Source organism: Homarus americanus, unplaced genomic scaffold, assembly GCF_018991925.1.
Source record: "Homarus americanus isolate GMGI-L3 unplaced genomic scaffold, GMGI_Hamer_2.0 scaffold26351, whole genome shotgun sequence".
In the NCBI taxonomy this organism is placed as follows: domain Eukaryota; kingdom Metazoa; phylum Arthropoda; class Malacostraca; order Decapoda; family Nephropidae; genus Homarus; species Homarus americanus.
The window spans coordinates 6,527,494-6,599,582 of NW_024724368.1; the positions used below are offsets into that span (position 1 = coordinate 6,527,494).

The following is a 72,089-nucleotide window of genomic DNA, read 5'->3' on the forward strand; positions in this document are numbered from 1 at the left end:
CTCCTCTGAATATGCCCGCCGGCCTTTCATGTGATATGTTTGGCCATAGCAGTTCACAAGTCTCAGCGTCCCGTGTTTACTCCCGCCTTCCTCTTACAACAACACAAGTTTCATGGGGATGATTTCGTATTTTCTACCTATCTCATTCTCTAAGTCATTCTCTTAACTCTCAGTCTATTATTTATTCTCGCTTGCAGCTTAAGGACAAAGAAATTCAGTAAATTCAGTGTAAATATCTTGATGCATCTCTCGCATGCATGGGACAATCAGGTTGACCGTGTTTCAAGATCTAGTAGTCTGTGAAAGCAATAGAGAAGAATATTTCGTCGCACGTTTGCCAATTCGGCAATATAATCGACCATAAAGGCGATGTTAAACAAACAATATTGTAATCGAGACAACAATATACCTACGAACATCACCACCATCGGTTTAGCGTTCTTGTACAGCCATCTCGTTTGCTGAACCAATAAAACGTTTGTTGGTGTTGCTCTCGCTGGTAGTCAGAGAACAACACTAGATATTTACAGTTCTCTTTCGTGCTATTTTAGGATTTGAAGATGACTTTTATTTCTTCCAAATTTCCCTAAGTATCACATTTACAAATAAAGGCTAACAACAAAACCAACAACATCGTTCACTATTTGTTTGAACAACTGCCATCAACTACTCTCCAGGATGTATTTGCTGAGACATTATTCACCATCTCTATTTTTTGTTATTCCTTCTGTACTTAGGTTCTATTTGTACAGTATAACATCCATATGTAAAACTCCTCTGAAGACTTGATTATAACCCGTATATACTGTGTATTACAAATGTTTTTGTTTTTTTATATTCATGTTTCTCGATAACGTGGCCAGTTGTGACGGTGACATAACGTATATACATGATTTACCTGCGTATATTAAAGATTCTGATATATACATGAAGTTTAGTTTCTGGGAATTATCTCAGTGGTTTTTTTTTTCTTCAGTAAATCCACATCTGCATCGATCACATTGGCTATGAACCTGAGCTTATGTCCCTACAAGTGTATTAAATATCATGTTCCTTTAAATGATAGACTTTTGTACAATTACAGTATGTGGGTTTCTTGATAAAAGTCAATTTGCATACGGTACTTAAATATATTTTTAGTCTCGATTTCCTGGGATAATCCAAATATGACCCAACATTTACAGGCTGGGAAAAAAAAACAAGGTGTAGGGAGGGAGGGTGATGGTGTGTGGTGTAGGGAGGGAGGGTGATGGTGTGTGGTGTAGGGAGGGAGGGTAGGGTAGGGTAGAAGAAGGTGGCAGGTGATATATGGAACGTGAGAAAAATGGTATCGAGAGAGAAGTCACACGGCTCATCTATCTTCACCATGTTTATCGTTCCACTGAGCATCCACTCCTACCTCTGCCTCCATATATTGTTCATTTAATTGCCGTCGACTAAAGTGGTACCGTACTGATTTCTGTCCTTAAAATGACTGTGGTATAAGGTTCAACACAGGCTACTGAGAGATAGTGTGTTCATGAAAAACAAACACTAGACTAGGCTATTTTTTTTAAACGAATTTTGCATCAGGCAGCTGCTTGTTTACCGTACACACCATACTAGTCCTGTGAGCTGTTGGGAAAAGGAGATAATGATACCAAGATTCTCAAAGGGTTCCCTGTAACAATGGAGTTGCCAGATGTGGGTAGATGGGTAAGGGTTTAGGGTAATCTGAGTACCATCCAGGGACCCCATCTTTCATAGTTGATACACCTCATTTGAGCAGTTCCACTTACCTGTGGGCAAAGCACGGCCCGCGGGCCACATTTGGCCCGCCAAATTATTTCTGTGGCCCGCCACTGCATTTGGCAATCAGAAAAAAAATTCTTATTAATTACAGAAAGGACAATTTTGGAAGTTGGGTGGACATAGCAGCAATACTGGCTCGTCGCTGTTAACCTGTGGCCCGCGAAGTGTGCCACCATTCATGAAGTGGCCCTCCATCAAAAATAATTGCCCACCCCTGAAGGTTTTCATTGGACACTTGCGCCGAGTGACGTGAGCAGGCACTGGTTACGTGGCCCCATTGTTGACACGAGAATATTACATGTGTCAACAATGGGGCCATGTGGCCAGAGCCTTGCAGATGATACACTTCATTTGAACAGCTACACCTTGAGCAAGTTTATAAATGCACACCTGTGTAATATCGTTAGCAAGACCCAGTGTTGACACGGAGGTGCAACACTGGGGCCATGTGGCCAGAACCTGCTAGTTTTACTAGTTGATAATAACATGTTTTTTGTTAAGTATCCCTAAACCTCTCGTCTTAAATGAGCCAAGCTTGGTGGTGTGTAAGTAATTTTAGCCTCGCATCTCCTTCGTCCGTAAAGATATTCCTCCTACCTATCTATTTGCACCAAGTTCTAACTTTTTGCCAGTTAAATGTGTAAGAGCAGGAGCTTAAATGCTTATTTGTTTATATTTTCAACATTAAACTTTGGGGGTCACCCTGTTTACAAGATCATATCATGAGCTTAAAGTATGTGTGTGTGTGTGTGTGTGTGTGTGTGTGTGTGTCCAGTCAAGTTTAATATCAGATTGGCTGAGTTAGCAGTTGGCTTATAACTCACTTTGTTACTGCCAATAAGTTCTTATGTGGCCTTGCAAGGTATGACATACAAACAATCAGATAAAAAGCGAGAACTGATGATACTTATGGAAGGGAAAGAAAACAAGCAAATATGACAAAACCTTAAAGAAACAACAACAAAAATATGAAAAGAAACAAATTAACAAAACAATAAGTAACAGAATATCATATGAAACAAAAACGGCAAAAATATAAATAAAATAAAAAATCTAGTAATGTAAAAAAAAAATAAAAAATAAAAAAGCCTAAGTTTAGTGTTTAATTGTTCCGCACAAAATCCAGCTGGACCCAATATTTAAGATCAATATACTGTGGAACAAATTAGCTCGCACCCTCACACAAAACATAATAAAGTGAACGTACACCACTTCACTCTGCAACGGCTATTATTTTTGCAATCCTTGTTTGTCGTTCCGCCCAGCACAACGACCACACATTTTATGGTAATGACAGCATTTCCCTCACCCATCACAAGGAGAGTGGGGAGGCTATCGCTACAAGGATGGGAGGCAATTTTTGAAGTGATACAGATATACCGTACTCCTGCACCTTCCCAGGACATATGGTCTATCCTGAGTGATGCTCCCACTTCTAACACCTTATGTCCTGTACACTGTGTAAGTAACGTATAATGCCTCGAGTCTTTTTTTTTCAGACTAAGGAGGAGTTACTCAATATGGCACAGTTGTACAATCAATACCCAGCCAAGCATCTACTAACAATCAGACAATTGTCCAAAATTTAACCAGAAATAATACTGGTGAAGGAAGTTTGCGCTCAGCTGGTGGTGGAAAGTTATTGCCAGCTGTCAGAAGGTTTTATCTTCCTCTTCAATAAAGCAGCTGTGATTAATTTTAACCTGGACAGACAACATTAAGCCACGTAAACATATCGTTATTTCCATGGCAGTCCTTTAAGCATCCAATATGAACTTACGAGTTTATTTTACCTCGACCCACGTTAAGCTACTGGAAACATCATTAATGAGACCAGTACTGTATAAGTTATCAAGAAGTAAAGACACATTTATATAATAAACTGAACACTTGATCAACCTGGCTGTTGTGGATGAACAGGCTTGAGGTCGCCAGGGGAGAGGTAAAAGAACAGTTGTACATTTACTAAGGTAACTCTGTTGAGGCATACAAGTTATCTCGCTAGTTCGTTGCAGACTTTAAGAATTGTCAATACTAGTAAGACAAAATGAACCAAATTAATTTGCTCTTTAGCCGTGGTGAAAAATAATCTTCAATTAAACTAGTAATTATATTTACATTATCTGCATTACACTGATATATTATTGACTTTATCTCAGCGGGGTGTTTATCTAGTACAATTTTTGAATCTGAAAACATACCTGCACCAACTTGTGGGTCACGTAAGGAGGGTTACGATATTACTACCTATCTCAAGTATTTATTTTCTGGTTTCTTTGGACTTGACATAACATCCCAACGTGTCAAGGCGTGAAAATTAGAAACCGGGTTATAATTTCCTATTTCTCATCCTGTAAAGCCTCTTTATTTTGTTTGGCTACCCAACATAACCTCGCCAAACCCAGGAACATTTTCGTCCGGTACCGAAAGTCGAAAACTATGAAAAATTAATTAATTTATATAGCAAGGAATATTAAATAAAAACATATATGTACAGTATATGGCGCTGGGGTATATAATCCGTATGCACAAGGGCGTTTCCGTTTCATTTACGAATTATATCATTCATAAAAAAATAATAATATATAAATAAATAAAATAAAATAAATAAAAATTGTCCATATTTTTTAGGAGATGCGTGATGGAATTAATCTACGTTTTTCCGGTGGGATTTTTTTTCGTAAATACATATTTTTTCGCATTCCCAAACCACACCGTCCACTTCGTTCACACAAGACATCAACACCCAGTATTTATTTGTCATTTTCCAAAATATACATAAGCGATATTTGTCTCATGCCTTTTTTTATTAATTTTTTTTTTACAATGATCAAGTTTTCCCTTTTCCCCCAGTCCACCACCTGGGTCAGTCTACCTCCTGTCCCCGTCCCCCGACACTGTGGCATTAATGGCTACAGTAAATGTGACCTGATATGTCTATGTAACTTTTATACCTGGTTATAAACGGCATCAAGAGAGCCTCACTCCTCTCTCCTAAAAAAACCACCACCAAAGTATTCTTTATAATTATTCTATCTATAGCACATACAATATAACAAAATACGTATATACCGGGCAAAAATAATTAAGTCATGCTATATATTTCATTGATAATACCGAACTCCCCCAAATATATACCGGTATTATCCTTCTTTAGAATTCTACAATAATCCCCCCACAATATACTTAACTGCAACACCGGCACAGTACAGTAGAGGCAATTCCTACGAAACGAATGGCCCGATCTTACAACAATATTCCATTAGTACAATGAATAAAAATAATATATATTGTTGTTGTGCACCCGGTAACAAACGCTTACAAAATCTAATTACATATTCAGTGAGCTGCTTCAATAAAAAATAAAAATAAATAAATAAATAAAATAATCTTGCTGAACAACTCTTGGGGAATAACAAGTTTTTAAGTGACTGCCAAGGGTTTAAGCCTCATGGAAACATTCTGACAAAGAAGAAAAAAAAACCAGTCACTTTTCACATGTTACTTTATATAAACTCGGAAGAAAAACCGTATGCCTAGTTAAGTGTATGTATGTACCTGCTAACACATCCTGCAGGACAGTAAGCACACAACAGGTGGAGACTAAGTGTACAGTATATTAAATCTTAACCTGATAAAAGTGGCAACATCACAAGCACCCGAGGCTGTTCATCCTATTGCCAGTTACTGTATATATATGTATGTGTATGTATGTACCTGCTAACACATCCTGCAGGACAGTAAGCACACAACAGGTGGAGACTAAGTGTACAGTATATTAAATCTTAACCTGATAAAAGTGGCAACATCACAAGCACCCGAGGCTGTTCATCCTATTGCCAGTTACTGTATATATATGTATGTATGTATGTATGTATGTATGTATGTATGTATGTATGTATGTATGTATCCATGCCTACCGTATGGATGTACAGCACGCAAGTATAACAACTCATCAAGATTATTATTATTTAAGTACAGTTGGCTATGTGCTTAACCAATTTACCTGCCAACAAAAAACCTGACTCATTAGACAGCAACTAACACATGCCACATAGCAGTTACACTTGTCGTCCAAGGTCAAGGTCACATCTTTAACTCAAGTCTCAGATTTGTTCCAGTTAGTTAAGGTCCGAGCTGCGGTACTTAACGCCAAGGTCTAACTTTTCGGATGGTTAAAGACACGTACCACATAGGACTGGGTTCGTATCCCATTGAACGTATAAATAATAATAACAATAACAGCCATCAGTTGTAATACTAACAAAGAAAATAACTGATAATAAAACGAAAACAAAATTATAAGGAACGGTAATAATATCAACACAAACCAACAAAAATACAATAATGACGTCAAATTTATCACATCACAAGTATTGCCATTTTTTTTTATACCAGCACACAAACACACGTAAGACTATCATTAACTTGAGTGGCTGTCGGGGTAGCTTATACGTGGCGTGACTAGGCGACTGTGTAACTTCTTTTACCCAAACAACTAAGTGGTGAGTGTTGTCTGGGGAGTGAGTGGAGGACTGTAAGAGGAGGGAAGGAGGGAGAGAATAGGTGGAGAATAAGGGAAAGAGAGAGGAGATGAGAAAGTGTGAGGGAGGAAGAGGAGACAGAAGTGAGGAAAAAGGGAAAAAAGTGGGGAAGTAGGAGGCAGAAGAGAAAGTAGGGGCAAAGGTAGAGAAGGAAGAAGAGAAAGAGGGAACATGGAAAATTAATAAAGGAGATAGAGAAGTGAAGGAGAAGGGGGGGGGGAGGAAAAAAGAGGAGAAAGGTAGAAAAGCAAAACTAAATAAAGAAGGAAAATCAAATGACGAAGAAGCAGAAGACAAGTACATGCAAACATAAATTGAAGAGGGGGAAGAAAAGGAAGAAGCAAATACCCAAGGGATGAAGAATAAGCAATAGAAGACACCAATAAGACCAGGAAATGAAGAATAAACAAGAGGAGGAAGTGGCTAAGAGACGCAATAAGGAGTCATCAATCCCCCCCCAAACACCAATCGTCCGGAGGAGGAGGAGGAGGAGGGTTGTGACGTGACCACCACACCGCCACGGTTGTCACGCCAGAGTGACATCACCTGACACTTGGCACGACGACTGTCACGCCCTGAGCATGATGTGCGTGTTTCTTGTGTTGTGCTACATAAAGGAGTTGACCTGTACGGTGTCTCTGTTCTACCATTCTCTCTCTCTCTCTTTCTATTCTTCATTGCTCTACCTCTGTTTTTCGATTCTTTATCTTTATTCTTCCATTTTCAATCTCGCTGTTCTTCCATTCCTCCAATCACCACCCCCTCCCCCGTAACAAAAAGCGTAACTAGTCAGGCAGGAAGTACATTTTCCTCTCAACGAGAAGAAAAACTCCAGGAAGCAGAGCATCTTCCGCAGCCCAAATTAATACACACACACACACACCACCTCCGCCAGATACCCTCCCACCCCACCAAGTCCTGCCTACCTCCCAGCGTCCTTGTGCAATGTTGACAAGACGCTGACGATCACCCCCGACACAACCTCTCCTGCTGCCCCCTCCTTACTCCCCCACCTCCTCCGTGTTTTAATAACCTGGTCTTTACTTTTCTAATAAATACTTTGGAATGAAAATGCGTTACAAATGTTAATACTGTATACCTGTAACGATTTTTCCCTTTGAGTTGATTGAAACATAACTGAGAGCACCTTTTCCCTTAATGTTATACTAAAGTCAATTCTAACCCCTTAATGGATAGAACTGGTTTAGAATATTAAGGAACAAGTCGTTTAATTCAGGATATGTTAAATTAAGCTTTGATAAATTACCTACTAAAAAAAATTACCAGGAATGTTAAATCTAAACGAATAACTAATAACAAAAATGCGTTACAGAGAGATGTTAATGTTAAGTTTAACATTTCAAAACTACCTAAAACATTAATACACCAGATAAAAATTACGTATACAATGTAAAACTCATTACACTTACGAGTTAACACTATCTGTACTGTAATTGTTCCCGGCATACAGACCTGACATATGGCTTAAATAACATTAATAAAACCATCGTAACATCCATTTCAAACCCTCGACTGCTCTACCGGAGTTAATTGGTGTTTTTACCTGAGTGTACAAACTCATGTATACAAACTGGAATAAACATTGAATCTCAGGACCACCGGTATACTGTTGTTAATTTTGAGATATTTATTACCTGTACATGTAACCTACAGCTGTAACCTTAATTAGCTACGTCTACCTTCACCTGTAGCTACATGTTCCTATCTAAATATATAATTAATTGTACCTGTACCTGTAATCACTGTACTGTAAATGCACCTGGAAATACCATGTCTAATTTGGTGATAGCTACAGCGTTAGGACCACTTACAAAATAAGCCAATAATAATAAAAAAAACAGCATTAACCACAGAGCTTGTGGGAGGAAAATGAGTTTGTGGAGTAACGAGAAAGTAAACACGGCTGATAGAGTTGTTGGTCTTAACGAGTTTGTTTATGTATGGCTGATGAGGGTGGGGTGTTGTAGGCTGTGTTTGGGGATCTGTGCCTGCCTGCCTGCCTGCCTGCCTGCCTGTCTGCCTGCCTGCCTGCCTGCCCGTCTGTCTATATCAGTGAGGAGTGTTTCGGTTTGTCTAAGTGTGTATGCTGTAGCAGTGAGGACTATCTTAGTGTCTCGAGCTCCGGGTTCATTCGTTTCTCTCACTCTCAATAAGGAATCTTCTCACTGTCTCATTGTGAGGTCTTTATTTTCTCTCTGGAGGTTGTGTATATCTCTCAGTGAGAAGAATGACAATTTCTCTCAGGAAGGATTACATGTGCCTTGAGTCGGTTGATCTCCCGGTGAAGAGTCTGCTGGTTTCTCTCGGTGAGAATTATCTCAGTGAGGAATTCATTTCTCTCTCTTAAGAGGATTCCTTCAAGGAGCAACAGAGATTCCTCATTATCCTTGTTGAGACAGTTTCCTCACTGGGATAGATAACTAAATGAGAGAGAAATCCTGTCACTCTTTACTGAGAGACATACTAACATGACTCGCTGAGAGAGATAACCTGCTAGTCTTATCACAGGGACAAAGCTCTAAGTCGTCTCCGAGAAGCGGGCAAATTTATTACGGAGACAACAGTGACTTACCGGTGAAAGATATGGTCCTTGCTGAGAAACAAGAGATGGGCTCATCAGAGATAACAGATATAATCCCCCTTGAGAAGTCTTTGGGGTGAGGAGTCTGTCTCTTTATGAGGAGTCAGCAGAGGAACTCTATCTTGGTGAGGAATATCTCTTATTTAGAAGTCTGTGAGGCATCTGTCTCCGTGTGGACTCCGAGTAATCCACCGCAGTGTATATATAAGGCCTCTTTCCTCTAAGTCCCTATTTCATAATCGGTTCGTCTCTCACCGAAGGTTCTGTCAGCGTGTCTGTCTGCTCAAAGAGAAGTAGCTCTCTCTCTGCCTCAATGAGGAATCTGTCTACCTAAGTGGGATGTCTGTCTCAGTAACCATAGCGTGTCAGAATAGAGATTGTCTTGTCTGTCTGAATGAAGAGTTCCTACTGTCTGTCTCACCGAGGAATCTATCTGAGCTCGGAATCTGTCTCAGTAACGTATCCGCCTTTCTTTCTCAGCGAGTCCATCTGTCAATCTCAGCGATAATTCTGTTTTCCCCAGTTAAAACTCCGTCTGTTTCAGTAAGGTAACTTCCTGCTTGGAGGAGCAATCTGTAACAGTCTCACTGAGGTGTTCGTCTATCCTTTGAAACCAGGGTCTGTTTCTGTGTGGAGTACGTTACTCTCTCGCTCACTGAGGAATCTGACTGTCTCGGGGTGTGTGTGTGTGTGTGTGTGTGTGTGTGTGTGTAAACCCCACCACCACTTTGAACTTCTCCACCCTAACTAAGCCTCCTCACAGCCCACCAAAGCAGGGCCTCTCACCCATCAACATTTCCTCCTGTCAGCAAATTATCTCATCGTCTCAACAAACCCACAGTTGCTCATCTAATTTACTTAAAAAAAAACGAAAACCTTAAGTTAACAAAGCACAAAACTGAGCACAAACTCAAAACCTGGTAGAAAGGATTTAAGTCTTAATAACTTGTTGCAGACAGCACTCCTGTCATACGATACTGTTATCACCTTACTATTTTTATAATCTTACGCCTCTCCCTCTCAATCTTCCTCGCTCTTTTTCTCGTACAAACACATAAACCGCGAACCAGTTTGAGTTACGAGGGCTCATTTCCACACGAGAGCTCCCGTGAGCTCAAAGAACTGGTTCAACCTCATTCAAAATTCGCACCCTCTGGTCAAGGCAGCATTGGGTGAACTTCCAACCCAGTACTCTAAGACCCACCGCCTCCCAAAACAAGGGAAATTCATCTATTACTCACAAAATAAGACCTTTCTGCGGGTGAAAAGCGGGCGACACACTTACCTTTATGACGGAGTTTTATCCCAGAGCCGCAAGCAGCATAATAAATCCAAATCAACGCGGATAAATACACCAAGTGGTCAATATTGTTCCGATTTTTAGCAACACATCCCCACCCACGACACAGCTTACAGTCACTAACGCTCGTTTCTTGTTGGTGTGGTCTGGTTGGCGAGTGATGTTGTCAGAGGTCATTTTTTTGCCATGATATTACGCTTGAGTGAGACACGAAATATTTATATTAAGTATTGGAATGTATGTAATAAACTAATTAACATATAAAAACAATGATTTAATACCTAGATTTTGCTTAATATATGTACAAAATAATAACGTTAACAACTGCAGTGTCAGGTCTCAGGGCGGGCTGGCGACACTGGCGCCATCTGTTGAGTTTACTAACTACTAAAACTTATGAGAGAAAACGCTAAAAAAGGCAGCGCCAACTGCTCGAAAATGTTGTTATTTACCTTCACAGTAAAGACTCATTATTTCCAGATTTATATATTTATACTAGATAGCTCTATCAAGTATGGCTAAATAATCTCACTGAAGGTCTAGTGAGTTTCATCTGCCGTGGGTAAAGTGTTGTTACAGTAGGAAAACAACCATTCTCTCTCGTGGACAAAGACTCCAGAGTTTTACAGCATTCAGATCTTCATCCACTTTCTGATAAGCAAATGGTATGGATTCGGATGGGCTAGTGGCATTAATACAATAAATTACCTATTTACTACATCAAAATACCACTCCCATCCTCCTTAGGTCAAACAAACAAATAATTTTTCTTACAATAACTATTCTACATACAACAAACCCATCCAATCCTATACACAAAGAAAAGTACTTATATGTGAGTAACAAATACATAGATTCTACATACAGGTGAAGCACATATATTTAAAAAATTTCCCCATCTTAAAAACATTCAGATTCTTGTGTTTATTATCAGTGTAGTGTATATAACATGTTGAGTGTATCGTCTAGACTACAGGGTGTGGTGTGAGGGAAAGGGTGTGGTGGTGGTAAGGGAAGGGGGAGGTGGTAACGGGGGGGTGGTGGGAGGAGGTGGTGGCAGGGAAGGGGAAGAGGGATGGTGTGGGTGGTAGGGGGAGAAGGTGGTGGTAGGGGAGAGGGTGGTGGTAGGGGAGAGGATGGTGGTAGGGGGAGAGGTGGTGGGAGAGGGTGGTGGTACGGGAGAGGGTGGTGGTAGGGGAGGAGGTGGTGGTGGTGGAGGAGGTGACAGGGGGAGAAGCTGTTGCAAGGGGAGGGGGTGATGATAGAGAGGGTGTTGGGTAAGGGGGAAGGTGTGTGGTGTGAGGAGGGAGTATTCAGTTAACAGTGTCTATGAAATATAATAATAATATTTAACCAAGTATAATATATAATGGTTGACCCTCGTGTAACGACGTGAGTTTGTTGAAGGTGTAGAAGCTGTCGCCAACACAGCAACCACACCCTGAGTTAACGAGTTGCATGACCCAGCGTCATGGAATAGTCCGAAAAGACCGGACAACTAGCCAACTGCACGATCTACAAATCGATTAACATCCAGGTTCCCAATTACTGCTGGGTAGACAGAGGCAAACGGCAGAAAGAAACTTGCCCATAGTTTCCACCCTGCCCGAGGACCGAACCCGGGTCCGCTGGCTTGCGAGGTGAGCATGCTAACCATTATACCACATGTTTCCACCTAACATAAGAGTAGCCACACACATGAAATATATAAGATACAATGTGAAGAACATAATGCAGACATTGTAAAGTCACACGAACATCCTGACCAGACAACAGCCAGACAACGTAACATTCCACACCATCACCACACAGGTAAAACTCCCCCAGGTGTTACGACCTCACCTGGAGGATCCACCACCTCCAGCAGGACATCGCCAGGTACGAAATGCCTCCCAATAATCATAAATTCTCTCTCCCCCTAAGCCAGGTAAATTGAAAACACTATCGTAACATAATTCTCTGACAGGAAGGGCAATTTCATCAAAGGTGATTTGAAAGTCGTGGCAATTATTCAAGACATATATATACGATACGACTTCTGGAAATGAAACAACAATTGCTTCCCATTTTGGTGCATTTGAGTATTACCTGATGATATCTGGGTTTACCTGAGGAGCGGTACATACGAAACTAATTAAAGGTAATCAAATATTAGTCCTTGCCTGCTTAAAATTCACACTTGAGAAAACAGTAAAAGAAAAAATAATACCTTACGTACTAAAGTCATCCATAAATCAGTTCAGGGACCAAGTTAGTGAGGCAATAGGTTAACTAAACGCTGCCACAAGTGATGAAAAATATAAGAATTATATTATATTTGCGTGGAGAAAGTTTACCGTCGTGATGTGTCCTCGCTGAGACGAGTTCATATACACCAATAACACGTAGGTAATGGTGATAATTCTCGTTCAGGCTCCCGTTCTCTCTCGCTCTCTGTCGGTATCCGTCTTCTGCTCGCTCGCTCGCTCATTCTCCTCTCTCTCTCTCTCTCTCTCTCTCTCTCTCTCTCTCTCTCTAGTTTTACTGTATTAATATATTTATCTCCCTCTCTCTTTGCCTCTTTTACTCACTCTATCCCTTTTCCCTCTCTACAATTTCTCGTATCAACATAGTTTTATCCCTGAAACAATAGACAGCCCTTCTACATAAACAGCACTCCTACATAAACAGCACTCCTACATAGACAGCACTCCTACATAGACAGCACTCCTACATAGACAGCACTCCTACATAGACAGTACTCCTACATACAGCCTTCTACATACACAGCCCTGCCACCTAGACAGCCGCCTCACCAGGACTCATTTATTCATCATCAATGTTTCTTCATTTTCCTCAACTCGCACCAAGAGCATTATTAAACTGGGGTAAAAACAAGAGTATCAGTAGAAGGCATAATTGCTCGGATAGGGATACAATATTGACTGATTATAACAAGGCCGTACTGTACTCAATACATGGGGCAATAATTCTAATAGTTTTGTCTGCTATTTGTACCCTTTAATTATACTAGCAACATAATTAGTATCATTCTTTAAATCATAAAAAAAACGCTATAATTTTAGTTATATAATCCTAGATACAATTCATTATTATGATGGTAAATATTGTGGATATAAAAGCCCAGCTTACGAATATTCCACTAGACTAAATTACTGAAATTTCCATAACAGAACTAATAAATAAAATGACAATAAATGATGAGATAATACAAATTTAATATAAAAATATCGTGTAAAATAAAACTGATTTTCTATATCATAAACAATATATTGAATTACATGATATAGCCAATAGATATTGGTTATATTATCATAAAATTTAAATCGAGAAGCTACCACGAACTCACACCTGGTGAATATATTATATTTTCTACCGTGAAATTTCTTGCATCGAAGAAAGTCAGAATCACAGACTCCAACCTGACTCTAGTGAACAGAAGCCCAATAAAAACGTGAATAAAAATGAATATATACAGTGAGGGAGTGAGGGAGTGAGGGAAGTGAGAGAGTGAGGGAAGTGAGAGAGTGAGAGAGTGAGAGAGTGAGAGAGTGAGAGAGTGAGGGAAGTGAGAGAGTGAGGGGAGTGAGGGGAGGGAGGGAAGAGAAGGGAGGGGAGGGAAGTGGGGGAGTGAGGGAAGTGAGGAGAGGGGAGGAGGAAGGAGAGAGGAGGGGAGAGTGAAGGGAGGGAGGGAAGGTGGGAGGAGAAGTGAGGAGGAGGGAAGTGAGGGAGGAGTGAGGGAAGTGGAAGGGAGGGAGGGAAGGGAGGAGGGGAGGGAAGTGAGAGTGAAGGGAAGTGGAGAGTGAGGGAAGTGAAGGAGGGAGGGAAGGAGGAAAGTGAGAAAGTGAGGGAAGTGAGGGGAGGGAGGGAAGTGAGAGAGTGAGGGAAGTGAAGTGGAGGAGAAGTGGGGAGTGAGGGGAGTGAGAGAGTGAGGGGAGGGAGGGAGGTGGGGAGGTGAGTGAGAGTGAGGGAAGTGAGAGGTGAGGGGAGTGGGGGTGAGGGTGAGGGAGTGAGGGGAGTGAGGGAAGTGAGAGAGTGAGAGAAGTGAGGGGAGGGGGGGAAGTGAGAGGAGTGAGGGAAGTGAAGGGAGGGAGGGAAGTGAGGAGTGAGGGAAGGGAGTGAGTAAGGGAGGGAGGTCATGCTTGTTTACTGTGTCTCTGTATGACCTAAATGCTTTCTACAAACACCCTGAGGAATTGGTGATGTTTACGTGCTGGATTTATACTTGGGTCTTACAAGATGGTATTAATTATTTGATCTTGTGTGGGGAGTGTGTGTGTGTGTGTGTGTGTGTGTGTGTGTGTGTCCTCGTGTAGCTCAGGGCTGGAAGGTGCACTTATGAAGGTTGTACTGTGCACTCACGGTGCCTATGGTGCACTCTACGGAATATGCACGGTGCACTTATAAAAGCTATACGGTGCACTCATGAAGGGTTTACAGTACACACTCTACGGTACTTACATGACACACGGGTTGACTTAACTCTCACAGACCCACATCGCTTCTGAGGGTATTTACACCGTGTTGGTAAATGTCAAGTATCTTAAATTCAAAGTGATATTTATTGTATATCTCCCTCACACCGCTGTTGTTGTGACAGAATTAATTGCATCAGCTGCCAGGGATCTACAGGACCGAGGACAAGTTTCTTACACCAGAAACTTATTTTTTATGAAATCTAAAACCTTTTTGCTAATTTTATATCAAGAAACTGAAGCACTTTAGTCTTAAGACGATAATCTGATGGCGGATTTGATGCGAATATTATTAGCATTTTTGTAATCGAAGCATTTTACCTGTGTGTGTGGTGTTTACTGGTTGGTTTTGGTGTTAATTTAAAAAAAACCCAGAATATTCAAATCTCGGTCATAACTGTTAAAACGTCAAGGTTCCTCTTCCTACAGCCAGCAAGGTACAGTAAAGCCACATCTCACCTAGCTAAGAGGTGGTATATGTCTTCATTTATCACCTGCCTCTGCCCCGTTAAACACACAAACACACATATTTTATGGGAGTGTGACACAACACGTCTTTTTTAAGTCTGTCATCACACATGTCTAGTCACGTCTTCTATTATAATGTAAACACAGTACAGTATTGTATGATCATGGTTCATTGTATTTTGTATTTAATAACTAACACTAAAACTCTGAGCTAAGTAATAATCTGTAGGTGACTGAAGGCGTCTACCTTCTTTGTATGGCGCTGAAAATTTATTCTACATACTCGAGGTATTCTGTCTCACACTCGAGGTCTTCTGTCTCACACTCGAGGTCTTCTGTCTCACACTCGAGGTCTTCTGTCTCACACTCGAGGTCCTGTCTCACACTCGAGGTCCTGTCTCACACTCCAGGTCCCCCTATCATTTTTTTCACCCCACGCCTCCTGCCACTCTCACATCCCGGGTCCTGTCACTCACAATTCCACGCCTCCTGTCACCCACACACACACACACAAGGCCTCCTGTCACACATCCTCACAGCTCACCACATTGTAGGAGGTGTCTTAAGCATCTGATACAAGAACAACACCAGGAGAATGAGTTACCACTGCCATTACCTTATAACTTAACCTAACCTAATCGAGCCTAACCTAACCGAACCTAACCTAACCGAACCGAACCGAACCGAACCGAACCGAACCGAACCGAACCGAACCGAACCTAACCTAACCTAATCTTACGTGGGTGACGCAAGAACACTGCTCGATTCTGTAACAATACCAAGGCCGAACATCTGGATCACCTGAAGATTACAAACCCCAGTTTATAATCCCCTTAACATTAACCACCGTAACAGGTAGGGTGTTAGGGTGAAATTAGCTGAGGGTGGGGTGCTCACCTGGACACTACGCCTTTCATAATTCGACGTCTAATCACATGGGCAGTTAACAAGATAGCGAGAGTGAAGGATAGCGAGAAAGGAGGATAGCGAGAAAGGAGGATAACGAGGAAGGAGGATAACGAGGAAGGAGGATAACGAGGAAGGAGGATAGCGAGAAAGGTGTATAACGAGAAAGGAGGATAACGAGGAAGGAGGATAACGAGGAAGGAGGATAGCGAGAAAGGAGGATAGCGAGGAAGGAGTATAACGAGAAAGGAGGATAACGAGGAAGGAGGATAACGAGGAAGGAGGATAGCGAGAAAGGAGGATAGCGAGGAAGGAGGATAGCTAGGAAGGAGGGCAGGTAGGAAGGAGGACAGAGAGGAAGGAGGATAGCTAGGAAGGATGGGAGCTAGGAAGGAGGACAGTGGAAGAGAGGGGCAGCGGGGGAGGAGGGCAGGGGAGAGCAGCGGGGGAGAAGGGCAGCGGGGAGAAGGGCAGCGGGGGAGAAGGGCAGCGGGGGAGAAGGGCAGCGGGGGGAGCTGATCCGTTGACTCACGTGCAGTCTCTTGTGATTTTTCTTTTAACACGAGTCTAAAATCCTCTACCATAACCTGAACACCAAAGACTCCCAATCCTCCTCTGAAATTTCTATTCGTGTCGCTACATTTCCACTGGGGACTTTAAAAATACCACTAGGATTCTCAGTTCCTCTAAAACGTTAAAATTACGAAGATTCACCACCGTTGACTGGATGAAAGTTAATAATAATTTACAATGCCATGAAAAGGTTTGGAAAAGAATGATTTAAACACATCGAAAGAAAACGGTAATAATTCAGAAGGTAACTGCAGACGTCTTGATATTATATTCCTAGGTTAATGTTTTGAGGAAATACCAGATTAAAAGTAAAGATATTTAGCCTTTACAATAAACTACTGGGAATTATGAATATACCAATAAATAAAAAAAATAAGTCGTAGGGTATATAAATGTGGAAGATAGATTTAATCCTGTTTCTAAGACTACCAAGTGATCTGTGTCCCATAATTCGCATTAAAGTTTGTAATGATTATAAATCTTAATCAACAAGGTAACAGAGACAGCAAAGATAACATTGAAGATACTGTACATGATCAAGCAATAATTATTTCTCTCACTCTTATCGCTATCGAGGTCTGGGATAATTTACCTAACCATATTAAATTCAGTAATAGTGTCAACCAATTCAATATGAAAATGAAAAAGAGGAAATATAGGAAACTAAATTAATGAAAGTCAGAATGTAAGAGCTGGGAGAGGCTGCTTCGTTAACGCCAGACTTAGAATGGTGATAAACTTTACTGGGGGCGTAGAAGACTTTACGTGTGTGTGTGTGTGTGTGTGTGTGTGTGTGTGTGTTTTTTTCTCCCTCCATCATAACGGTGAAGGTTAATGAACCATCAACCACACCAAAACCGTAGTCATGCACATCAATACCGCCACCACTCCAGTGCAAGCCCCAGCAGTCACAGTGGGTGCCCATCCTCTCCAGCTGGTGCAGTCTGCCAAACTCCTGGGTGTAACCATAGGCAACAAACTTGACTGGAAGGCCCATGTAAATAACACAGTCAAGGCAGCCTCGTATCGTCTCTACATGCTACGACGACTTAGGTCACTTGGGACACCCACGCCAGAGCTGAGGACCATCTACAACGCCTTTATTCTCCCCAAACTAACGTATGCGTCACCAGCCTGGTCGTCTTCTCTCAACTCCACCCAACAACGTCAGCTAGAGAAGGTACAGAAAAGGGCCTGCAGAATCATGCTCGGCGCAGAATACTCCGGCTACACCAAGGCTCTCTCCACCCTGGAAATGCCATCCCTCAGTGACCTCCACCACCAAGCACTGGAAAGGTTTGGCAGTGGACTACTGCACCACCCTCTTCATTGCCACCTCCTGCCCCCCACCCAACTCGCGCAGTCCGCCACTACAACAAAATTCAGCCCATAAGAGCCCGCACCGATAGATATAAGAACAGCACCATCCCATCTATTGTTAAAATAATAAACAACTCCTGATTTATGTACTGCACAGCCCTGTAAATGTATTCAATGCATATTATATCATTATGTCTAAATCAAATGTAAGTCTGTATATTTTCAGCTACTTGCTGCAACTCTATTAATAAACCGTTTATTATTATTATTATTATTATTATTACACCACTTAAACACACACACCACACTCAATTGACACACTACACTTACATAAGCCCATACAAAAGAAATAGTCATACAAACTATACAATACAGAACAGTATTTTGAAATACAGGTATAACGAATTGCTGTCCAGGTGAGAAGGATTTACCTGTCTAAATAAGGGCTCTCCTGAAGATTAGCACCCCCCAGGTTAATCCACCAGATGATCCAACACCCTAAAGCTATCTGGGAGGGTTATGTTATATGGGCATTAGGGTGGTTAATATTATGGTGAAGTAAGCTAGGGTGGTTAATCTTAAGGTGAGGTAAGCTAGGGTGGTTAATCTTAAGGTGAGGTAAGCTAGGGTGGTTAATATTAAGGTGAGGTAAGCTAGGGTGGTTAATCTTAAGGTGAGGTAAGCTAGGGTGGTTAATCTTAAGGTGAGGTAAGCTAGGGTGGTTAATCTTAAGGTGAGGTAAGCTAGGGTGGTTAATCTTAAGGTGAAGTAAGCTAGGGTGGTTAATCTTAAGGTGAAGTAAGCTAGGGTGGGTAATCTTAAGGTGAGGTAAGCTAGGGAGGTTAATCTTAAGGTGAGGTAAGCTAGGGTGGTTAATCTTAAGGTGAGGTAAGCTAGGGAGGTTAATCTTAAGGTGAAGTAAGCTAGGGTGGTTAATCTTAAGGTGAAGTAAGCTAGGGTGGGTAATCTTAAGGTGAAGTTAAGTTAACGGACCTAGTTAAAATGTCTCCGTAATAGTTTTGATGTTATTTTGGGATGTTAAATTTGTGTTCTGGTTCAAGTTAAACAATTACGGGCATTCTTACATCTTCAGTTTGCAGAATATACATCTTTATAAACCTGGACCCTGATGTGAAAATTAGGATCTGGTGGGAGAATGAGAACATGATATAAGAAAACAGGACAAAAATTATGGTGATCAAATAAAATGTGAGTATGGTGGGGGAGGGGTGAGGTGCGGCAGGTGGGGAGCAGTTTAGGGCAGGGAGAGTCCCAGCAAGCAACTGAGCAACTTCAGCTGTTGAGCCAGTATAGGTGAGGACAACGTGCAGGTCGGATGTGTAGCTCCGCGTCTCTCTCTCTCTCTGCATGCCTTAACTCTCCGTAAAGGGATTGGGATCAGTTTTTTCAGCCAGCTCACCGTCAACCAGCGTGTGTAGCAACGTAAGTGTTGGTTATCTGTTTGCTGTGCTGAAGATGTGACTGATGATGTAAATATGGGAGATGTTTTATTCCACAGAGATGAATGTTTATTTTCTATTCTGCGCCATCACAATACTTACCTAATACTTCACTTGTTGTTGGGAAAAAAAGTTGGCGAAGAGGAACTCGGTAAACAAGAGTAAAATTAAAAAAAAAGTGCTACCGAGAAATATTAGCACAAGTTCAGACTTCAGGATAGGGAGTTCTGAACACATTAAAAGAAAGAATGAACATCGCGAATAACGTCCACAGACTAAAGAAAACAGGAGACTGGTGAATCACATTATAGCTGAACGATGGATATATCAGTCTGAGACGAGGCTGGTGATTATGGAATGCTCGGTCATCAATTTGTCTCATTGGTTATTATTAAACACTTACGAGAGGAAAAGAGGAGTTACGTGGAGGGCCGTGGTTAAGAGACACGAACACAACATCGGTGAGGGTGAAGGAGGCTGTAGACAAGAGGAACGGATTTGAAAAATTGACGCCTCAATTTTCGAGAATCACTTAAGAGTAAAGAAAACTGTCAGCCAACTCCTATTATATTTTATCATTAACTTCCTGAAACGTAATATTTTTAACGCTTTTTGGTTATTTGAATCATTCAAAAATACCGCCAAATGCTGTACAGTAGCTAAAACAACTATCTGTGCATACTTTGTGGGAAACAATATGAGACCATGGACGATAAATAATGGTATATGAGGGCTGTCACTGGTCACACGTAACATTTCGGAGCATATCGACCCCCACCTGCACAGATAGTTGTCTTAGCTACTGTACGTCTTACCAGTTGAGTCGGTTCAAAGTTTCCAAATTCTTCCCTAAGCCTTTCTGAGAAAAACTGAACAGAGTCTAACAGAAGGACGGTAGATTCTCCTAAATCCCCCAACTGAGGACAAAAGACTTTGACTTGAGATAAAAATGAGGAAAGAAACTACTTTTTAACACCTAAACCTTAATGATTTATGGTGTGGTGGCTGAGTGGATAAAATGCTCGTCTCCTATCTTGAAGGTCTCTGGTTGGTGGTCGGGGCACCCCCAATTTACCCAGCAGTAAATGGGTACCTAACATTATGGCTGGCGAAGTAAAGTTGGTCGAGTCTGTAGCAGCCCACACTGCCTCCCTGTGTATCCCGGAGGTTCAGTATTTAATGTGCTGTATACACGCTGAAGCTCAGTAATAACGAAATAACTAGAACAAATGGCTTTAAATTAGATAAATTCCGATTCAGAAAGGATATAGGCAAGCACTGGTTTGGTAATAGAGTTGTGGCTATGTGGAATAGGCTACCGAGTGCTATAGTAGAATCGGGGACGCTAGGGAGCTTCAAGACGAAGTTGGATAGGCACATGGAAGTGCTGGGATGGGTGTGAAAGGGATCTGCCCTGTATGGGCCAGTCGGCCTCCTGCAGTATCCCACTTTCTTATGTTCTTATGTTCTTATGTTCTTATGTTCTTATGTTCTTAACGGAGCAGCGTCTTGAGTCTGGTACTCACTTCCGCTTAAGGACCTGCAAGTAATAACCAACAAGGGTGATTGAGCCACTTGGCGTAACATAACCAAACTGTTACTTTACGTTACCACAGATGACTAGCGTGACGATCTAACATCATTAATCCAGGTGGGGAGCGTGACCACAAATAAGAAGCGGCCAAAGTGACTGATTACAACACACCTAGTGACCTAAATTAAGCTCAACAGGTAGTTAATGTGGGTGGGGTGAACGTGTCACTGTTATAAGGCCACACACTCCTTGCCCTTCACACTGGTATCTTGGCCCCATGATATCTTAACAGTTGGGGAAGTGGATGGAGGTAAAGTACAGTCATGTCCACACAGTCTCCTTTTGTACTGTATCCACATTGCCCCTAACGCATCCACACTGCCCCTAACGTATCCACATTGCTCCTAACATATCCACATTGCCCCTAACGCATCCACACTGCCCCTAACGTATCCACATTGCTCCTAACGTATCCACATTGCTCCTAAAGCATCCACACTGCTCCTAAAGTACCCAATTTCAATCGCAGAAATTCAAAGTATATGGCCAGTTGACCACATTTTATACAAAACAGAAATATCGCTAAGGTAAAAATATAATTGCTCAAGAATGCACAATAGATAACATTATTCAAACAACATCGAGGCCTGACAGACAAACAATGAGGCCAGGCAAGCATAAACAATGAGGCCGAGCAAACGTAAACAATGAGGTCCTTATTGTATATGTGTGCCTGACCTCATTGTTTACGTCTGCCCGGCCTCATTCTTTACGTCTGCCTGACCTCATTCTTTACGTCTGCCCGGCCTCATTCTTTACGTCTGCCTGACCTCATTGTTTACGTCTGCCCGGCCTCATTCTTTAGGAGGCCGTAAACAATGAGGACAACTATTTTCCTTCTTGCTAAAATAATAAATAATTTACCACAAAATTCAGACAAAACATTAACATAAAAATTATACAAAACTGAATATACTCAGGTCGAGAGTACAGGATACATAAGTTTACATACACTGTACTCCTAGAGAGAACTAGATAAGAGGTAAATAAGTGGGTGAGTGTATGTATGTGTTACAGCCTGGTCACACCAAGGTCGGAACACACAACATACACACATACTTAACTCTAACTCTCTCCACGGGTACAGTATATATAATATTACATAACCTGTACTCTCGACTCTGGACGTGTGTAACTTTCAATAAGAGTTTAAATGACGTTGTATTTATTATGTATGTTGCTCTTAACTCTTGAATTATATAATTATATCACAATAATAGAAAAAAAATATAAATAAATTCCTAAATAACGTAATATTCCCATCAAACTAGAAGGTTATATTAAAGAGTAAATCCACATTCTCTTCGATCTGGACCTGACGATATATTTAACATCTATGAACTTGAGATTGGTTAAGTCACTTTACTCTCCCGTTATAATGTTCATTAAAATGTACCAAGAGGATGATTTTATTACAATTTCACTTTTGTTGTGGTAAAATATAAGACACACAGACTTTGACTTCTGTTAGCAGGAAAGACTTGGTGACGGAGATACCTCACGCTAATTGTATGGATGATAGCAACGAAAGACCAAGTTAAACGCAATCTAACGCCATTAGACTCGGAGGATGTTAAACAACCTGATACACCGCTTCCATCCCGAGGAACCTGTCAGGTATGCTGCTCCTTAACCCTGGCTGGTAATAGCCCCTTCCAAGTCGGTAGCGCTACATCACTGACCATAGAATCACCATAAGTGGACAATGTGGGGTATAAGAAATTAACATAAGTGGACAAGTGGCGAGATGGTGAGTTCTGTAAAGTAATTGTTTCTGCCACTTTAAATTTAACAAAATAGCTTTCTAATTCTTCTTACTTGAAATGACAAGAACTATCTGCACCGAACTACTGACTTAAATGCTAAAGACTAGAAAGTTGAATAAGGAAGACGAGACACAGAGTAAATGAATACGGAACTGTTGAATTTTATGCTTTGTGAGGTGGTCGATGACATTGGTTTTGATCTGATTTGAGTCACAGTTTAAGAGAACATAGACTCGGTCAGTGGATTTACGAACTGTGGTAAGGAAAAAATTAATATAGAAATCTTTGTTCTTCAATCCATAAAAGAACTAAGAAGTGAATAGAGGTTTAAACAGTACAAACACCAACATACCAACGTGTATACAGGCCAAAAACAGACTTCAAATATATTACTTCACATCATTAAACAAGAGATATATTCACATCCTCTGATAAAACAACAAACACAACAGAATGTCTCGGTACTATCCCTGGCGTGTCCTCAGGATGTCCCCAAGTGTCCCTGGTCAGACACACACCTGACTGAACCACAGGTGTGTCAGGATGAACAACACAGCCACATTATGTATCGTGCTAACCCTCTCTCAGTGATGATGATACCGTAACACACACATATAGCCCCTGTACGTACGCGTGTGTTTAATATATCAAAATACAGTTTTAATATATGGAATTTTAGATTAATAAAGTTAAGAAAATAAACAAACAGAAAGATTCATCAGTTCTCGGAGGCAGAGGAGCTACAGGTTGGAACAGTGGCAAAACGGATGTCCTCCCTCCCAGATGTACCCAAGTATGTAGCTGGTTCAGTAACCTTGAGAGACAGTGACTCTTCCTCCTCCCTGATTACGCATTCGGTCTTGCTCTCTACCCCGTGGTGCTTGTGCCAGCGGCTGAAGCACCATTTAGATCTTCCTCTCTACCACCACGACCACCACCCAGTGTCCGGATTCGTAAAGATTCTAAAGGTCAATCTTGTCTCAGTGCAACTTTCATGTCAGTTTTGGACATTAAATTTCGACCTCAGTTCAACACAGCCAGGTAAATGCATTCTTACATCTCCATCTACAACGAAACTTAAACGCTTTGAACTGTAATAATCTTGCGTCATATACTGGACACACATCAGATCTTTCGTTCTACAGTCCGCGTTTGTCTATTGTCTTGTCTGGAACTCATGTACGACATCTATACCAACTGCTTGTAATGATCCGCAACACAGGGAATATCAACGCTGAAAATCAAATCAACATAACTGAATATAAACAACTAAACGCATCTCAAACCTACTGTAGTATGACGAAATTTTTTTTTGTGATAATATTAAGGTTAAAAATGCTGACTGGCTTACATACCCCTCTTGTGCTGATACTTAATGAACAGCGTAAAATTCCCCATATCCAGTGACCGCTCTACAATGCATATAGGTCGAACACGCCGAGTTTCCTCACAGCTACTCACCACTACTGTCTCTATAACCAACCTGAGAATCTGATGATGATTGTCTTTCTCAACACTTTTATGCCACAAGGATTATAATACATTAAAGATCATAGTAATTTCATACATGTTATTAAATCTGAAATCTGGAAAACTAAGCGATTAATGACGATACCTGTTGATACATTTTACAACCACCAATTGCTCGAGTTAAGTTTTCCAGCCCCGTAAACTATCGCTCGGCAAGATGAGGTTCCTGCAACATTACCAACCTCAACGTCTCAGTGTCAGATAACTACAGAGGAGAAATTGCCAGCGCCGCCTCTCTCGACATTAGACAACAGGATCCCCAAATACCATCCTACAGTTTGGGGCAGCCGCTAATTATAGGATCCTTGATTCTCAATTGTCAAGGTAGACGTGTTACCAGACAGCCGGTGTAATATAAGGCCCAGAGAGGTGACAAAAGGACTCCCTCAGACTGAAGGCCAACTCTTACAGAAGTGCTCGTAATAGGTGGTGGTGGTGTGGCAGAGTAGAGCACTAGGTCAGGAGATGAGACGGGTAGTGATGAATATAAACAACTAAACGCATCTCAAACCTACTGTACTATGACGAAATCTTTTTTTTTGTGATAATATTAAGGTTCAAAATGCTGACTGGCTTATTATACCCCTCTCGTGCTGATACTTAGATGAACAGCGTCAAATTCCCCATATCCAGTGACCGGAGCCCTTGACACTGGTAGTACAAGTTCATCAATGGTTATACAATAGTGAAGTCTGCATGTGAATACCATTGTGGTTAACGATGTGACTGGCGTGTGTGAAGTAAGTCGAGAATCAGTCAGGTGTTTAGTTAAGACAACACAAGACTAGGACCTCCGGGTGGACAGAAGCAACATGGCATAAAAATGTAACTTCGTAAATAATCAAATATTAAAAATCAAATACAGAATACCACAGGAAGGAGGTTATTGGTGTAAGATATTTCTCTCCCAGTAACTCTGATGATGGTAGATTTGAGGTAAAAACAGAGATAAAATAAAATTTATATTAAAGTTACCAGACAAGAATAATGTGTGTGTGTGTGTGTGTGTGTGTGTGTGTGTGTGTGCTACGAGAGAGAGTTCAGTGTAGGTAAACCAGTTCACGCTCCAAACCAGTCTTCCCTTACCTCGAAACACGACCCTTACACAACCACCTCCAGCTGAGACCTCTTAACGAGAACCAGCTAACGAGAACTTTTAGCAGATATTTCTTAACGAGACCTCGAAATAAAGATTCACCAAATTCGAGACCTCTTTGTAGCGATACCTCTTAACAATGGGACCCCTTAGTAACGAGACTCAAGCTACGAGGTCACTTTGCAACGAGACGCCTTAAAACAACGAGAATTTTATCAACGAGACCCAAACAGCGAAACGTTAATAATAACCATTCCAATTACGAGACCCCCAGGACATGGTGCCGCACGTACACCACACCAGCACTTGTTGCAGGTGTTCCGGACGCCCAGACAGGTGCAGTGGACATACAGTAAACAAGACATACGTATATAAACAGGATAAAAAAAACAAAAGGGTAACAGACCTCCATAATTACTGCCACGTACGAAGAAGAAGAAGAAGAAGGGAGAGGTCACTTACCCATTCTCCCTACTAACGTAACAATATCACCATCTGTCGGGTTCGTAAAAGTCATCTTACAGAGAGGTTGTTATTTTTACGATGTACAGTCAGCATAAAATGTGTCTCTACCCCTGCCGTGCGTAACAATCTGAAACATCGGGTGAAAACGAGCAGTGGATATTATTGGGTTTATATGGTAGTGTGACTATAAACGTATTCCATATCTATTTCGTCTTTATGTATTATATATGTAACTTTATCTTGGCTGTGTGTAGAATATAAAACGTCCTTTAATACGTGTAAATACATAATAAGATATAGTAATTAATTAGATGAAAAATGACGAGCTGGTGCATATGATAAAGTTCACTCTCCCTATTATGTTTCGCGAACCACCTCAGTGAGACCCAAAGCATCTTGTGTGGTGCTTATGGACGAATCATATGGCGGCAACTACTAAGTCATGTTCGATTAAATGAATAAAACCTCGACTTAATGTTCGTATCTTTTAATCCTAGACCACCAATATGTATGCATTTGTTATTTCCCTTAAGCAAGCTAATAATCCTACTAACAGCTATTGTCGCTACCATATATATAAAATTAATAATTAAATAATTCCTTAGGATAAATTTAAGTAAAAAAAAAATCCTTGGAAACATAATATACATTCACGATTTATTTTACTCTCTTTAATTTCCTATTCAACACTAAAGTAACACATCGCACAGGAATGTTTCTGGTATTGATTGATACATTTGTACCACATATTGAGCAAGGAAGGATTTTCTTAGGCCAAGAGGTAACCAACCCATCCGATACATCAACGTGTATGAAGTTATTGAGTAATTTTTTTTTTTTATGCCACCGGGTCATGAGGTCTAGATACTTCTTTTTGCTGACTGTACACACTGTACTAACCAAGCTACTCTGTATGTTATAGTTTCTAAAAGTACATCTCAATGTTTATGTTTCTGCAAAGTACATGTGTTTTTGTCAAGTATATATTCTTTTAAGAGTACCTGAAGTTAACCATATATTCTCTTGAGTACATTTTTACTTAGACATTTCCCCAGAGTACATCTATGTTATTTCAGTACATTACATACACTTTTAAACGGCACCAATTTACTGTGGTCTTGGGTAGAATTGTGCTGCACTCTCCACACCTCAGCGGCTGTTATGATACATTTGTGGCTTGTTTTTGTCATCACCTCTCATGCGCCCACACACACACACACAACAGAGCACGACCCGCCACGCATAAATAAATACGAACGTTCATACATGCATTAAACATACAAGCACATCAACACAATTACATGTGCTGTATACATATAGTAAAGGCAACGGTATAGTATCAACTACAAGTGACGCCTCTTAACGGTTAACAATACTGTACGACTATGTCGGTGCGATGGTAAGTGTAGTCAGTCTATAGAGAGAGAGAGAGAGAGAGAGAGAGAAGGCAGTGAGGAGGTGGTAAGAGTGCAAGAATCAGGTTCACCCAAAGTGTCTTACGATCAAAATTCCTCATGGCTGAAAAAGCAACAATACATCTAATTGTTTGACTTTTAAAAGGTTATGCAAAAATGACATCGATATTATACCGAGTATCTCTACCTTAACTATTTACGTTCACATAGCACCAGTTAGGAGACGAATATAACGTTGGCAATCTCACCCCCAAAAAAGATTCTCTACCCTAAAGTTGTCCCCTAATTGGTGCTTAGGGAATGTATTAATTTTTTTAAGAATGACTCAAATTGTTAAGTGCATTTTCATACCTTTAGCTACGAGGAATATTTATCATATGAGCCAGGGAGATCCCGGTACCAAGCTTTACAGTACGTTGTGAGGATTAGTATTGCAGGAGTATGTCCCGGTTTCAAAACAGTCTACCGTACAGTGTGTGTTAGTTGAGTGTGTCGCAGAGAACGAGTCAACTTATCATCATTAATTAACTAGGACTACGTTAAGATTAGTTTCACCCATCTTATTTCCCTTGACGACTGAAATCTAACTGTACTTGGGGGTCAGCTTAGGTTAGCGTTAGGGTGGCTTAATCGTGAGGGGTAATAATCTGGGGGGAGCTATTCTTCAGATGATCAATTAGCTAAACGAACTAGATGATTTAAGGCTTTGGCAAAATTAAATGAGAAGAATTATTAAACGGAACCATATTTCCCATTATTAAACACACTACAATAAACACACTACCATAAGCACACTACCATACATACTGAGTTTATCCTTCTCCCGATGCAACACTGATTTTATCACCTCCTGGTCACCAGATGCTAGACGCGCCAACCATGCATCTCCAGCGCCTTTTTAGTATTTTCCACACCAATAAGACACACCCTGGTACAATCCTTCTACGTGTATAGTTCTCAGCACTTGCTCAAAAGGCTTTATACGTTATTTCACCCTCCAAAACGTAAGACTAATCGCATGTGTTCTACAGAAGTGGACGTCAAGAACAGTTCTCATCGATGTGTTAAATAAGTATTCCCTCCCCATAGGTCCTACTCCTTGACCAACATGTGTCCTGAGATGAAGCGAGGGGCCTTCCTGCTGGTGGTATTACAGATCCTAGCAAAGACGTCTGGGTTCCTGATACAGAACTCTGATGCGCCACAAATACTTAGATCAACGACTCCAAGCCCTCTCACCCTCACACCTGACATCCATAAAAACTACACAACGGTAAGGTTACAACACCACTTTCTGAATCCTCTGTCTAACACGAATGAAGATGGACACTTTCTCACCTCGAATTAAAATACTAATAACACTTAATGAATAGAAGAAATAGAACTTTTAGAGAAAGAATTACTCTGGAGCCACCATGAAGAGGGAAACAAAGTGTAGCCACGTTAAAGAAGAAAGAAATAGGCCAAACATCATCACTACTCCCAAAAGTAATACAACTACAACTACTTTTACCAATATCAAAACTATTACTACAACTTCTACTACTACCAGGAATTGTTGATACTAAAACACCTACTACTACTACTACTACTAATACTATAGCTTTTTTTTTTTTTTTTAATAATGGCCTCCAGCCTCCCCCAATAGCCACACCTTCGCCACCATTTAATTACCTTAATATTAAATATCCTAATACATAAGTAGCTATCCTATCTGTGTTAAATTAGTTGAGCCGCAGATCTATGCGGCATTCAGTGACAGTAGCCTCATAGTCAATATCTGCAGCAGTTGTCGGAGTTGGGGCAGAAGCTCTCGTTCCCCTGAGGCAGAGCAAAGCCGACCGAAGGAGAGAGAAAGACAGTCGACATCTCATCCAGGCTGTAACATAACTTCTGGGCTGCTGCTTCTGTTCGGAGATCACCTCCGCGAGTCTGGCGTAGAAACATCTTGCACTTGGTCCCATCCCACCAGAGGTTGTGAACACTAGAGGAGTGAAGCTGCCTTGATCAACGTTTTGAATTCTCTCCCCATATGCCCTTCTCTTGTCGTTCTCGTTCCTCCTATGTGCAGCATCGAGAGCTAGGTTACGGTGACATGCGGCCATGGGATCAAAAATCCTGATGTCGAAGAAAGCTCGCTGTCCCCGCGTCCAGAATCCTCGAGCACTGACGTCCACACGGGCTTCGTTAGATGTGTTTGAAGTCCTGTGTTGGAAGATCTCACCATCCAATGGAAGGAGGGTCGGTTCTACCATGACATCCCGGCAGATTTCCTTCAACATATTTGCTGTGAGGTCCCTTACCTCGTCATGCCTCATGCATATGAAGCCCCCCCTTCTTGCACACCATGGCGTGATCGCCATCATAGGAAGAGCCACACACGCATTGGGAGGGCAAACCTTCTACTGGCCGACCGTACCTTAGAGCAATGGCATCTGTAAATTCTTGTTTATTAAGACTGAAACCATTTGCCCTTATCGGTAACGTAGTTAACCAGTTCGAGGCGCCCACCTCCTGCGCTATAGCTACCTTTTTTTTCAAATTTTCTGGTACCTGCAGCAACAGTTGCTGCAACTTATCATTTTGGCTGTGCTGTCGATCTGTCGTAATGGACCTACGAATCTTATTTACTTCATTGGTGTCCACTTCCCCTGTTGCATTCTGGGCTATTATGTGGTCCGTGAGGGCTGCCGTGGGCTTAAGTGAATTTTGATGTTCAGTGGCAGCAATCTCCTCTGGATTTGTCAGTCCCAGCCCTCCCAGTCTTCATGGAAGTGCAAGAAGTGCTCTTTCTGCTGGGGTTAAGTCAGGGTGTTTCACTAATTTAGGAATGAAATTGACACTGATAACTTCTTCCAGAGGGTGGAGGAGGGGTCCGATATCAGGGATAGTACGCATCAGGTAGTTTCAACGATGCTTGACTCCATGGGTGAATGCAGCAAAGGCAGCATGTGGCTCTGTGTTAGCAATCTCAGACAGAGCTTGGATTTCACTAACCCACTCATTCACCTTTCCCGCTATGTACTCGGTCTTGAAGTCCGCAGTGCCAATTACTGCGCTTAGATGTCTTTGGCCGTCCTTATTTATTTTGACCTCACTTCCGCCAAAAACCTCCAATGCCCGTTCGTAATGTTCTGGCTTCACGATGAGGAAGGACTTGCTGGCGTTTGGGTGGTACCCTATTTGTGGACCTCGCGATGTTACCAAGTCCCACCACTTTTTGATGCCCTCCACTTTTCCTGCTCCTGTAAGGTCATCAGCATATGCCACTTGTTTGACCTCAGTTGTTTCAAATTTTATTTCTTGTTGGAGCACTGATAGGCCAATTGCATACATTGCCATTGCAACAGGGTCCCCCTGTGTTGTTCCCTCGGTCGACTGTAAGATGGTATCACCTCTTAGAGCCTTGTTGTTTACTATATAGAGGTCTGATGGATTCCTATACGAATTTTCAACATACATTGCAAAGCTTGGACACTTGATCTTGATGTTGTGCAGTGCAGCCTTGCGGTTAAGTATGTTGAATGCATTTGAAGCATCCACCAGGAGAACGGCCTCACAATCACGCTGCTCAAATATCAGTCTCATGGCGTGAATGGCGGCCTCCCCGCCAGCCTGGTGGCCAGCACACACTTGTAGGTTCCCTGCTGCTGCCCTGACATCATCCTTTACCACCTCCATTATGCATTTTCCGATGATCCGCCTCAGCACTTCCCCCACCCCTATAGGCCTACATCCTGGTTTCTTTTCCAGAGGAATAAGGCGGCAGGCCGTCAGGGCCTGGAGGTGATGGCAGCAAGAGGATGCAAGCTTTCTTGCAAGGGCGGCAATGGCAGTGCAGAGATCGCTTGCTACAGGGCCAAACTTGTTTGTGCTGAGGATGACTCTCCAACCGTTTGCATCCAGACCTGAAGGGCCAGCTCCTCCTCGAGTCTTCAGTGCCTTTTTCCACACCATCTCTCCTGTTATTTTCTCGAACAGGACAGCGTTTGGTGGGGTATAGACACCCTCGAACCTGATGCCTTCTTCGTCGCTTGCAGGGGGATGTTTCTCTTTCAGTAGTTTTAATGTCTCTCTGTTTATTGGCATAACCCCACCGGAGGATTCCTCTGTGAGAGATCTTACCGCCAGAGACACTTTTCCCACGCGCATTTTATTTCCAAATTTTCTTGCCACGTCATCGGTGTTTTGCTTTCCGTCACCCGTAATTTTTAGTCTCTGCTGCAGTGTTCTTGCTTCACATAGATCATCAAGGGCCCCAGTCTGCCACATTGCCAATCTTCTCTTCATTGCTGCCACATTTTCTTTGTGCTTAGTCTTTGTGTGTGTCCTCTGAGAAAATAGATGTGGTATTATTGCCAGTATTTGAAGAGCTAAAGGGGCGAGGAAGCGGTCCTGAGTGTAATCAGTCATGAGGCGAGTCATCTCCCGAATCATTTCTTTGGTGGCCGCACACTTGGGTGGTTTAAATAAGTTAGTGGGCGACCACTTGACAATTTCTGAATAGGTTTCTTTGACCTATATGTCTGCATTTTCCATCGACATGCCATTCCACTGAGGTGGCTGTCTCTCATTCTCCTCGTGGACATCTGCTACTAAGGGAGCAGCATTTATTAGTACTGCATTTTCGGGTTGAGTAGACTCACTACTATCATTTCGGATATCATCGGGTGGTTGGGTCCCGGCGATATCCACTGTGGCCACCTGTGTCGGCCCCCTGCGACGTGGGTTCCGACACTGGTCTCGCTTCTTGTAATCCACACATGGTCGGTTGTTTCTCGCACAAACACTACTACTACTACTACTACTACTACTACTACTACTACTACTACTACTACTACTACTACCACCACCACTACACCAACACCACAAAATCTTCCCTTAATAATCACCACGTTAAACCTCCCATACTTGTTGCGATATGACTATAATATTATTTAGTCACACAAGTGTCTCTTCACTATCACAAATCATCATCGAAAACTATCATCTGTCACGTGATAAGAACAGCTAATCACGTATCCCCTAACACCTGGCCAATTAACACCTGATATACTGTATACGCCAATTAGCAGATACACTGATTACCTGATACTGGAGTTAGTAAGGTAAAGAAATTCAGAATAAGGTTAGGTTGTCCACGTATAGGTCACATGGTATCTAGCACGCCGTGTGTGTGTGTGTGTGTGTGTGTGTGTGTGTGTGTGTGCGTAAGTGAGGGATATAGAGAGACACCTGTATACGTGGTAGTCCCAGCAGGTGGTAGTGAAGTAGGACAGGTGGTAGTAAAGTAGGGCAGGTGGTAGTAAAGTAGTGCAGATGGTAGTAAAGTAGGGCAGATGGTAGTAAAGTAGTGCAGATGGTAGTAAAGTAGGGCAGGTGGTAGTAAAGTAGGGCAAGTGGCATAGTAAAGTAGGGCAGGTGGTAATAAAGTAGGGCAGATGGTAGTACAGTAGGGCAGATGGTTGTAAAGTAGGGCAGCCAGGGGATGGTATCAATACTATATATTACAGTAATATCAACTGATTAAATTCTCACGTATTGGTATTCACTGATTGGATTTTATGAATATTGTTAACATTATTAGCGCGTCTCAACACCCATAAGGTCTTTAAACAGTGAACCCCCCCCCCCACCCACCCAAGTCCGTTCTTACAAATACTGTAGAAAACTAAACACTAAAGGTTGACACATACATCTGCCGCTTACTCTCATAACTAATACAAAAGTCAGTTTATTAAGTCCATCTCGAACTTCATATTCATTCTCTTACATCAAAATATATATTCTCTTATTCTCCCCCCTCCCCTTTCTCTTCACAATCCTCTTTCACTTCCACTTTAAATTTCAGTTGAAGTGATAGAGTTAACCGTATTTGCACCCTTTAATATAGCTGATGCTTTTACTGTTAAACTTAATACACTTTTAAAATATCAAAAGTCCTTATATTCACCTGGAAATTTAATGAACTACTATGTGTACGTTTTGACGATTCATAACACCTTAAGATGATGACCTATGTTAGTATATTTTTCTCAGACAGAGGAAAGTTATTTGAGTCATGTCATGTTGATAAAACCTACTTTTACTTTCTCACAATTAAATTTAAATTTATAATATGATATGAATTCCTCTGCACCGTAAGAAAACCCAACAAGAATTAAAATAAATACTTCAGGTATGAATTGTGGGCATCGTATTCATGTCCTTGCATATGCAAAGACACTGGTACTACATCAAAAGGTTTCTTCCCCAGCAGCCAGACCTCGGGAGTGTAGGTCAGCCACCCAACGAGACTGGCTCACACCCACCAGTAACAGCCCAGAAGGCCAGACCAGTGAGTGACAGACAAACTCTTGAGAGAAGAGTTCTAGATGAAAGATCTCTTACCAGACAAGCCTCAAACATACCAACTCTTGAGAGAGAACCCCGTACAAAAAAAATGGCGCTGCTAAGGCCTCAGCTGTGGAGGACCTTGGGGAGACAAGTGACATCCGCTAAAAAGAATGTGAAACGCAGTAAACCAATGAGGAAGAAGCTAGGTAGAGTGTCCTACAAATACATTATTGCACCCTGTTTTACTTTAACTGTCGTTTTCTATATAAAATTTAGTGTAGTGCCCCCCCAAAAACAAAATATTTCACCTTGCCCTGTATTTCACTATAATTGGCCTTTTTCTCAAGAGAGTTAAAAGAATGTAGAGTAGACTAATATCAGATTCTTTTAACCTCCTTCACCTCAGTTGCTGTTTTACTCAAAAAAGCTAAAAAGGGTGAAAAGAAAAAAGTTCAATTTCATCCAAGTGGCTATCTTTCCCTCATAATCTCATCTCCACACTAAAACAACAGCTCATATCCTTCTTTCAGGTGATTTAAAACAGTCTACAGTGTGGTGATGTTAGGGTCACTAGGGAGGACGAAGACAAGACAGCTAATTTTCCTGTGACATTAGAATCGAACCACTTTTTAATAACCTAAGCACTATGTTTAATACAGCATGAGCCCTAGTAAGATATTACACTGTACAACATTATATTGCTACAACATTTATCCTGCAACAATCACATTATCTATATTCCAACAACCACATTATCTTACAACAGCCACATCATCTATCTATCTTACAACAATCACATTATCTACCTCGCTACAACCACATTATCTATTTTGCTACAACTACACCATAACAAGAACCACATTACCTTATTTGAGTCGGATCACATCATCTTACAGCCGCATTGTCCATCCTGATAAAACTTGATGACCTTGCTATAAACGCTCTTGATATTAAGGCAAGTTATCTTGTAATCTCCTCACACATGATAGTCTGTTTGGTGAAGACTTGTTTACCCGACGTTATCATCCTGTAAAATTATATTAACTTGTAGGATTATTTATTTCCCAGACGCGGCTTGTGGCAAAACCTACACCGTCACTAGGAAAGTCAGGTACAATGTTGCTCTCGATGGCAGTCAATCCTGTAATGTCATCTTCAGGGTAAGTTCTGTGACATCAGTTAAGAGTGTGTTAGGTCTGTCACATCTGTTTAAGGGTGTGTAAGCTCTGTGACATCAATTTAAGGGTGTGTAAGGTCTGGCACATCAGTATAAGGGTGTGTAAGCTCTGTGACATCAATTTAAGGGTGTGTAAGGTCTGGCACATTAGTATAAGGGTGTGTAAGTTCTGTGACATCAGTATAAGGGTGTGTAAGTTCTGTGACATCAATTTAAGGGTGTGTAAGGTCTGTCACATCAGTATAAGGGTGTGTAAGTTCTGTGACATCAATTTAAGGGTGTGTAAGTTCTGTGGCAACAGTATAAGGGTGTGTAAGTTCTGTCACATCAATTTAAGGGTATGTAAGTTCTGTGACAATAATTTAAGGGTGTGTAAGTTCTGTCACATCAGTTTAAGTTCAATAAGGGGCTCTGTAATATTATTTCTGCCAAATCGAAAGACCTGCCACGTTACACATAGGGTCAAAGTCTTAAGTCATCAGACAACTAGAGGTTCTTTAACACTGCCTATTACAATGTAGAGGATACAGTGTCAGGATAGTACAATGGTGACAAAAGTAGCACAGAATACAGTGGTCATGGATACAATAGACACAAAAGGCGTGACAATCGTGTGTCAATATCACCAGTGCCTCTGAAAACACAACTTTCCTTTCCCGACAGGCAGCAGAGAGGTCAGCCTTCAAGGTGGTGTGTCGTGGTGTCCTGGTGTCAGACTGCAGCCGCGCCCAGTTGCACCTCTCTTCCAATAGCGGCACAAGGCAGTGAGTGGCCAATTTATGTAGCTCTCATTAAATAACACTCCCGTATGTTCGGATTTTTTATTTATTTTTTACTTCGAAGGTGAATCTTGCAGTTGGAGATAACAACAACATCAATAATAATAATAATAATAATAATAATAATAATAATAATAATAATAATAATAATAATAATAATATTAATAATTTTTTCCTAAACATCATCCATAAGTGTCCACCATAATCATAAAAATTACTTGAAAATTAATTAACACACGCACATACACTCACACGTAACTGCCAAAACAAAACAGTGAAACATCCTAACGAGGCCTCCCAACTCAAGCATCCCAAATCCTCCAGGTACTGCGACATGACTACAGCCATCGATGTGCAGCAGAAGGAGCTGACGGAGCTACTGTTGTCCTACAAGGTCTTGGACAACACCAACACCACCTCCCTGGAGACCCCGGCCACCTGCTCCATCATAAGAACACGTGAGTCATGAGCTAGAGACAGTAGAGTGGAAGGGCTTCATTGTGGCAGTGTTTTATTTTAAACCCTGACGGTTTTTGGAGGTTTATTAATGGTTTACTCTGGAGCCTAGATTAAGTTTATTACATACTGGTACGTAGGTTTGAAAAAAAATGATAAATTGTCGTAATTAAACAACCTTACTTTGGGTAATTTATCTGATAATCAGGTTTAGTGAGATTTGGTTTGTTTTCCATAATTAAATGTCTTTTATCTTACAAAAAATAAAAAGCACCTATTCAAATAAACAATTAATTATAAATAATGAGAACAGCATCAATAATAATAATACTTTCTACGGGAGCCAGAAAATTAAATACCTACTTTATAGCTTCACTCTTTTAATATGTAATTCTATGAAACACAATGATGAACAACTCCCAACAACATTCTATTCTGAGATGCTCTTCAATCAGAATCAATGTAAAGTTTTGTACCAGTATTCACTAAAAAAAGAGGAACTTTAGAAAACTTTGTAAAATATCCAGTTCCTGTGAAAACATTATCTCGTAAACTAATGACTCCATCTTCGTCTCAAAGTCACACATTCTGTTTATAATGTGACGTGTGTAAGACTGGAACCACCTTGATGTACGTTTCCCTGCACGACAAGTTTGTTTACAGATGGTACTCTGGTGTATCCACAGAGGGCCCCGGGTACGCCGCCGAGGGCCAGCAGGTGTGTCCCCTCAGTGAGTACAACACAGTTTGGATTACTAAAACAGTCACATGAATTTTAAAAGGATCAGAATAAGTTATTAAAAATTTGCAGTATAATTATTTACATAAGATTCAGATGAAATTCAGTCTTATTGTGAACAATTAAACCAACACTTAACAAAACATCTAATTTGGTCGCCACAGTATCGAAGTAGTCTATCTCCTCCATCAGACAAACTACATTATTTCAATTTCCACATCTGATCTCGACAGACACTGATTTTATCTTGTTTCGTTATACTTGTCTGTGAACCTCTCCTCCTCCCCCCCCCCTCTCTCTCTCTGTTTGACACCCTTACTCAACGTTAATCAACACCCTTTCTCCCCCTCAAGAACCTCTCCTCGCATTCTCTCTAATTCACTCTCTCCCTCCGTATCACCACATCTACCTCTCTCTCTCTCCCTCTCTCTATCTTAGTCCATCTCTCCCACCACAACAAACCCTCCCCAAGACCACCTTCAAACAGAACCATCCTACATAAACAACCTCGACCATCCCGCCCCCCTTCCTCCAGGCTGCGGTACCACCACGGCAGACGCGGAGGCCGGTAACCCACCCCCAAACTACTCCTCCCTCGGACTAGGAACCAATGGAATACCCTTGAATACTAGGATCCAGGGAGGGAAGGATGCGAATATCGGGGAGTGGCCCTGGCAGGTGTACCTGAGGATTAACCTGGATGGTTCTTACCTGTTCTGCGCAGGAACCATCCTATCTCCTCGCTATGTGATGACGGCCGCTCACTGCGTCTACGATTTGTGAGTCTTACCCTAAAAGCCCATTAATCCTAAACTCAAGAGGGTGAGTTTAGAGAATTGGGATCATGGATAAGGCTGAAGGATTGGGGTCATAGGCTTAGGAATAGGTTCATGGATAAGGCTGAAGGACTGGGGTCATAGGCTTAGGAATAGGTTCACGGATAAGGATGAAGGATTGGGGTCATGAGATTAGCATTGGGTTCATGGATAAGGATGAAGGATTGGGGTCATGGGATTATCATTGGGTTCATGGATAAGGATGAAGGATTGGGGTTAAGCAGCTATTACTAAAGACCCGAATTGTTAAGCAGAACTCGAGGCTTCATCCAGTCAACATTCTTCTTTGTATTTAGTATTTAGCTACATGTTATATGCAGTGCCCCAACAGTGTGCTATAACCTATTAATATTGCAAGTCAGGTATGGAGTCATGTAGCTAAGGAGCTAATTATATTACAAATCAGTAAAGTCAAATATTTTGCACAAGTCGGGTATGGAGTCAGTTATTTTAAGTCAGGTATAGTCACCTAGTTTACAAGTCGGGTATATATGGTACCAACTAATTTATCACAAGTCAGTTATATAATGCATCAGTCAATTAACACAGCAGACATATATGAACAAGAGGGAGGTTTGTTTAATAATAAATAATAATAATAATAATAATAATTAACGGTTTATTGAAAGATAATGGCAGCCGGAAGGCTGAAAATATACAGTTACATAATTGGGGAATGGGTCTCTTGATTTACAAATAATATACAAGTAACATAAGTGATACAAATATGATATATAACAACTAGGTGGAGAGAAGTTCAAACTACAGGGCATTTCAACATAGTGACAGAGGTGTGTGTGTGTGTGGTCTCGCCAACAGGGTACTGCAGAAAGGAGACAGGATAAGGGTGGTGGCCTACGAGTACGACTTGTCCAAAAAACGAGACACCCCAAAACAGATGGTTCTCGTCAAGGAAATGTTCGTTCACTCAGACTATGATCCCGACACCCAGGTAGGTTCTTGGTGAGTGTCAGGACGTGTAAGAGCCATTACGTTCCAAGACTTTTCTATGTCATGTATTTAGCTGCTTCAATGGGTAGGGTCTTACCTTCTATTATATTACTAATTAAATGTATTAACGCCCATCGACACTTAATATATTGTAGTACAGAAAGCAATTGTGTTTCTTCAGTAGATATCGGTAATACAAAATTAGAATATACTCCATTTTGCTAAGGCACTGGGGCATCTTCACTGCAGACTGCCGACGTAGCTGTGTTAAAAATGAAGAAATCGCTAAGGGTGGGAGAGGGTGTGGCGCCTGTGTGTCTGGCTCCTCCTAGGGACTACGAAGGTTTCTCTGTGGTGTTGCTGGGCTGGGGAACCCTCATGTACAGTGAGTCTCATTACCAATAGTTATAGTGTTGATAGTACCGCAGTAGTAGCTTTGATAATGAAAATAATATCCCGTATGTCTATGTCGAATATACCTATGCATTTTATTATATCAATCATAGGTGTAGTGTGACCTTAAATTTCCTTACCCTTTTTAATATCTTTCGAGGTGTGTTCAGATCAAACTCTTGTTGGTGACTGCATAATGTCTTCCACAGACCATTGTTATTAATGTTCTTTTCTCTTCCTCAGTGTTCTCCTGGTTCTCGTTTACATTAATAGTATCACTCGTTTATTGGTCTTCATTCAACTCGTGTCCATATATTTTGTAATCCGTCTAAGTGGTCAGCATAAGTCATCCCGTGCTTATATTTTACACTTGTATAACAGTTTATTACTTTATTCTTTTCCTACATACAACTGTCCAATAAGTCTTCTTGTCTGTATATAATAATAATTTTTCGCTATCTGGTGTTGGCTGGAGAGCAATTCTTCCCGTGTGGGTAGTGACCAATTTAATATTATCAACTCCCTCCCCCCGGGTTGACAGACGGGAAGAGCTCTAAAAAGCTGAAGGAGGCGACGCAGGTGGTGACCAATCTACATGAGTGTGCCAGGAACTACTCCACCCTTTCGAAGAATCACAAGTACCCCGTCACCGCAGACCACGTGAGTCAACTTAAATGGGTCTAGTAACTCTGGCTGTCTGTCTCTCATTACATAGAGAAGAATATCTTTATTCAAAAGTTACCGCAGCTTAGTGAGAAAAAAAATCGATAATATACTCGTGCTTAAAGACTGTCAATTTCAAGCACCTACAATTATTACAAGAGCACAAATTCTCAAAGGACTGTTTTTTTAAATTTCTCTCTCGATTAAAAATTAATTATGCATCTAGCTGGCTCGCTTATGACACAAATGCATCTGCCAAAGCTGTTCATTAATTAAACTGAAATTCAATGGTAACTAGATATGTTTCCCTCCATCCTTAATGGCGTGGCAAATGCTGAGTGACCGAGGCGCCTCTCCTCTCTCCATCCTTTCCTATCTCTCCCTCTCTCTATACAGGTATATTCATAACATTCCACCCCCCCCCCCTCACCCTGCCTCTATACCGGTATATCTCCCTTCTCTCTACTTCCTTTCTACGTCCTTTACTCTCTCTCTCTCTCTCTCTCTCTCTCTCTCTCTTTATATTTTCCCTCCTTCCTCTCTAACACTAAGAAATTATGTATATGGAGCAAGTAACAAGATTATTAGATTACAAGATGATGTAACCGCTAAACTAAGGTTAGGATGTACAGTAAGGAGACATAATCCCCAAATTAGCATTACAGATGGTTCCGATGAATTTCAAAACGCACGCTGCGACTCCTGTTGTCTCGGTAGGATTGTCAAAATTCTTCGTCATGTGTAATATGTCTAACAAAATCATAAACATACTATCTGGAGCAGTTGTACATAGCGGTAAAAAAAAAAGAGCATAATGACTTTGTGTGAAACAATATGACACCATGGACGAAGGATTTTGACAATCCTACCGAGACAACACGAGTCATATTGATCATATCGAAATTCATTGGACCTCTGGACATACACTTCTTCTTTATTTAACGTGTGTACCTCTGGCAGTATGCCCCTCACGGCTATGTGAACAAAATAAATGTAAAGTGTGCGGCCAGACATATGGCCACACACTCCAATACTATGTTTTAGACTGTGAAAAAAAAATAGGGATAGGTCCAAGCACACTGTGTATGTGCAATAGCACAGCACTTTACCTTTGATGGCAAGATAAAGGATATATCAGAACCGTGTCCACATTCCGCACTAAACAATGTACTGTAATGTACAATGGACTGGAAATGCTCTCTAACATTCAACGCCACTAGGATCTGATGAAACGCGCTCTGTGACCTCTTCTCTGTAATTTTTTTTTGGCACTATCGCTCACAGGATGAGTATGGGGTGCATAATAAACTACCTGCTGTCAGCAACAAAATTCAATTTCAATATAATCTTCGCAGCTGTGCACGGCGGCACCCGGGGTAGACACCTGCCAAGGGGACTCAGGAGGACCCATCCTGACCAGAATTGGAACAACTTGGTACCAGGTAACACAAGCCACTTCTTATATGGCCAATAACCTAATACACTCCCTCCCTTACTAACGGAAACAAATTTATTTCTATACTGGGGTATTCATTCTTGTGTGTGTACGTGTGTACTTTTTTTTTCGTATCCAACTACTGCTTATCTCTGAACCTCATCCACCCAACCAACAACCTCAAGTAACCTATGTTAAGTTTCTATGTATAACAATAACAAAATATTCTGATCATTTATTTCCGCATGGTAACAGCACCATCTCATCTATCGTTAATTATCGCAAAATTTTGGATGGCGTGAATGAGTACCCCAACTTATTCCACCTGATGATTAAACTACCTCTCTTTAACAACTGTATTTGCCACTAATAGCCGTTGACTTCATCTATCTCTCGTTAGAAGATGTTGATTATATAATTATGTCAAATGTTTGTCGAGTTCCGTTACAGAATGTTTACAAAGTCCCTTGATGCCTGTCTTCAGTCTCCTCAGAAATCACTTACAAATCCAGAACACCGGAATATACGTACCATTTTCTTAAGACACATTAATTACTTCATCATGCCCAGTGTGACTTAACATTACAAGCAGTATTATAAAGAAGAAAAGTTACGTGCCGATAATGATGCAGTACAGACCGATATTTTGGGAATGTAACTTCCTGTAAAGCATAAACATCACTGGACTTCGTAAGCATCCTGAACAAACACAAATTTTCACAATGCACCTGTCCTTAACAGCAACTGACTTTGCAGGTGGGGATCGTCTCGTTCGGGTACAAGTGTGCACAGCCGGCCTTCCCTGGGGTCAGCACCTTCGTCCCCAGCTACATTTCTTGGATACTAAGTACAATGTCCGGAGACGCCTGTGATTAGCGTCTGAAAAATACTAAGTTTTATCTTAGTCAAAAAATACATTATACTGTAAGTTCATGCTAGTGATGAAGATGCGTTAAAAATATTATCGCAGTTGAAATATTGAAACTGTATAGAAACTTCTAACTAGCTGACGACAACAGGCTAAGAGCGCCCTTCGGCATATGTTTTCACCAAATTTCACGTCACGACTTTTGTATTTCATTGTCCAGTTGAGAATAACACAGCACCCTCTCGAATAAACAATGCTTCACATTCTTCTGCAAAGAATGTGAGAAACTTTTTGCCGTTACTTTTAATAGTTTACAAGCTGTTAACACTGGTGAAGAGTGTGGGGACGGGCCGGGCTAAAAAGCGGCAATTACACGGATATAGACAGTTCGTACCGATATTACAAAATACTGTAGTATGTTCAGTTTACACCCGCCATGCCGCTTCACCACCGAGAAAGACAAAGTAGAGCAAGCCGAAGGGTGTAATTATCTACCAAACGAAGCATTTGCCCAAGAAATGAATATCACGTGTCGTCAATTATTACCTCGAATATAATTTTTTTTACTATATATTGACCTTTGTGAATATGCAACCATTACAGGAGGCTTACCTTTCTGAAGCTTTGGATCTGAAGAGATTACTCCCGAGTTCCTCGCTATGTCAGGTTTTCCTTATTTTATCTGCTGTTTGTACAAAGCTGTTGTAACGGTAGTCTAGGTGAATACTGGAAGCAGCAGAATGTTTTATTTTTTCTCATCACCGTCACTCAACATTACTAAATTCAATTGTCCGGATACACACACACTCACAATGATCACTTAGCTATATTCTTGTGCACTGGGTAAATACAGAGTAGCTTTTTATCGTATGAGCGCACACCACGTTCACCCTTTCGTGCTGATCAAGCAACAACTGGAGACTGGGTCATTGGTGAAGGGTGAAGCACCTGGCGGCGTCTGTAAGAACTATATATAATAAATGAATGGTCTTGGGAAATGTGTACCGCGACAATATAAAAAGTAAGATTGTAAACACTTATGATAGGGTTTTTTGGGTAGAAAAATAATTTGCAGATGGATTTCATAGTGAGAAAATAGTGACGCGTGGTAGGAATTTAAGTTCATATATTCTTAAAACCCTGCTGGACCAATTTTCTGTTTCGTGGAGCACTGTGAACGCCTACTATAAGGTTTGTGATAAAAATCCCGACACATTTCACGAATGTAAGGGAAGATAACGCGATTTTTTATTATGAATCTATTAATTTTGTTCTCTGCCACTGATCAGCCATCTAATGAATATTGTCACTCCCCGAATTGGAAACCAAACTTAGTTTTTACCGTGTGATATAATTTCTTGCTTTATATAGTTATTAACCCCTTCATTAAAAGGACACCTCTATTACTAATATTTTAGTTAACGTCAGACGATTTTATTCATCAAAGAAGGAAACACGTGCACAAGGGGTTGGTAGACTATCTCCACTAAAATGTTTTGAACTGTGTTTGTGAGGACTACTATTTTGTACCCGATTGAAAGCCCACTAAGTTCCATTATTCAAATAATTTACGTAAATTTATTTGTAACTAGCACATAATCTATTGTTATGGCAGATTTGTATACTAAGCTAGTAATTATTTATGGGATTTATATTATAATAAATGTAATTTTTTATTTTTATTCTTCATACACACGGCTAATTATATATATATATATATATATATATATAATTTGCACTTTGCGTTTATTCATTGATTTACTATTATTATTTACTCATGCAAAGTGTATTAATTAAGCAAGGTGTGATTGAGATGATCATTGGATAACTACCCACTGATAACTGCCGTCTAAACCTAAACAACTACCACCTAGCCAACTAACCCCCGGGTTTTACTACCTATACAAGCACCCATCTTGGCTAACTGACCCTAGGACAGCTTCCATCTAGTTTCCCTCTCGAACAACCGTGTCTAGGACAACTTTCAGTTAGATTACTGCTCTACTATAACTTTTTCCATTAGGACAACTGTATCATTAACTATCGCACGAGGATAACTTCAAATAAGACTTTCACTGCAAGACATTTGCCCCAAGGAAGCAGCTCTCGCCACCAGGACAACTAAACCACCACAAACACTCCTTATGCAACTGACTCCTTAGGTTTCTTCATAAACAATTAAAAGAGAGATCACGGTGCTACCACATCACCTCCAGCTAAGAATACCCAGAAACTAGACCACTGCAAACTTGGCTACATTAATACTGGTTACTGCTTCTATCATCGGGTATAGGGTAGATTTTACGTTAATAAATTATTGTTTATGTCATCTTGAACAGCGTGATTAAGCTGGTTTGTTTAATAGAAAGCGGCCAGAGTGATGTAGATACAGTACTTGAATATCTGGTAGGACTCGGCGCATTCGAATGACATACAATGGTAAAAAGAAACAAACAAGTCTTAAAAAGTTGTATATTTCACAGGAACTAAAAGTTAAATTGGATTCTGGTTGTATCAAATAAATCTATGATATTTTAAAGTAGGCTCAGAAACACGAATATTATATATGTTAATGACCATTACTGTATATACTTGGCATCTCTATCTTATAATGCTCGAATTGTTGCTGGAAATACATACTTTGTTTTCCATTGAATATAAATTTGAATACCGTGTTGAGAGCTTACCTTAAATATCCTATTCTGATAATATCCTAAATATACACATTGATTTTCCCTCGTAAGATATACTAATCCATACTGAAATACATCCAGGAGTTGGATTTTACAGGTACATTAAAGCTTAGTTTTCATGTTCAGTTCAAGAGATCGTACCGCCGTGCTACAACACCGAGATACGCCGGGAATTAAGGAGAGCACAACTCGTTTACACAATGGTTGGTTGTCTTACCATAAACATTTTAGTTCACAATCGATACATTTTGTAAATTTGGTCTTTAAAAGTTTTGTGAAAGATCGAGTGAAGCCCAAACAAATAAATAATATATAACCAAAATATTACATTATAAGACTTGCTTTATAAACAGATATGGTAGTTTGATACAATAGTAAAAGAAAATTGCCTCTGGGGAGACTATTGTAGTTGGTTACGACTATAATGACTCCATACTGGTGTTAAATAGAATATAACATCACAAACTGAGATTTACCTACTGAAAATTATTGAAGCTCCTACCAATGTCAACTTTTTTGTTTTGTGGTTATACATAATAATAATAATAATAATAATAATAATAATAATAATAATAATAATAATAATAATAATAATGCTTTCCCAGAAGTATTGTAGTCCTTAAGCTTTAATCTTATCACGTTTAATCAACATTCACTTTGTATTCGACAGGGAAAATCTAAAACCAAATATAGAGGAAGAAAGAGGAATTATGTGAAGAAATTTGGTGAAATCGAGAGCCATGTCGATAGAAAATGTAAGTAGTAGTATGGCTAACTAAAGAAAAAAAGATATGGTCAGATTGGGAGAGAAATACGAAATTTTAGCTAAAATAAGAAAAATAAATGGGTTTACAGGAGACAACTAATCAAATAAAAACTATGATATTATCTTAAAAGAGAGAGAAGTACGTAAATTATACAAACGTGTCTGTATATGTATGTAGTGTATACCCGGCGGAAGAGGAGGCAATGACAAAGAACGGAGGTGTTGGGCGACTGAGGGAAGGGGGGACATAAATAAAACACAGGGACTACCCAACTTTGTAAGAATGAGACAATAGATTACCGATTCTAGACAAATGCTTGAATAAAGAAATCAATAAGTTATTAAGATGATTCATTAGATCAGATAGAGATAATAACAAAAGCTGATCATAATAATGCAGCCTACGAAGGATGTTCCTAATAATGAGCCAAATGATTTACTTTAATAAATAAACTGAGTTATTCCTCACAGCCTCACCAAAGCATGTACACATTGTTCTATATTCTTAAGTTTGTCCGGATTTGTTGCAATCAGTAAAAGTAGAAAACCCGTACGTAATGGCAGTAATGGGCAAGACTCGTGTTTAATGGTTCTGTCATCATAATCCACACTTATTTACAGACAAGTTTTTGCCACGTATTACAAATTTATAGGTTGACTCATTATCACATTTTTATTTTCTTCTTCTCAGTTTTAGCATCTCCAAAATATTTTATCTATATTTGTGTTTCTCTTCATATGACCAGCGTAAACCACACGCGAGTCTTGAGACATGGGAGTTAAGAATGATCCGGCATGTTGTCTTGCAGTGGGACGACGAACGTATTCCATCAGGGTTGTGGAGATCACAGTGAGGTGGGGGAGGGGTAGAGGTGGGAGAGATCGTTGGATTGTAAAGCCAGGAGACCCTGAGATGGTATTCCAAAGGGACCTAGGAAACCAACTGGACCAGACGACGCTGAGTGGGCATCCCAAGGGTCATGTAGGAGACCTGCTGGACCAGGATCCAGTGGAGACGAGCAGGAGGAGATTAACAAGAGCTGGAGACCTGGTCAAGGATCCATGGCACGTAGGAGGACACCCGCGTGTAGACACCCGGGTAGTCAGGTCTGGCACACCCGACCCCATAGCTCACCACACCCATCTGTCGGGACGAAAACTTATTACACACCTGGTGGAACCCTCTTAAACACCTGCTGGAGCCCTGTTAAATATCTGTTGGTCAACCGTTGTACTACCAGTTCAAACCTGTTACACATCACTGTTATACTCCTGTTGGGCACATATTACTCATTTACGGGACTCCCACTTACAAACCCGTTTCACACCTGGTGAACACGTAACAATACACAGGTAAGATGATAATTCGAACCTCTACTTGGAAATGCATTTTTTTTTACGGGAATTAGCCCATCCGGGCACAGGTCAAACCAAACGACCCACAACGGGGCCTGGGTGGCGAAAATATAAGAACAGAAAGAAATTGAAAATAGAGAAGAAAAAGGTTATACTCCACGAAGATGCCGGAAAACCATCTTTTTAAAGTGAGACAGATTGTATAAGTATGGAAACACAGAAGGCGGAGCATTCCACAGTTTGGCTGTGTGAGGAAAGAAGGATGTACTATAACGGGTTATTCTCGTGTTACCAACATCTACAGAGAAACGGTGGGCACCGCGGGCAAGGCGAGTGTTCCGAGCCCACGGTCTTGCCAGCGGTACACAGGATGCCAAATCCACCGAACATTGCCCGTTAAAGTACTTGTAAAAGAGAGAGTGAAGCAACATTGCGGCGAAAAGAAAGGGAAGAGAGATCAACTAAAGGAGAAGAGCTAATAATGACGAAAATAATCTCTATGAATATATGATCAAATAATTAACGAATAAATAAGGTGGAGGATGGGGGAAGGTGTTTAAGGGAGAGGAAAGGGTCAAGGGAGAAGAAAAGGTCAGGGGACATTAAAAGAGAAGAGGTTTAAGGGAGATGAAAGGGTACAAGAAAAAGGGAGAACAACACAGGTATGAGAGGGAGGGGGGAAGGGGGGGGGGGAAGAGAGTCGTCTTACCTGGTACCAGATACCATTGTTTAGGATCACCAGAGGTCCCCCGGAGTCACCTTGACAAGCATCTTTACCTGGCGAGGCTGCACACACCTGGGGTAGACAAACCGGTTTATTTGGTCTGTGTATACTGACAGTGTGTATACCTGTGGTGCTGTGTAATGACGTGTATTCCTGTAGTGGTGTATAATGACTATGTATACTTCTGAAGGTGTATAATGACTGAAGAATTATAATAATGTTTAGACTTGTCTTGGTGTATAATGACAATGTTTATACCTGTGGTGGTTTATAATGACAATGTGTATACCTGTGTTTAATTAATGTTTATGGATAATAATGATAGTGAATAATGACATGTATATAGCATTAGCAGCACCGTCTAAAGAAACGTGTACAGGGTTTACGTGTCATGTACAGTGTAAACTCTCTCTCTCTCTCTCTCTCTCTCTCTCTCTCTCTCTCTCTCTCTCTCTCTCTCCAGTCATCGTATCTTCCATTTTTCACCGATTCAAACCGTGAAAAATTTACACACACACACACACACACACACACACACACACACTTACCCATCTAAATTACCCATCTAAAACACCTGTGGATCACCCATGTACTGCTCGGTCATAGTGAGCAAGCGTCCCCAACATCTGTTCTCTTCTTGCCATATGTCCTAAAACCAGACACATGCACAAAACGTCTGAAAAACCCATACATAGACAGGCAGACACACATATAGATAAACAGACAGACAGACACACACACAGGTACACATAAAATCACACTTCATGGGAAACGTTTGTATAGATTCATTTAATATACCTGTGAACCACCAAGTGTACCTTAGTCACCCCACACGTGTCCTCTACCAACAGGTGTTCCCTCAAGATCACCTGTGTTTCTCGGAAGAGGAATGATGGTCATGTAATAAGTGGGTCAAGTTTAAATCTGTAGCAGGTGAACAGGGTTATACCTGTATGTGATTTGGGGGGAGGAGGAGAGATGAGAGGAGAGAGAAGACGATGTATAATAGGTGTGTAAACTAGGCTACAAGGTTAGTGAACACTTGGTCTTCTTCCATGGCCACAAAACACTGAACAGCTGATCCAACGTCAACAAAACACTGAACAGCTGATCCAACGTCAACAAAACATTGAACAGCTGATCCAACGTCAACAAAACATTGAACAGCTGATCCAACGTCAACAAAATCTCATTTGAGGCAACAAAAGCTACTGAACTCTGTCGTATTTAATCTCCTGAATCTTAGTAACAATGAAACACTGTAACCATGACCAGACTCACGGTCACGTACTTACGTTAGTGTCAAGGACGTCGATGTCGGACTCCAGGTAGTTTTTGACGCACTTCGCCTGGTTGGTCACCTGCACGCCCACCTCTTGCAGTTTGCTGGGCTGACTGCCCTCTGACGAAAACAACACACGTCACCACCTTATATAAAAAAATTGACAAATCTAATACAAAATGACAACTCTGACTTATGTAGAGCATAATGTATACACTTGTAATACCACCTGGTCACTCATTCTGGACTTTTGTGAAGTAAGAGTGAGTGAGTGAGTGCGTGTGTGTGTGGATACTCACGGAAGGACAAGGTCCCCCAGCCACTGACTACACCCATCTGGCCCTCGTAGTCCTTCTCGGGGCTGAGACACACTGCCCCCACCCGCCTGCTCCAGTTGACATCCCCTTCCAGTGTCAACACCGCGATGTCATTGGCCTGTCCAAGGGAACACTCGGTGTTAGTATAGAGGACTGTTTTACGCTACAGATTACGTGTCTGTAACAGTAATATGTCTACTACGTGTCTGTAACAGTAATATGTCTACTACGTGTCTGTAACAGTAATATGTCTACTATGTGTCTGTAACAGTAATATGTCTACTACGTGTCTAACAGTAATATGTCTACTACGTGTCTGTAACAGTAATATGTCTGCTACGTGTCTGTCACAGTAATATGTCTACTACGTGTCTAACAGTAATATGTCTACGTGTCTGTAACAGCATCATGTCTACTACGTGTCTGTAACAGTAATATGTCTACTACGTGTCTGTAACAGCAATATGTCTACTACGTGTCTAACAGTAATATGTCTACTACGTGTCTGTAACAGTAATATGTCTACTACGTGTCTGTAACAGTAATATGTCTACTACGTGTCTAACAGTAATATGTCAACTACGTGTCTGTAACAGTAATATGTCTACTACGTGTCTAACAGTAATATGTCTACTACGTGTCTAACAGTAATATGTCTGCTACGTGTCTGTCACAGTAATATGTCTACTACGTGTCTAACAGTAATATGTCTACGTGTCTGTAACAGCATCATGTCTACTACGTGTCTGTAACAGCAATATGTCTACTACGTGTCTAACAGTAATATGTCTACTACGTGTCTGTAACAGTAATATGTCTACTACGTGTCTGTAACAGTAATATGTCTAATACGTGTCTGTAACAGTAATATGTCTAATACGTGTCTATAACAGTAATATGTCTAATACGTGTCTGTAACAGTAATATGTCTACTACGTGTCTAACAGTAATATGTCTACTACGTGTCTAACAGTAATATGTCTACTACGTGTCTAACAGTAATATGTCTAATACGTGTCTGTAACAGTAATATGTCTAATACGTATCTGTAACAGTAATATGTCTACTACGTGTCTAACAGTAATATGTCTACTACGTGTCTGTAACAGTAATATGTCTAATACGTGTCTGTAACAGTAATATGTCTACTACGTGTCTGTAACAGTAATATGTCTACTACGTGTCTGTAACAGTAATATATCTAGTACGTGTCTGTAACAGTAATATGTCTACTACATGTCTATTAAGTATATTCCATGGTTATCACTCTACTTCTACCAATGTCTCGACTGAAACTGCCTCTACTAAATTGTTCGGTCATTCACCTGCATAAAAAACAATCAAGGTAAAGGATTTAACCAAACACCTAATATTATTTTAAGTATCTTCTTTAAATGCTAAAATTCTGCTTCCTTTTTGGGTCATCTATTTTTTTGACTTTTTTATTTTTATTTTTTTGATCATGCATTTTTCTCTATACTATAACTCTATGATAAAAATGTAAACAGTGAAAGTAAAATAGTGTAGTTATGATCCGGAATAAAATTTTAAAAAGCTTTCATTAAATTCTAAAACTTCTCCAGAATTTTCTCTCACGACTTTCATTTTGTTAATTTTTTCCAGGAGTTGAAATCTCACTCAAAATTCTGTCAATGTTTATACCACATATTTTGGGGGGCTGTTTGGGTTTAATTCCGAGTGATTTGTCTACTGCATACCACTGATCTTTTAACTATAGGGACCCACAGTACAAATACGATAACTAATAAAGAAAATTCACTCCATACCTATATGAATACATCTGCGTTCTATTATAAACCTGTGAGAAGAATAGGGTGTTGTTATACGTGGACAAGACACAAGGTGACTTACCAGGGTGTCGGAGTTAAAATCTGGATGGGCGATGAAGTCTACCACTTTGAACACCTTAGAAACCCCGGTATTTAAGTTTTTCATGTCATGTAGTCCCACCGTCGCCGTCAACTTCAAACTGAGGGAGGAGGGGGAGAGAGGGTCAGTGAGATGAAGGAGTATCAAAGGAGAGGGTGGAATGTATCAATGAGAGGAGTAACGATAGAGAGGCAAGGAGTGGAAGCGGGTGTATGCCAATGGATTTTGTGGAAGGAGTCATTGAGAACGAGTGGGGAGGGGGGGCAGAAAGAGTGCCGGGGGCGGAAGAGGGGAGTGAGAAAAGTTGGGTGTGAGAGAAAGGGAGAGGATTGAGTGAGGAGGACACGCACATGCACACACCCCCAATGTATATCCTCAGCCCTATAGATATTGTCCACTGCTCCCCCCACTTCCCTATTCTTTATTTACAACCTTAAATTAATTCTCCCTCTCCCTCCCTGTCTCCATTGTTTTTATTTCCTTTAAACTGTCTTCCTCACAGCTCTGCAGACTCACTTGCGGAAATTGACACAGTGTGCGGCGGTGAGGACGTGTCTTTTGGAGATGATCGCTCCCCCGCAGCCTTTGAGAGGTCCACCATCGTCAATGGTGAGCATAACCATCCACGGGTACTCCCCCTTATCAGCCTCGCTGCCTCCCACGATACGTGTCGCTCCGGCACCAGAGGGCGCAGCGCCACACACTGTGAAGAACAGCCACTGTCTGAGATGCTGTGAAGAGCTTATCAGAGTAAATACAAAACCGTCGTTTTTAATGGTAAAGGACTGCCTTATACGCTAGAAAAATTAAGATCATAATACTGGGCAGTAATGTAGGGTAGTAAATGTCTAACACCTGCACAACATAAGCTAAGATCACAGTAGTGGATCACACAGGGTCTTAGTTTTAGATGGTAAAGTTTCTCCATATACTGAAAATTGGAGGAATGTACCACGGGGCAGGTGAAGCGAGTCGTCCAAGACACCACACAGTCCTTGCAGCAAAGAATCCACAGACAAGAAGTTGTCCCGGCCACTGGTACAATAAGGGCGGAACTTTAGGAGTTCATGGCCCTCGGCACGTCATAGTCAACACGTTCTTTGTTTAATTACTTGGTCAATACAAGAACATCTTTAATGTACTGATCACCAGTGTAACTTAGTGCTCGTTGAGAACGTTAAAGAAGTGTCGACTTTTAACAATTTGGGCCTGTGTTAGGTAGTGAACTCGTGTAAAAAAAATATATATTCTGGAGAACCTGTGACACACTGACCACTGTAACAACATATTAACAAGAGAAAAAATATGCAAGTTCCTTTGTTTACCTAACAAATATACTGAACTTGTGACATCGGAAAGTTATTGTTCAGATGGTTAAAATTTGGTTTATTTTGGTTGAGTTGGGTTGGGTTGGGTTGTTAAGTTAGGTATCCTCCAAGTTATTAACAATGTTTTATCGTAACATCTCGAAAGACGGGGACAAGCAGTTTGGGGTCATGACTCGGGGGAACCTCAGGTGGCACTAACCAGACAAACTAACTCACTGGTCAGGCTCGACTTAATAACCTGGCCTATGGTTTTAGCCACAACATAACTAATGGTCTTAGCTATAGATCAAAACCTAATCCCTTGGTTTTGATAATAGTTTGATACATACTTTTGGCAGTGTCGTTAAGTTGTTAAGTCACTTAAACTCTGCTTCTGATAGTCACTTCAGCTCTACTACTGAGTTACTTAAACTATACACCTCTGACAGGAACTTAAGTCATACTTCTGACACTGACACCCACTTGAGCTATATCTCAGACCATAGCAGAACCTACACACAAGACAATGACAAAACAAACACTACTGACAACCATCTGACTGTAAGGTTAATCAGATTCTTACTTGAGGAGCAGTTAGGAATTTGTGAACCCTCAGCTGAAGTAGTTCCTGTTGGGCCTCCGTCGTCGCTGCCTGCAGGAGACAAACCCTCTTTGTATAAAGTGATAATAAAATAATGTTATTTATATGATAGCAAGTAGCAGTCAATGTTTGGTTTAATATTATATGGGTTTATTACGCGAGTTTACCTGTACTTTTGATGGTGAGTTTACCTGTAGCTTTGATGATGAGTTTACCTGTAGCTTTGATAATGAGTTTACCTGAAGCTTTGATAACGAGTTTACCTGAAGCTTGGATAATAAGTTTACCTGTAGCTTTGATAACGAGTTCACCCATAGCTTTGATGATGAGTTTACCTGTAGCTTTAATAATAAGTTTACCTGTAGCGCTAATAGTGCAGTGCATCCTGGATTTCCTACGCTGCTCTCGCCGTCGCTCGTACTTGATGTACAGCTGGGATAGGTCAGTCGCTTCAGTTGGTTTCCTCTTTCTACCACAGAACGTCCTGTGTGCAGCAACATACAGGGTTTTATATACGGACTGATAACACGAGGGGTTATATTCACAGGAAGGAGACAACAGGAGGGAGAGTGAGGAAGAAAAGGTGTACGGGGCGGGATTGGCAACAGGCGAAGGGAAGATGCAGAGAGAGGGTAGGAGGGAAAGTTGGCCGCTGGGGAACGAAGAAGGTGAAATACGTATAATATCATGATAAGTATGTCTCAATCAGCTTTGTATTGTTCTCATATAACACGTCACAAAGTCACTACATTACCAGGTATAAGAGACATGTCATTGGGAATTGAAGATGCGGGTGTTAAAACTTCCATCCAGAGCCAGCATAAAAATAAGGTGATGGAGGTAATACTCACATGGGTGGGTTGACGCCGTCGGTGATGAAGAGGTACTCGTTTCTGCAGGAGGAAGCCCTAAACTTGGAGCAGGTGAAGGACAACTTATAACCTTCCTTGGCCTGTAGGGGGAGAGATAGGTGAGTGAGTGAGTGAGAGAGAGAGAGAAAACTTCCCTCATAGATCATACATTTTTTTTTTACATTTGGAAACTCTATCGAATTTAGGATCACTTTTAGCCTTTATTAAATCATCTGCCCAAATTTTACATCACTTATGACTAAAGTTTTAATTTACATCTACGAAATTTTTGTAGCCGTAGCATTTTTTTTGATGGTATTTCACCTGGACCAGATGTTGGTAGCTGTAATATATCTTTGTTTACACTAGATAATAAACAACACTAACCAATCAAACCGAATCTAATCCACACAAACGGTTGACTAGATATAATTTGTTTACCAATATCTACCTAAGTATCTACCAGCACCCCCAGGAACCTACAACAATCTACCAGCACCCCCCAGGAACCTACAACAATCTACCAGCACCCCCCAGGAACCTATAACAATCTACCAGCACCTCCTCCAGGAATCTACAACAATCTACCAGCACCTCCCCCTTAGGCACCTACACGTATCTTACCTTGAAGACCATCTCGCAGGATGTAGTGAATCTGGGCAGAATGAACTTGACTGCGTCGCCTTTACCCATCTCATAACTCAGGCCACACTCACCCACTGAAATAATAATAATAATAATAATAATAATAATAAAAAAAAAAATAAAAATAAAAATAAAAATAATAATAATAATAATAATAAAAATAAAAATAAAAATAATAATAATAACATCAAATACAGAACAATTTACATTTGTTGTCATGTGAAGTGCTACCATATTAAAATCTAAGAAAATAAATATTTGTGTACCAAGAAAAGTCAATTCAACTTTTAAACTGGTGGGTGGGAAGAGAAAGTTGAAAGCTGTGTAGTGTGTAGTACCAGTGATGGCAGAATTTTGCTGCGAGAGAGAGAGAGAGGGGGGCCCATGATTTTTCCTCAAAGGCAGCGCCACACACACGTAAACACACAGGACACAAGACGCCCTCTCCTGGCATTAATCGTACCAGAACCATTCCTCTGCTTCTTGTACTCCTCCCTCGTCTTATGCTTGAGTCTACTGAGCCGAGTCGCCCTTGAGGACTCACCCCTACGTACAGGACGAGGACTTGGACCTGACTTGACCTTACCCGTGGTGGTTCGCGGGGAGACGATGGTGTAAGTAGTGGTTCTCCCGCAGGGGCTGGTGTTGAGTCGTTTGTTGGAGGTCTTCCTCGACTCCCCTTCCACCCTGCGTCGATCAGAACACCTCAGGAAGTCTTCTCCCAACTTGGTTATCACACCGAAGTCCTTATAATAGAGGTGATGATAGTGAGTTATAGGATTGACGAAGAAATATAGCAACTATGATTATTTATTAAGAATTTAGGGTTGAAAAGGAAGGAATTATGGTTAGGTTAAGATTTTAGGCTAGAAAAAAAAATATGGTGGTGTAATAACATTTTTGGGTTGAAGGTGTTGTTGACAGATGATCAGACAACCACACAACCAGAAGAAGAATATTTCCCACTTTCTAACACGTGTTTATATGTGACCTTGCCATCTGACCTACCGTTAAGGCAATATAACAACCACAACAACCAACACAACTTACCCGGCTGGCTGTTCTACCATCAACTCCAGCAGCCTTGACGGGCATGGGTACTGTGTCGTTGAGTGGTTGAGGCAGACGGACACCCATACCACCATAAGACTCAGCCCACACGGACACTGCGCCCATCACCACCACGGCCCATATCAACACGCCCCCACCACCAGGGACAAACAGTCGCTCCTGCATGTCCAACCTAAAAATATAAACGAGTCAAAGCAAAATTGTAAAAAAATTCTAATTGTGAAAAAAGTTAAATATTAAATGATAAGACAAAAAGATGGCCATAAAAAATACGACATTGACTTTACAAATTTATTAAAGTAATGTCTTAAGTCTGTTGTATAGACTGTATTGCCATAACTTAATGGTCTTAAAGGTGCCAGTAAGCTGTAATCCATGGTTAGGTTAGGTTAGGTTAGAGTTAGGGTGGTTAATTATGAGGTGAAATAGGCGGAGGGGGGAGGGGTTACTATAATCAACAGGTAATAGCGACAGTGAAAAAAATAATAATCAAATAAAACAAAATAGTATAAACAAACACAGAAAAAACAAAGTCAATTATATAACAATGAACAAACTAAACAAATAGAAAAAACTAAACCAGTATAACGACACAAGCCACAGAAGAAAAAATTAAAACCTTACCACTTAAGAGAAACTTTCACTAAAAACCACTAACGGTTAAAGCGGTCACCAGGAGGAGGAGGATGAGAAGCTGAGCGACACGACCCCAAGACGGTACAATGGGTGACTGACTAGCCGAGGGCAGACCCACCCTTTTTATCCACACCTCGACCACCAAGCACCGGAAAGAAGGGATGTCATTATTTTTTTTCCCTCCGGATACCATTTACTTTCGACTTCACATCCGGGAAAGACTCTTACACACATAAGGAAGGAATCGAAGCCTTATTTGGTTTTCTCGTATCACCAATAATAAGCTTATACCTTAGCTTGGTTTACGAATCTTAAATTTTTTGGATTACGGAGGTTGGTACGTTGAGGTTGTGTGCAGCTTGACCTACTAAAGCTTGAGAGAGAGAGAGAGAGAGAGAGAGAGAGAGAGAGAGAGACTAACGGAAGTGTTACGCCATAGTCCTGCACTGACGAGGTTCCATGGATGTGTGAAGAGACAAGGAGTACAGGTGGGTTGGGTAGGGCGGGGTTTACTATATGGTCAACCTACAGGTGGAAGGAAGGAGACTTGTGTTGACGGCCAGGTTGGAGAGAGTGGGGAGGGTATCACTTATCATTGTTGTTAATTTCAGGTTGGTGGAGCGAGGGAAGAGGGGGAGGAAGGGGAAGAGGGGAGAAATGGGAAGGGGGAAGGGGAAAAGGGGGGGAAGGGGAATAGGCGGAGGGGAAGGGAGAACAGATGGAAGGGGAGGGGAAGTGGGGAAGTAGGGTAGGGGAGTATTTGTTTACGGTCAGACTGTGGGTCACTGTCACCACCGGATACTCAAGACTACCAACGGGTCCCTGACGGTCCTGGGGACTTAAGTGTGTGTGTGTTATTGACGCTTTGTTTGTTTGTTTGTTTGTATCTCTTACCGATTCTGTGTTTGTCGCACATGTTTATTTGTATGTGTGCTTGTTTATTCATTAGTGCTTTAGAGATGAGAGAGAGAGAGAGGCCTGGTGTGTCGAGTGAACATGCTATGGAAGCCTTTCGATATTAGCTTTTAATTAATGTGTATGAGATATGGGAGTCTTTAATACCTGTAGTCACGAGAACTGAGAATTGGCTGTCCATTCATTAATAAATAGTAGATGGTTTGGTACTACTACTGCTACTACTTCAATTTTACTACTGCAAACACTATTAAACCTAAAATTTCTACCTAAACTACAACTACCCGGTATTAATTCTAAAAACAACAAGACTACAACTACTAATTAAATAAAATACTTCTACTATTACCAATAATAATAATAATAAAAATAATAATAACAATAATCTCAAACAAAGCTCACGTATTGCCCTGACACCCCGGTACCTTCACTGACCCTCACCAGCTGGCCCTCAAGACGAACACCAACACCACGAACAGCAGTAGTTCCCGACCAGAGAGTGACTTAAGACTTACAACATCTCACTCAAGTTCAATGAGACAAGGACAACAAAACCCAGGTACTGTACTGACCTTCAGGAGGAGTTGGACCCGTTTCCTTCACGTTAATGACCTTCCCGCTTCCTGTGTGATGTAAGGTTATGACTCATGGCTATTACAGGACATATCACCATCGTTATTACACTGAAATGTTCGTCGTTTATTAAGTATAGTGTCGCAATGGCCGTTCACCATTGGGAAAATTCGTGTATTTTTTTTTAAATTTCTAGGGAAACTAATCATAGCAAATGGACAAATATGCAGAGAAATAAACACTAGATGAAAGTTAGTTTAATATTCATGTACGAAAAACCAGATGTTGTATACCGATCAGTGTGACAGGTCTGAACAGCCTTGATATAATTTAGAGGTCAATTGCATTCTGTATGTCAAGGTGAAAGAACAGGTATTGCATGCTCCAGTTGTGGCTGTCTCTCGTTCGTGTGTGTGGTGTACTAACTATGACCCCACATTACACCCTGAAGTTGTTCTTTGGCTAACACTCAACACACTTTAAATTACCTGTTGAAGCTCCTGGTAAAACTTTCGTCGTACAGCCAACACACTCTAGTACAGTACTTCGTTTACATACTAGATACAATAATTTCAAAGCCTTATATCCCCCTAGAGAGGATTTTAATTTGCTCCTCATATTGTTGCTACACTAAATGGTCATTACCAAGTCACCCTGAGTGATGTATTAACGTGGAAGGAAAGGCGAGCAAGGTATTAGGTGACACATATCCTGGATTGTTAACCTTGAACTTCCTGTCATCGCAACTAAGGTAGAGGTGTGTGTGTGTGATGTGAGATAACCTTTCCACCACAATATCATTTGGTTCACCGTCCACCATATATACACACAGGGTCAACCCGTATATAGACAGACACGCCCAGGTAATATATCCCTTTGTATACGACAGGTGTATGGCCAGGTGCTAGTGTCACACCTGATTCTGGGTTACAAGGACATCTGCCGCCCCTGTTTCCTACCTTCCTCGGACGTGGATAGAGTGACGTTGGTGTGGCAAGGTCAGAGAGGGTTATTGTGTGTATGTTGACCATGACTTACTGTATGGTGCAGCAGTACAGTGACTCAGGACACGATGGTGAAACCGATTCTGTTCTTGTACCTGTTAATTATGTATTGTTATGAAGTTCTCATTAAGGTTTAGTCTACCTGTGTTTCACGTTTATATTCTAATTCTATGTATGTTTTATATCTAATATTTCTTATATTGTAATGTTGTCGCGTCCGTCAACACCTATTTTAGAATAACTTTTACATTATGTCACCGCAAGTTTTTTCTATTATGTCCAAAACAATTAAATAGTTTACATAAAAAGCTGGAACTCTGTTGTACACCCTGCCTGTGACACTACACCAACCACACCAGACAACATAGTATCCCCCTACCAGGTGTGTTCAAGGACTCTCACAACACCTAACTAATACGGTGATAAATACACTAATAATTAACTACGGTCTTTAATAACAAACACCTTCTGGTAATGTCAGTATGAAATTATTAAGATGGTAACTATTTTGATGTTTAAAGGTGATTCAGTAATTAAGACCATTAACCACATGAACCGAGACATTAAATTAGGTTAGGTTATGTGAGGTGTGACTGGTTGGTCTTCCTCGTCAGCACACGTTGGTCCATAACCTACATCTGCTTGAAGTGAAACTCGAGTAGAAAAATAACCAAACAAATTTAATATTCAGGATCGAAATGTGAAGATGAAGACGAAAAATACCACGAAAAAACAAAACGAAAATAAAAACGAAAATCAAGACATAAAAAAGGTTAAAAATGTGAATAAAATTGAAATAATAGAAAAACGAAAAACAAGAAAAACAGAAGAAAAATACGAAAACAATCGAAATAATAATAACAAAATGAGAGAGCAGGATGTAATAAAAGAGATATTCCTATAAAAAAACTAGGAAAATAAGAACTAGGAAAAGTCTCACATCACTGAACAAATAAACGTGACCACCTGACTTAACACACACGCACAAGCACACACTCGCTTTCTTGCTAGACCGAGTAAAACTGTAGTCACAATTTGAATACAAAAAACTTATTGTAGTCCCTAACTTATTTCAATTTTGAGATTAAACAAATTAAACACCCAAACGCTAACCTAAACTAACCTAACTAATCCATACCTAACAATCTAACTAAACAATGTAGATCAACTTGGTTAATTTAGGTTAACTTAAGGTTTGATATATTTAATTAGTTATCTGTTTATGTAATGGTATTCACATGAGCTATACCCCAATGCGTCTTTGTTTAAATATTAAAAGAAAAGTAGAAATTTAGAACAAGTCGGCTAGGCACGTCAGTTTAGAGTATACAGTATATTTTAACACTATTCAGGTCACTAGCGTGTTTCAAGCTGTGTTTCAAGCTGTAATTTCATTCTTCACATCACAGAGCTTTACCACCAGTCATATGAGAATTGTCAAAGTACAGTGCCAGGAATTAATAAGAGCGGGGTGGTAGGTAATAATGCTAACCTTCGGCCAGTGCCACCCAGCTCTCTCTCTCTCTCTCTCTCGCTGTTGCCCGCCATCTTTCTCCTCCTATATTGGTCAGGTAGCCCAGCCCTACTAGCTTTCACCCCAAAACGGTCTCCTGTTACGTAATGATCAGCAGGACGTAACAAACACTACTTCCTGTACACCATGTAGGGACGAATAAAAATACTAAAATAATAAAATAAAAAAACCCACAAACTTAAATGTGCATAACGGTAAGAGTGACAGCTGAAGGAATGACTGGTGTTGGGGCTCCACACGTTCTGTAACATCACTGCCCAGCGCTCACGTCTAAGCAGTAATGGCGGTCATTTATATATACGATTGCTCTTCCATTTTTAAGACACTAAAAAGACTCATAATTTGAACTAATACCATAAAGCAACTTGGTATCATCAGAAAGAAAGAGAGAAAGATGTCAAATTTAGGAGGATGACTCAAGGCAGCTGGGAAATTTTGGGCTGTGGTCGCCAACCCTCACACCTTTGGATGGCACTTAAGACTGAATCATAGGAATTAATGCGACCCGTTGAAGCTGACTTGTTTTTTATTCTCTTAATTTGTCTGGAATAAACAGATGCCTGGCCTATAGACGTGGTTTGGCTGGGGCACACACACACACATTACTTTCTAATGACTGAACTATCTCCAGCTTCTCCTCTCGGCCAATAGTAATCCACTTACGTTGTCACCAGCTATTTGTAACCAATCATCGGGTCGAATTTTTTCATGCCTCGTTTAATTAGGTTAAGTTGGTTAGATTAACTTACCATGATTAGGTTAGATTAGGGGGATTTAGGTTAGACTGGTTAGATTGGGGTTGGTTGGTTGATTGGGTTATGTTAAGTTTAGTTAGAATGGTTAGGTTAGTAGTTTACGTATGACAGGTATTTGTGATTTGCTTAATAAACCGTTTTCAAAATCGCTTCCCAGACTCCTCTCATCACCCCCCCTCCGCCTCGGCTAGCCTTTTAAGCCCGACAACAAACACAGGTGAAGATCCCGACATAAACATGATAATAAAACAAGTGGAGTGTAATGAGACCTGTTCACTTGTATTTACAGGCTGTGACCTATACTCAGGCTAGACTTGTTCCAGTAAACTATAGAATTTAGCAGTTGACTCACATCATTAGTGAATCGAGTGGGCCTGAAGTCACATATCACCAACAGGTCGAGATTGGAAAGGTGTATCTGCCTCTCTCTAGTCAGGATGTATCTTATTACTTCCTTACTAGAGGCTGATAGGGATAAGGTTCAACTACTAGTGCTGGCTAACACCGAGTATCAACTTCCTCAATGGGGATTTGAACCCACAAGATCAATGAAGGGAGAGTGAGGGAGGGAGGGAGGGAGGGAACGGGGAGGGTGAGGGAGGGAACGAGGAGGGAGAGTGAGTGAATGAGTGAGGGAGGGAGGGAGGAAACATGGAGAATGGGAAAGTGAGGTAGGGAGGTGGAGAGTGAGGGAGGTGCGAGAGACAGAGGAATGGGAGACGAATGGGGTCAACCTTACCCCATAGTGAAGAAAAAATAAATAAATCAATTCAGTTTCCATAATTCATGATGAAGGATAACAAGTGACGGTAGCCCCCCCTCCCCCTCCTACCTCACCACAGGATTCCTAAGTAATGAACATTCCAAGATCATAGCCATACTGTACTCCAACACTGAAACAACGCTGTCAACAAATACTGTATTGTACCAAAGACTCACCTGAAGATTAGCCCCCCCCAGCTTATTTCACCTGATAATTAAAACACCCTAAAGCTACCTGTCGAGTTAGGTTAGATTAATCTTACCGTGAAATAAGCTGATGGGTTAATTTCCACGTGAGCCATTTTAAAGACCAGAGTACACAACACCTGCCTGTTTTTGTAGTCTTCTGCTGTCGTTAGATGAACACCTTTATGCTAGTTTATCTCCTCGTAGTTCATAAAAAACCCCACTGAACACTCAACACATCATAACGCCAACAATACGAGGAAACAGCCTGTGTGTGTGAGAGAGGAGGGATACCGCGGACTAGTTGCTCAACCACTCCTCACCGGTAACACAATCACACTGGCTGAGCTCGAGTAGTAGTAGTGTAGTATAGAGAGGGGTCTGGGGGGTGGAGAGGGAGGGGGGTGGTGAGGGAGGGAGGGGAGGAGGGGTGGTGAGGGAGGGAGAGGGGTGAGAAGGAGGGAGTGAAGGGTGTTGTAGGGTGAAAGAGTAGAACATGTGGATCTCTATGTAGGTCGTATTGCTAAACTCTCGAGGGAATTTATTAGCGTGTGGATATAACACTAGCTTAGGGCGGGTGGTGGTGGTGGGGGACACATTTACTAATTTCCAAAACTATTCATCCTCGATTTCATTATTTTAAACCCATATTGTCAACCGCTCGTTCGGACTTCAGTGTCGTTGGAGCTGGTCAATTTAATGTATCCCTCCCTCCCGCAACACGTGTGTAGATTAATCACCACAAGCTTATTTATCCTGATGATTAAACGCCCGAACATTACGAGAGGGTTAGTTTAGTTTAGGTTAAGTAAGGCACAATTAGCGTTAGGTTAGGTTAGGCTGGGTTAAAGTTAGGTGAGTTAGGTTTGGCTAGGTTAAAGTTAGGTAAATTAGGTTAGGCTAGGTTAAAGTTAGGTAAGTAAGGTTAGCGTTAGGGTGGTTAATCTTGAAGTGAAATAAGTTGGATGGGGTTAATCCTCAGGTGTTGGTGGAAGAGCGGTAATGCACCTCTCTCTAACATCGGCCTGAACACACGCGAGAAGGGAGTTATCCACTGTGACCTACCCAGAGTCTCCTCTGATATAATGGGCCTATGGGCTGACTATACATCCTCTAGTGAGTCCTAGAAGAGGGTGTGAAGGATGTAACACCCCCTACCTCCTCCCCCTCTCTCCTCTGCCTCCTCCCCCTCTCTCCTCTGCCTCCTCCCCCTCTCTCCTCTGCCTCCTCCCCCTCTCTCCTCTGCCTCCTCCCACACATAGACAACACGCACAAACCTCCCTACTCGCCCGTACCTCTTCATACTATGAGCACCACTCAAATATTAAAATTACAGGTGGTCCAAAATGAAACCCTAAGATTCGTCACAGGTGAAAGATACCCCTTCACCTGAACCACAGGTGAGATACATAGAGATCTGAGAATAAAACCCATCAACCAGCAGCTGCACACCCTGGCCAGCAGAATCTGGCAAAAGATAGAGCGATCAGAGCAAGAACTCCTTCAAAGACTCCCACCAGATAACGACAACAACCATACATGGTTCTCAAAAAGTTACCAAATCTCAAAAGGTCCATTACCACCCTGATCCCCACGGCCAGGCAATAGACAACCTCCCTAGATTAGCATCCGCCAGTAGGGTCGGAGGAGGAATATGAAATAAGGCCCTTAAAAAACCCATATATGGGACAGGGTAGGATGTCTAGTGCCTGTACCGACAGACAATAACTAACCCATGATACAACCCTCCACACTATTAGCTTAGCTGGGCGATCAGCCCGCCCTCTCTTACCTCCTCCTAAACTTCTTCAATTTCCGAACTATAACTTCCTTCCTCCACCTCTAATCTTCTTTCACTCCTCCTTTCCCGAAAAAAAAAAAAAATCGCCCGGACCTCCCCACTCGCCCGGACCTCCCCACTCGCCCGGACCTCCCCACTCGCCCGGTTTTAAATGTTCTTCCCCCTCTCCCCTTATCCGCTCTATCCTACCTCCTAACCCACTTTTCTTTCCCTCTCTATACACATAAACCATTCACAGTAATATATTTTTTTTCCTGTATTTATCATCTCGCTACTTATCAGCTTACTTGTCGTCCGTGTGGTTGGTCCGTTCTTTGTTACTTTGTGAAATTTATTAATACAGGAGGAAACCAAAGTACTCGAGAGGGGGAGGAGGTAGGGGAGAGAGGGGGAGGAGGTAGGGGAGAGAGGGGGAGGAGATAGGGGGTGTTACAACCTTCACACCCTCTTCTAGGACTCACTAGAGGATGTTTAGTCAGCCCATAGGCCCATTATATCAGAGGAGACTCTGAAATAACGGCTTCTGTTAACAGAGAGATTAAATGTTAAACACAGACCATTACCTTATTTCTGGCTAACAATCTCCTGGCAGCTGACAGGTGTTTATTTCAATACCACTGTTCCCATTAAAACTGGTTTCATCAAAACACAGCTTTAAACAATACAACAAATTATAATGAATATGTGCACTCCATACATGCACAGACAAAAAGGCCACAAATCAATTAACTCAAAATAATGTTATCTCCACCAAATACAATGCTCTCTCACTACTCCAATAATCTTTAACTATAATGAACACATTGCACGTTAGTTAACACCATTATTATCCATGATTGCTCAGATAATAATCGATATATATGCACCACACAACCTTGACCCTCCTATCCTCTTCAACCTAGACATTTTTTTTTTTTTTTATTGGGCACTCCCCTACAGCCTTGTGCAAGGTGAAGCGCAGAAGCGTTTACAGCGCCCAACAGGGAAGCATGCTAAGTTCATGCTTGCCTTTATGTCTCATGAGTTAAGTGCGTAGAAGCCTGAAGAGTCAAGGGCATAGAAGCCTGAAGAGTCAATCAAGTTATTGGAAGCTCCAACAACTTGTCCCTGAATACGAATTCGCAACTTTCGATTTACACCAGGTACCTACTTTACTGCTAGGTGAACAGGGACTAATGGGGGCTAGGAAGTATGTCCAAACAACTTCCACCGGCCCGGGAATCGAACCCGTGATATCTCGCTTGCGAAGGCAAGAGCGGTTCCACTTTACCACCAGCACCCCCCAACCAGAATATTGAGAGAGCGTCGCCAAAACAAAAATGTTCCAATACTTTCTTGTTTCATCAACATATAATTTCTAATTCTTCTTACACTTCACACCTGCTTCTTACAGTCTTATATAACTGTACAAAAAATAAAAATACATTCTACAGAGCTTACATAATGAAACAAATACTAGTATACATACTAATATAAAAATAATAAAGAAATTTTTAAAAGTGTTTACCATAAGCTTGGACTTTCGATTCTAAAGAAAAACGGGACACAATAGAAACTAAATACAATGGGTAACTGAAACAAATATTGAGGGAAAGGGGAGATGACCGTAACAGGGAAGAGGGGGAGGAGGTAGGGGAAGAGGGCACGACGGTCTAAAATATAAGATCCTCCAACTTGGACTTCCCACCAACATTGAAAAAATGCTTTGCAACTTTCTTGACGGCAGAAATGTCAGACTGACTGAGGGTAGGACAACACACAGGAGAGACCTTCCCACTCATGAGCGGAGTCCCTCAGGGGAGCGTCCTCTCTCCCACCCTATATATTATCTACACAAGAGAGACTCCGCCTCCCACTAGAATTGGTAACGAAGATATTATGTATGCAGATGACATCACTCAAATAACAACACATCAAGGAAAATCGCGAGCGCTACAGGCCGACAACACCAGGCGGGAATTAGAAAGGGTAAATAATTACGAAAAACAATGGAAAATCCAAACCAGTCTCCCGAAATTCACAGTGATACCCTTATGCAGAAGGAAAACCCATCCATTAGTAACCAATAATGCCCAGATAGAAAACAAAAGCAGAGGGACCCTCCTAGGCCTGCACATATCCACGACAGGTCACTCCCATCATGTCCACACCAGGAAGGAAAAAGCAAGAAGAGAGCTGAGAAAACTATACCGCTTTAAAGCGCTTCCTGAGAAAATAAAACTCCGCCTAGTGACATCATTTATCACACCGATATTAACTTACCCAGCAGTACCTCTTCATACTATGAGCACCACTCCAATATTAAAATTACAGGTGGTTCAAAATGAAGCCCTAAGATTCGTCACAGGCGAAAGATACCCTTTCACCAGAACCACAGCCGAGATACATAGAGACCTGAGAATGAAACCCATCAACCAGCAGCTGCACACCCTGGCCAGCAGAATCTGGCAAAAGATAGAACGATCAGAGCAAGAACTCCTTCAAAGACTCCCGCCAGATAACGACAACAACAATACATGGTTCCCAAAAAGTTACCAAATCTCAAAAGGTCCATTACCATCCCCGATCTACGCGGCCAGGCAATAGACAACCTCCCTAGACCAACATCCGCCAGTAGGGTCGGCGGAATATGAAATAAGGCCCTTAAAACACCCATGTATGGGATAGGGTAGGATGTCTAGTGCCTGTACCGACAGACAATAAATAACCCATGACACAACCCTAACACACTATTAGCTTAGCTAGGCGGTCAGCCCGCCCTCTCTTACCTCCTCGTAAACTTCTTCAATTTCCGAACTATAACTTTCTTCCCCCACCTCTTTCCTTCTTTCACCCCTCCTTTCTCTAAAAAAAAGAAAAAATCTGTGGTAGGCCGTGATTGACCGATATCTATGCAGGGGTGGAGAGGTGAAATTATTTGATCTTGTGATAGAGAAATTAAATATAAAATGGCTAACATATTTTAACGAGATAAGCCCATTAGGACCGTAACCTCCACTAGGAAACCGGAGAAACCCACCCCTGACAGACCGTACCACTACACTGAAGTTCCACGGATATGGTATGATCTCCCGTCTTTACTGCTATCCAACGTCACTTCCCTAGCTAACAAGTTCGACGAGCTGGCAACTACAGTCAGGTCAGCCGCCGCGAGCGTTGTTGCCATATGTGAGGCTTGGCAAATTGTGCCTGAAACGTGTCATATTGAGGGATATCAACTCTTTCATCACCTTCGTTCACATAGACGCAGAGGGGGCGTTGCCCTCTTCTGTCAAGATGACCTACGCCCGTCACGCCTGGATGTTCAAGTCCCAGCAGATGTGGAAGCATTATGGGTACGTGTTGTGCCACGGGCCCACCCGCGCCACACTGCTTCCATCATAATCTGTGTGGCATACCATCCGCCTCGCTCACTCACCAGAGACACTCTTATCAATCATCTCATTACCACCTCAGACCACCTCAGAGTTAGGTACCCATGTGCCAAGTTAGTATTATGTGGGGATTATAATGAAATTGACACCACTGATATCCAGGACCAGCTATCACTATCACAAGTTGAGAACTTCCCCACACACGGTCAAAATACCCTTGACTTAGCGGACCAGTACCAACCACCTTAACCAATGCCTCCTATCGGGTGTAGCACACACTTATCAGTGCTCTGGTCCCCAGCTGCCACTCCCACTTAAGTACAGAGACCCTACATCAAGACCTACAGGCCAATTACTGACTCTGCAGTACGCCTCTTCGGGCAGTGGATAGTTCACCATCCCTGGACTGAAGTACTTAGCGTGGATGACGTGGAAACCAAATGGATAAATTATACCAACACCACCACGGAAGCTCACCACCACTTCTTCCCCGAGAAGTCCGTCAGATCTCACCCAGCTGACTTGCCCTGGATCACACCTCGGATCAAAAGACTTATGCAACAGAGAGACAGAGCCTTTCATCTCAATGACCACATCCGCTACAGGTCCCTTCACAACCGAGTCATCCGCGAAATCGCACTGCAAAGAAGTCCCACTACCCAACCAAATTACAACACCTGAAGCAGACCAACATCAGTCAATGGTATGGTAAGCTTAAAGAACTCTGTGGACTAAACAATAAGACACACCCCCCTCCCCTTCCTTAGCCATCTCACTAATGTTGACGCAGCTGAGCAATCAAATAACCATTTCGCTACTATATGCCAGACGCTCCCCCGGCTTGACACAACCACTCTCCCTGCTTACCTACCAGCCCCCCTTCCCACTGACTTAGTAGAAGAATTTGAAGTAGCAAAACGCCTGGACAAACTAAAATTAAAACGCTCTACCACCCCCATTGACTTACCAATGAAACTCTTCAAGGAGTTCTCCCCGGAGCTTGCTAAGCCCCTATGCTCCATCATCAATGCTTCTCTCAGTCAAGCCAGATGCCCAGCTGACTGGAAGACCTCTTATGTATCACCAGTGCCCAAGTCAACCAGCCCACAATCCTTAAATCAGCTACGACCTATTGCAATCACCCCAATACGCAGCCTAATCTGTGAAAGTTTTGTGTTCTACTGGGCTTATGCTGATATTGCAGGAGTCGTAGAACCTCAGCAATTTGGCAATATGAAAACTTCCTCCACCACTCACTGTCTTGTCAACTTTCTCTATTACATATACCGCCATCTCGAGAAACGAAAAACGTCTGTAGCTGTCGCCTTCATTGATTTCACTAAAGCATTCGACCTAGTCGACCACAATATAATCATCAGCAAAGCTATTGACCTCGGGCTTCGGAGAAGTCTTATACCATGGCTTACAGACTTCCTAAGTGACCGACGCCAAGCTGTACGCTTCCGAGGCGCTGTCTCCACCTTTCAGTCACTCACCTGTGGCGTCCCCCAAGGCACCAAGATGGGACCACTCTGCTTCCTTATGCTCATCAATGATGGCCTAAGAGAAACCCCTGCTCGCTGGAAATATGTCGACGACTCCACCATTGGGATCTACGTCAACAATTCTGCTCCCAACTATACCGCCCTTCAGGATTTATTGAACAGTCTCCAAAACTGGGCCACCAACAACCATGTCACCATCAACCATACCAAGACCATGGTTATGCACATCAACCTCTCCTCCGACATTGTCCCACCTCCTTCCATTACTTTAGGTCCGAACACACTCCAGGTTGTAGATTCCACAAAGCTCCTCGGCGTCACCATAGACAACAAACTAAATTGGAAACCACACGTCAGTGAAGTTGTCAAATCCTCCAGTTTCGGTCTCCACCTCCTCCGCCGACTCAAGTCCCTCGGAGTTCCTGCACCCGAGCTCCTCAGTGTTTACACAACATTCATACTTCCCAAGCTCACCTATGCCTCCCCTACCTGGTCTTCCTCCCTAAATGCCACACAACGTAAACACCTAGAAAAAGTGCAAAAGAGGGCATGCAAGATTATTCTCTCCCCTTCCTACTCCACATATCAAGAAGCGCTCAACACACTGACCCTTTCGACTCTCACTGACCATCACCACGACCTCATCTGCAAATTTGGTAAGAAGCTTCTACACCATCCTCGACACCGGCTCCTACTACCACCTGAGATCCCTAGCCCGAGAATTGCTGTTCGACACCACAACCGCATCCAGCCCATACGTGCACGAACTGATCGCTATAAGAACAGCCCAGTCCCAACCATTGTAAAAATTATCAATAACTTGTAATAAACCAGTGTATTCACTCCCAGTAAATACTACTTCGTGCACTGTCACTATGTTGAAATGCACTGTAGTTTGAGCTTTTCCCCATCTAGTTATTATATATCTTATTTGTATCACTTATGTTACTTGTATATTATTTGTAATTCGAAACCCATTCCCCAAATATGTAAATATGTAAATTTTCAGCCTTCTGGCTGCCAAGCTCTTTCAATAAACACTTAATTATTATTATTATTATTATTATTATTATTATTATTATTATCATTAAGAAAACCAACACAAGTTTTTCATTTATATTATCTCTATAATTATAGTTTCAGCAAAAAATACATTCACAATTTCAGGTTGCACGAGATGGTATATAATTGGGCGGAGCAGCCACGTCAGCAGCAGTGTGAGGGCTGGCTTCAACCTGCATGGTGTCAGCGAGTTGAGGACTGACTAGTACAGTATTTGGTGATCCTGGAGGAGTTTATGCTTCCCTCATTGCGGACCTACACTTTCTCCTTTCCCGAGAGTTGTGTGTATGCATGATAATTGACCCTATTCATACAGCAAGGACAGTCATGTGGTGGTTTTAGGACCGTAGGAACATAGAACTTCTTGCCTGATCAAGTAATACCTGTGACATGACTTCTATCGAGAATATGTGAGCAAACATAGTGAGCGCGTGGGAGCCATCGCAAGAAAGGACGTCCCAACAATTGTTACAGCATGTAAATCAGGAATGGGAAGTGTTGAGGAAAGGTGAGCCAGTGTGACGACAAGTAGCAGCAGTCCCTGGGAGGTATACGGGATGTAATTGCCAATAATGGTTGGCCCCGCCACTGATCTCCATGTGTAAGTCATCAAGAAATTTAGTTTTCTTTTATTCTCACATATTTCCCTAACCAAGTTGTATTGTTCTTCTTCATTTATGCACAATCACAATAAAGTGCAAATCTGAAACAAAGATGAATTTTTTAAATTAATAATTAAGTATGGTCATAGTTTTAAATAGTTTGAAAATGCATATAATGTGTTTAAGACGGAGTTCGCGGACAGCGTTGGGCGCCGACACAACTTTTGTGGGCGACTGTACATTTTAACAGTCCTCCATAACGTTTCTGGTGTGTTTGGGTTAACTGTCTTGAACCAGCTCGCCTGTATCTTTCGTTGTACACCACATCCAAAAAAGCACTGTTGTCTAACTGTGTGTCGTGGGTGATATCGTGTGTGGCGAGACCTCCAAGGATGAAAAACAATTTTCATCAGTGAACCATTTTTTGTCTGGGTCGAGAGTAGACAGACTACTGTTACCACAAATCCAAGTTTCTTGCTGTGCTGCCGCTATTTTTTTTTTCTCGGCTGTGAATGTTGCTCTCGTGGAGGCGCCAATCATTTCGACCGGAGTGACAGGTTATACAGCTGGAAGTACCGTGTCAGGTGTGCTGTTTGAGTTACCTCTCCTGCACTGCCTGCATGGTGCTGGCGTCCTCCTTGTAAGTTTTAAGACAAGATCGCATGTCTCTTACCACTTAACCAGGTCGCGTGCTACCTGTATAATGCTAATTGGCTTAAGCCAGTTATCATTTGTAGTCTGTTACTTGTCAGCCTCTCAGGTTCAATAAGTCATTATTGATTGCTACTTGAAATATCATATAATTGATTATTCCTGAAAGGGTTAAGAAATCTTATCTACATATAGATTTTAACATTTTCCCGAACAAAGTCCAATAGTCTAATAAGGGTCGCACCAGCCTGGGGTCCAAACACCACCATAGTTGCTAGGGTCAGAGTCGGGGTCGGTATCAGGTTGGTCGACGGGCACTAGACCTGTCAGCTCAGCCAGCAAGAGTGCCTCCAGCTCGAAAGCTCGCACTGGGTCCTCCTCTACCAGGTTATTCGCTTCACTGGGGTCATCTGTGGGGCCGAGATAACATGTTCAAATTACAGTGAGACCGACACACGTGCTGAATCATAATGTCTACCTGTAACTCGGCTGATACATCTCTAGAATATAACGTGTTGTATCAACTCACGAATTCACAAACACCAACTTTAGTACAAGCAATTAAAATTCTACTCATAACAAAGGCCTGCAGTAATATTCAGGCCACATTAATACAGAATCAACATCTAGTAAGATCAAATACTATGAACACGTAAATAATTATATCTTACCTTTAATGTTGAAGAGGTATGAGGTTTCAGTTTCGTTTTTGCTTTTATGTTGTCCCTTCAAGTACTTGTAATCACCAACCCTGTGAGGAGGACAAAATAAGATGCACAAAAAATAACAAGGAAACATATACTGTATCTTAAGTTGTGTAAAAAAACATAATGTAATATTTACCCTAACTAACATATTTTTTTCCGTTTTGCGTCCGTCTGCTCGTTTGGTTGTTGTGATCATGATATCCCAACAGTCTCAGATGAAGGTGATAATCAATACCTTCTTCCTTGTTTTGGGAGTTAAATTTTACCTGTATACTTGCACCTTCAAATTTGTAAGTACAGTGATTTAGAGTATAAACTAAATTCAATAAATTCTGATATATAAAATCATCACAACAATATTTTGAGTGAACTTGATCAGCGTCTTCTCTCCTGACATTATGGCTTCTTTCCCCGTTGTAGTGTGGGTTAGCGTCCGATACATTCCACAATAACTCGAACAAAATAAACCTGAACTACTGCACTAACGGCTGATACGAGTAGACGATCAGTATTCCTTATTGTATCTTATGGAACTGTGACGCCTTTTATTTCCCTGTGCAGGAGAGTACAGGATTTAGGAG

At 41.4% G+C, this 72,089-nt stretch overlaps 3 protein-coding genes across 4 annotated transcripts in view; 1 reads left to right on the plus strand and 2 right to left on the minus strand.

Annotated features, from left to right (window-relative positions):
- The first annotated feature begins 19,304 nt into the window (after positions 1–19,304).
- LOC121864296 (CLIP domain-containing serine protease B9-like) lies at positions 19,305–42,676 on the plus strand. Of its 2 annotated transcripts, none has more exons than XM_042363383.1 (13): positions 19,305–19,422; positions 28,395–28,578; positions 33,562–33,847; positions 34,710–34,801; positions 35,482–35,582; positions 35,922–36,055; positions 36,740–36,784; positions 37,328–37,571; positions 38,448–38,580; positions 38,829–38,964; positions 39,514–39,632; positions 40,991–41,077; positions 41,827–42,676. In XM_042363383.1, the coding sequence occupies exons 2-13, from the start codon at positions 28,414–28,416 to the stop codon at positions 41,944–41,946; spliced, it is 1,662 nt and encodes a 553-aa protein (XP_042219317.1). In that variant the 5' UTR covers positions 19,305–19,422; positions 28,395–28,413; the 3' UTR covers positions 41,947–42,676. The 2 variants fall into 2 exon arrangements, with proteins under 2 accessions (XP_042219317.1, XP_042219318.1); XM_042363384.1 differs by having other exon boundaries at positions 33,565–33,847.
- A 1,722-nt stretch (positions 42,677–44,398) lies between these two features.
- Positions 44,399–55,620, minus strand: LOC121864235 (venom serine protease Bi-VSP-like). Its single transcript, XM_042363281.1, has 12 exons — positions 55,421–55,620; positions 54,957–55,116; positions 54,350–54,444; positions 53,726–53,826; positions 53,234–53,358; positions 52,857–52,925; positions 51,483–51,669; positions 50,949–51,066; positions 49,059–49,194; positions 48,773–48,879; positions 47,463–47,549; positions 44,399–46,541 (listed from the first exon to the last, which is right to left on the minus strand). Exons 1-12 carry the CDS (start codon positions 55,604–55,606, stop codon positions 46,428–46,430), a joined length of 1,485 nt encoding a protein of 494 aa, XP_042219215.1. The 5' UTR covers positions 55,607–55,620; the 3' UTR covers positions 44,399–46,427.
- Positions 55,621–69,588: 13,968 nt separating this feature from the next.
- The window catches only part of LOC121864282 (arylsulfatase I-like), a 15,907-nt gene continuing 13,406 nt past the window's right edge, over positions 69,589–72,089 (minus strand). The window contains exons 10-11 of the mRNA XM_042363369.1: positions 71,473–71,552; positions 69,589–71,211 (exon numbers count right to left, since the gene is read on the minus strand). Of these exons, the coding sequence (XP_042219303.1) occupies positions 71,030–71,211; positions 71,473–71,552 (262 nt within the window). The 3' untranslated portion in view covers positions 69,589–71,029. The remainder of the gene's footprint in view (positions 71,212–71,472; positions 71,553–72,089) is intronic.

Coding starts and splice junctions, on each gene's coding strand:
- LOC121864296 (XM_042363383.1), top strand. CDS start 28,414: ATGTGTCCTGAGATGAAGCGAGGGGCCTTCCTGCTGGTGGTATTACAG. Junction 36,785..37,327: donor CCAGCAGGTGTGTCCCCTCA/GTGAGTACAACA, acceptor CCCTTCCTCCAG/GCTGCGGTACCACCACGGCA. Junction 39,633..40,990: donor ACCCCGTCACCGCAGACCAC/GTGAGTCAACTT, acceptor TAATCTTCGCAG/CTGTGCACGGCGGCACCCGG.
- LOC121864235 (XM_042363281.1), bottom strand. CDS start 55,606: ATGCAGGAGCGACTGTTTGTCCCTGGTGGTGGGGGCGTGTTGATATGG. Junction 55,117..55,420: donor ATGGTAGAACAGCCAGCCGG/GTAAGTTGTGTT, acceptor CTCTATTATAAG/GACTTCGGTGTGATAACCAA. Junction 53,359..53,725: donor GACGGCGTCAACCCACCCAT/GTGAGTATTACC, acceptor TGCTGCACACAG/GACGTTCTGTGGTAGAAAGA.